The 70,970-nt window shown below is 44.7% G+C and overlaps 2 protein-coding genes and 1 long non-coding RNA gene across 4 annotated transcripts in view; 2 read left to right on the top strand and 1 right to left on the bottom strand.

Moving 5' to 3' along the window:
- Positions 1-3,771, bottom strand: part of LOC309606862 — a 4,885-nt gene extending 1,114 nt beyond the window's left edge. The window contains exons 1-2 of the long non-coding RNA XR_014232086.1: positions 3,649-3,771; positions 1-657 (exon numbers count right to left, since the gene is read on the bottom strand). The exon at positions 1-657 is cut by the window's left edge and continues 1,114 nt beyond it. This is a non-coding gene — a long non-coding RNA (uncharacterized lncRNA). The remainder of the gene's footprint in view (positions 658-3,648) is intronic.
- On the top strand, positions 401-5,216 carry LOC309606858 (uncharacterized protein C1orf53; the record flags this gene model as incomplete). The annotated part of the gene is given in 6 exon segments (XM_082344492.1): positions 401-532; positions 536-728; positions 731-759; positions 3,656-3,733; positions 3,737-3,757; positions 5,075-5,216. Coding segments are annotated over 6 exon segments (525 nt in total). The 3' UTR covers positions 5,147-5,216.
- Positions 5,217-14,503: 9,287 nt separating this feature from the next.
- On the top strand, positions 14,504-40,640 carry LHX9 (LIM homeobox 9). 2 transcript variants are annotated; one of them, XM_082403339.1, is made up of 5 exons: positions 14,504-15,985; positions 17,926-18,128; positions 19,316-19,671; positions 25,575-25,777; positions 29,946-40,640. In XM_082403339.1, the coding sequence occupies exons 1-5, from the start codon at positions 15,812-15,814 to the stop codon at positions 30,000-30,002; spliced, it is 993 nt and encodes a 330-aa protein (XP_082259465.1). In that variant the 5' UTR covers positions 14,504-15,811; the 3' UTR covers positions 30,003-40,640. The 2 variants fall into 2 exon arrangements, with proteins under 2 accessions (XP_082259465.1, XP_082259466.1); XM_082403340.1 differs by lacking the exon at positions 29,946-40,640 and adding an exon at positions 27,003-28,570.
- Positions 40,641-70,970: the final 30,330 nt, after the last annotated feature.

Raw genomic sequence — 70,970 nt, 5'->3', positions numbered from 1 at the left:
AGGGCCAGGTCCAGGACCAGAAGGCGGGATCCGGGGTCAGGGGTCAAGGTCCGGAGCCGGAGAGCCGGGGCTGGGGTCGGGGTCCAGGTCCGAGGGCAGGGATCGAAGGGCGGGGTCCGGGTCGGGGGTCGGAAGATGGGATCCAGGTCCAGAGGGAGGGGTCAGAGGTCGGAGGGCGGGATCCGAGTCCGGAGGCCGGGGCCCTGGGTCGGAGAGGGAGTCAGAGTCCGGAAGGCCGAGGTCAGGAGGTGGGGGTCGGGGTCCAGGACCGGAGGGCGGGTCCGGGGTCGAGGGTCGGAGGGCGGGGTCCGGAGTGGCGGGTCTGGGCCCGGCCAAGCTCGGCGGGAGCAGTACGGACCACCCCGTGGGCCCAGCGCCCCGCCTCCCACAGGCGGCAGCCATGGCGGCCTGGCGGGTCCCGGTGTCCGCGGGCGCTGCGCTCGGGTGGCTGCCGTCCGCCGCCCCGCCGCCAGAACCGCCCCGGGTCGGAGAAGCGTTCCGACAGCGCCTCAGCTTCACCCTCTGCTCCGCTTAGCAGGGAGACCGCAGCGGCTCCGGGCCCGACTCGCAAGGCGGGCCGGAGGGAGCAGCGAGGCGTCCGGCGAGCAAAGAGTTAACAGCGGCGGAGCGGAGGATCTCGGAGCTTCAAGCCGCCGCCTGCGCGGTGAGACCCCGCCCCGTCCCTCCTGGGCACCCGGGTTGCTCTGCCCCTCCCCGCCCCGCCCGGACCGCAGCCCCCAAGGGCCATGCGCTTGCGCAGTGAGGCCCCTCCTCCCCAGACACCCCGCCCCGCCCTCCCCGTCAGCCCCGCCCCCCGTCAGCCCCGCCCTCCCCGGCCGCCCGGTGATAGGTGCGCCTGCGCGTCCCCGGTCCGGAGAGGGCTTGCCGGAGGCCGGTGCAGTCCTGCCTCGGGCGTCTGACGGCGTGCAAGCTTCCCGCTCAGAACTTTTCGCTTGAAAACTGGCCACGGTTTCCTATTCCGGGCAAAGAGTTAACGTGGATCTATCCCGAGTATGAGCGCGACTCCTTTCTGATCAGTGTCCGAGCTAAACTCCGGTCGCAGTCTAGGGCCCGTCATCACTGTCCTCTGTGTGTGTGTGTGTGTGTGTGTGCGCGCGCGTGTGTGTGTTTGGGGCTGGGGGAGGGGTGTAAGGCATTGATAGAGGAGGTAGAGGAGCTGAGAAGTCACAGGGAAATATGTGTGTGTTTATCTGCACTATCAGTTAAACACTGCCATCCAATGATTTCAATAATGAAAACATAAAACATGAACTTATTTTTAATTTATTTTAATTTTTGCTATCATCCTTTCGTCCTTTCCACCTATCGGAGCAGAGTTACAAAGGAAAGTATAAATAGGCGTTTACATTTTTACTAGACAATCTTGAGCTGTGTTTTCTTCTGGTTTGGGGATTTGACAATTGCTTGTTAGCACCAATATCAAAACTTATCACCTCCCTTAACGCTTTCTGACACAGACTACATACGTTTAAGGGTAGCATGTTTAAATTTGTATCATCTTGAAAGAGCAAGTGAGTTCTATGATAAAGATATAGAAAAGATACAAAAGTAGCCTGTTGAATACAGTGCGGGCGACCAGCACTTGACATGACTAGTGTTATTTGGCCTGAACCAGGGGAGCAGAGAAGAGAACCTTGGAGGTTGCCTAAAGTTGACTTTTTTTTCCCACGGGCAGTTAGTAGGCCCTGAGATCCACTTCTGTGTTGAAACTTCTGCACAAAGACTCTTTAGGAAATGACTGGCAGCTTTTGATGGTTCTTGTTTATACTCTTTTTAAAATAATGTGTAATTTGTTCCCATACTTCACTATATAAATGTGGTAAATAGAAGCAAAAAGTGTCATTCTCTATAGAGCAAACACCAGTGGCCTGGAATGACCGGCCCAATCAGCCCGGGAAGGGAAAGAAACTTTTTCTCACTCAAGGAATTCACACTGTTTCATCCGTGTCAGTATCGCAGGTTAAATGGCTGTCCAGGAGACCATAAGCAAACCCAATAATGAGCTGCTTGTTTTTGTTGTTCAACAAATCAGAGCCCCCTCCCAGTGGTCCTTCTTCCACACCTGCAGGCAGGTAGCTCTCTTACGTGCGCTGACCTGCATCACTGGGCATCTTGTTCTCCAGTCGGACTGTCAACACCCTTGCCCTGCCTTTGTCTGTTGCCTGCACTACCTGAGGCTCACTTACTGAGGACAAATTACGTTTGTGTGGGCAGCCATCAGAGTTTCCCCGTTGACTTGGAAAGCAGGAGAGCAGCCCAGGCCCAGGAGCAATCTGTCAGGCTCCCAGGTTCCAGAAGACCCCCAGCGATGAAAAGCGGAAAGAAGTCTGCTAACAGAGTTCCCAGCGTTCTTTTGCTTTTCTTCCAAGTCTTCCAACACGGACTTTGTAAATAAAGAAGCGAGGTCTTGACAATCGGTTGTTCTAAAGTAGTGTTCAGTGCCGCTGGTTTCATGTAATCTGCTTCTGCGACCCCAAAGGATTCGGGAGGCCCCTTAGGCTGGCCTTGGGACTTGATTGCTGGACTTCTGCTGCCCTGGGCTCACTTTGCTGGAATGCCTTAGGGGAAGCCTAGGCTTGAACTCTAGTTTTCCTTTTACTCCATGCTTTATTCATGACGCATCGTTGATGAAAAGCTGAACCAGAACAAAATATTCAGCCGCTAAGGAAGACACTCCGAAGAAGTAGTTTGCGGCATACACAAAAATACATGTAAGAAGATATTTAAGTGTCACGTGTATTTTAATGGAAAGGCTCTATGCAAGAGGGGTGCAGAGTTACTGTGTGGTAAAAGGGTTATAGAAAAAGCCCAGGAGACAGTTCCCCTTCAAAATCTCAAGGCTAAGTAATATCACTCATGTGGCCCAAATCCACAGAAGAGGTTGCATTATTTGTCTTCACACAGTGTGCTTGGGACATCTTTTTAAGACTATGTTTGAATGTAGATAGAGGATGCTTTCTTGATATCTGAAGTGCTGTAGTAAAAGCTGCTTTTGATCAAAGTCGTGAAAGCAGTGAGTGTTAATATGTTAAAATAATACTTTTATTTTGCTTAAAAATGGCACTAACGACACTCCAAAAAAAAAGAAAACAGCGCAAAATGTGCAGTGGAGTAGCACACGATGACGGTAAGGAAAAGTGTTAAATAATAGTAAAGGCAGTACTTTTCTCGAAGGACTGTTGGTTTTGATTAGCACCTTTTCTGTAAGTTTAAATCATTATCCACATATTTTAAGTACTGAAATTGCAACTGCAACTTCTGAGTGAAAGTTCATTTTCAGCCTCTTAAGCTCTTAAAGTCATTAAATCACCTGTTATTAAACTTGTTACCTAGAAACTGAATGAAAAATACCTGAGCAGTGGTTACATCGTTATTGGGTATAGAGGAGTTCTTGTTTTTCCATCAACTTCTCATTTTTCTCAAACTGTATATTTTCTCCTTATGTCACATAAAGTTGGATCCTGTATAATGTTGGAATGCATTCAGTCCTTAATTGCAAGTGCCACGAAAATTGCTGGGAAGAAGTTTAATATTGTTTGAAGAAAATGTTGCAGTATTTTATGAGTAGGAATGATGGTGAGGAGATACGATGAATATTGAGATGAATGAATTGTTTGATTTCACTACTCTTCAAGCTGGCGGGCTGAACTACGTGGACCCAGCTACTGGCTACATGGTGCTCACCCGGCTGGCCCACTTGCAGAGAGGCAGATGATGCGTCTCTACCTGCAGACACGTGAGTACCAATTCAGCAGGATGGCAGCAGTTTTTGGTGCTTCCGTGACTTCGTAAATACCTATTATTTGAAAAACAAGTCAAATAAAAGTGCTAAATAGAGCCTGGTGTGCACTTTTCACAAGCTACTCTGGCCATGGACAATGAAGTCCTTAAGACCAACAGAGGACCTTTAAAGTGAATGGAATTTTGTAATGTTTCACCGTGAGCATCAGTTCCTTGAAACGCTGTGTTTGGAAATTCATGGGAGTTCTTTATTACGAGGAAGCTTTTCACGAGGTTTCAAATAAGTTGTGTTTACTAGTAGGCAAGTAGAAAGAGGGCAGGAAAAGAAATCCGGAATATTGCAAACTAGATCCCAGGAAGCATTTATTTTTCATTTTTAGCTGAATAAATAGATACTTGCCCAACATTGACAGGTGGGTTTTTTATAATGATAATGATTTCCTCCCTCCGTGTCCCTCCCTTCCTTTCCTCCTCCTCTTTCTCCTCCTTCTCTTCCTCCTTCTCCATTATTATTACTATTATTATTATTATTACTACTCCCGCTTCCCTCCTCTTTCTTCTCCTTCTCTCCCCCCCACCCCGCCCATTCTTTCTGTGGTTGTTTTCTACTCTGTCTTTAAAATAACCATGAAACTTGCTACTCCAAACTTAGTGCTGTACGTTTCCTAAAATGTATATTTCAGCAGCCATATATCTCTGTGCTCACTGATTAAGATGAACTAACTATGTAATACTTCCCTATTTTGAACAAAAAATAAATGGGAATGGGTTCTGCACTCTAACTTTTTAAAAGCATACTACTAGTAAGGTAAATTGTTATACAGTTAAGATTATAAACAGATAACCTCTGTTTATAGACCACTTTGACTGTATGTTTGGGGGCAAGAAGAAGTTATTTCCTCTAACCGACCTACTTTCTAATCAAGGAATTGACATTAAATGCCTGTATTAACAGTAGCCAGTATTGAAAAATTAAGCCTTCACTTTTATGGATGTTCCTACCTGTGCCATTAGCTGTTTCTAATCAAACCCATAAGAGCTCTGCCTGAATTGAGGACTGGAGGATTTTTTAAGGGTGAGGTTTTGACAGTAAAATTCTTGAAGTTGGAAGGATGCATTTAGGAAGTGATTCTTGGACCCTAATTAGAACCATTTGCCAGACGTTGCCATCGTTCTCCTCTTAGTCTATAGGAGGTAGATCAAATAATCTATAGAACGTTATTAGCAGTCTCTTTTTTTCACCATGAGAAGTGTACTCCTTCAAGATGATTGTTAAATAATTCAACAGTAACTTGTTTTATTTCTTTTGCAGTGTCCATGTGGTCAAGTCAATGTTAAAGATCCATCTAAAAAGAAGCAGTTCAATTCATATTTTTATGTTTGAGAAGAATTTCATTTCTGTTCTCCATCTAATTGAGCCTTATTAAAAAAATAAATAAAACCTTAATCCAGAATTGCTTTCTGTGCTGTTAGTACTTGAGCACTAGTTTAATCTTAAACGTAAGCATATATTAATCTTAATCTTAAACATGTATTAAAAGAACATCAATAAAATGAAAAAGCTGGCAAATGTTTGTGTGTTTTCTGAATATAAATTTATTTATTTATTTATTTATTTATGTTTGGCTGCGTTGGGTCTTCGTTGCTGCACGCGGGCTTTTTCTTGTTGCGGCGAGCGGGGGCTATTCTTCGTTGTGGTGCCTGGGCTGCTTATTGTGGTGGCTTCTCTTGTTGTGGAGCACAGGCTCTAGGCACGTGGGCTTCGGTAGTTGCAACGCACGTGCTCAGTAGTTGTGGCACACGGGCTCCGTGACATGTGGGATCTTCCCGGACCAGGGCTCGAACGCGTGTCCCCTGCATTAGCAGGCGGATTCTTAACCACTGTACCACCAGGGAAGTCTCTGTTTGTGTGTATCTAAAGTGGCACACTGATAATTATTTTCCCTTCTTTTTGCTTCGTTATCAGATATATGTCGAAGAAAGAAAATAATGACTGTTCCATTAAATAAATAGCAGCAATTGGGTCACATTAGTAGCTCTTGATTTTTTTTTTTTTATAGCCTCAATTCTCCTACTGTTTTCTCCTCAGAGTTAGCAACCCAAGGGAGGTTGCTGGCAAATAGAAGAGTTTGAATACATTCTTCCTTTTATTTATATCTTGAGCTATAAGGAGATTGATATAATGCTATATCATGCAGCGTATGAGTGTCCAAGAAGGGCCATTCTGCGGCGAGAAATGCTCTCATCTTCCATCTGTTCTCCTAATAAAACCTTTAAATCATTTTGACTTGGGGGTCAGGCTGCTTAAGATGCTTCGATTAAACCATTCTTTTTTTCTCTCCCCCCCCCCCCATTTTACTCCTCCATCTCTGATGGCACTTTGCAGGCTAATCTGTTTTAGGATGTTTTATTAGCTTTACACCCATTTCATTCACTGCTGCGAAGACCCTGGGCTTCAGTCTCCAACCCAGGTTCTGGGTCCCCTCCCCACGCCTCCTTTTCTGTTTCCCTCTGAGGATAGCAGCCCCCAGGAAGCCTTTTCCTTGCAGGGGAAAGCTGGTCAGTGAAATGGAAGTCTGGCTTTACCCAGAGCTGACCCTCAGCTTTTTCTCCCGGAAGAATCTGAATGGTTCTCCAACATCTCAGAGGTCTCCCAACGTCTCTGCCCGTGGTCTTCAATGAAGGTTTTTGCCTAAAGCTTTCTAAAAATCTTAAGCAGCAAAAAGACTCTGGTGCCTTCTCCCATATTTGATTCAAAACAAAAGAGCTAAACTGTAAAATGAGTGAAAAGAAGCCCATTAAGTCTCCAATGTGCCATGTGTTCATTTTATGTCAAATAGTAAGTTGTTTCCCAAAACTGTTGGCAGTGTTGGTGCCCCGGTGTTTCTGACGCTCCTAACTGTGGTTCCCTCAACAACACTGCCCCGGGCCCTCCGTGGATGGAAAGAGAAGTGTCTGTGGCCTGGTGTTGCCCTCTCCAGGAACTATTTGGAGGAGAACAGGAGAAGGGATCGGCATTGTGACGGAGGAGGCAGTCAGTCTTTCCAGAAAGGTTCATGGACTCCTGGGAGCCACTTTCCTTTCCATTCTTAGGTCAACGAGCAGCCAGCTAGCTCCATGTTTCCCACTAGATTTGAAGATTACCAAAGACATCTTCTGGGTGGGAGCTGTATGGGGCTTTCTTCAGCAGTCCCAAGAGGAAAACCAGAAGGAAATGGAGTGGAGAAGGCCAACTTTCTGGAGACACAAGAGGAGGAGGAAAGCAAAGAGAAGTGTTCTATTTGCTTTTTGCAAGTTCACTTTGAGGCTCCCCCCGACCCCGTCCCCGCCCCCTCGTAAGGCAGTGTTTTGAGAAAGCCCCTTGGCAGATGGGAATAAGGTAAGGGATGCGTCCCTCCTAGAGGCAGCTCTTTCCTCCTCCCAGCGCACCTCCTGCAGTGCCGAACTGGCCCAAGACGGGAGGACCCTTGGCTTGGGACTTTGTGACTCTTCCTGGCAGAACCTCTAGGCTTCCAGGCAACAACAGCCAAGGAGCCACCGCTGGGGTGTGGGCGGGGAGGGGGACGCTCTTACTCTTTCCTGCCTCTGGAGCCGGGGAGCCGAGGTCTGAAGTTCTCCGCCGCGGTTCTGGGGAGATGCTTGTGAACCGCACGTCGGGGATGGCAGCGGCGGGTGCTCCCGCATTAAACACAATACGGCCACGTAAATGGGCCTCTCGCTGCAAGAACTTCAGGTTCTATTGTATTCGCACCTTGTAAAGTAAAAAGTCAGGTTTCTTACTGGGTGTGTGTGTGTGTACCAATACATGTGGATGAAACAGACTTCCCAGTTTAAATCAACTCCGCTGCTACTCCACTTTTAAGGTTTTTGGAGATTCCTGCCGCCGCAAGGCAGGCACCATAAATCAAGGGAGATTGATTTCTAGATTGTTTCTAATACTGAAAGACCCAAGGGAAGCTGGGGGTCTTGTGCGGGGTTTAGCGGGGTGGAGGGCGGGGATACGTTCCTGCCGCGGTGGTTCTTCCCTTCGCGGGGAAGGCCCTGCCCTGGCCCGTTCTCCCAGCAGGTGGATTACGTGTACACTCCCCCCTCTTCAAAAAGCCACACCGACCCCATCGATTTTGCAGAGCAAGGAAGGGAAGGGATTTTTTTTTTTTTTTTTGCCCGAGTGCAACCTGGGGCTCCCACACCGGTGTGGGTGTCTTTGGACCAGAAGCGGCCTGGAGAAGCGGGGTTGACTCCCCCGGCGCGGCGCGGGTCTTTGTTCCCCGCAGGGCGCCGTGTCCTAAGGCGACCGCAAGTCTGTCCCGCGCGCCCGGATCCACCGCCGGAGGCCAGCGGGGTCTCCAGACAAGGCTGGGGAAGGGAGACCACGACCTGGCGAACGGCCATCGGCATGTCGCCTTCCCCTGAGCACTTTGAGGCCTCACGGTCCCCGCCTTTCCCCGAAGGAGCCCCCCCTCACACACCTGCCCACTGCGTGTCGACACCTGCCTTTTCATTTTCTTTACGTTTGAGCAAAGTCGAGTTGTGGACGGGACGTCTGCCCGTGAAGGAGGATTAAAACTCGGTGCTCTTTTTTTACTACCCTGCAACAATTAAAAGGTACTTCTGGATGCCAAAACTATCCCCTCCCTCAGGGAAAAAAAAGAAAGTCAGAAGTTTAAGTGTGTGTGTGTGTGTGTGTGTGTGTGTGTGTGTGTGTGTGTGTAGAATGCATGTTTTTATCAAATACCTAAAACGGTTCGTGACCCCAAAGAGGATTAAACCCACTGGTTTGGACACGGATGAGTGGGAGCACCTGAAGGTCTTCGGGTCGGTGTCGCCGTCCATCCATTCGACGGCCTAGCCAGCGAGCGGAGGAGCTGAACCTGGGAGGCTTGTCCCCTCCCTGGCTGGGAAAACGAACCGAGATAGGGGGGATTCTCGAGGACAGAAAGAGCTAAAGAGGACGGCTTGGGAAGGGGAACGTCGGGGGTGAGGGGAACTTAGAAGGTAAACTAGTAGGAATAGTTGGCTGGTGGGACTGGCTAGTGCAACCAAGGGTTCGGGTAGAAAGAGGGACTCTACCGGGGTGCTCTGAGCTACATTCCGGGACTCGGGACGGAAAGAGAAAGCCTGAGGGCTTTGATTCGTGGCTCCTGCTGGATCCCTTGCCAGCCCTAAACTGTGGGCAGAGCTTGCGGGGCGGGCGAAGGGGTGGGTCTACCCCTGCACAGTCCCACGGGCCCCCATCCCGGGCAGTGGTCTCCTGCGGCTCGCTGATGTGCGGGATCCGCCAACCCCCTGCGCGCTCGGCCCGCGCCCTGCGGAGGAGCCCCTGCTGCGGCCCAGGGGTGGAGGGGCAGGAAGGGAGCGCGGCACCATCACCCGGACCCGCATCGCGGAGCGGCCAATCTCTCTGCCCACACCCCTTCCGCATCCGCGCTGGAGCCTCCCAGTGATCCCCCGCCCCCATCTCTGAGCGCGAGGGGCGCACCGGGTGGGCGAGGGGCTAAATAATTGGCCAGAGGCCAGGCTTCCCGGTTCTCTCTCCGTTTCCCCGCGGCCTGACTGCGCCCTTGGTTGCTGGGGCGACGCAGCCCCTCGGGAAGCCGAGACCAGGTAACCGGGCCCCCATCCCGTCCAGGTGTGGGAGTCTGTCTGTGTCCCCGCGAACTCTCGTTTCCCAGGGTTTGAGTTAGTTTTCTCCCGGCTGGATCTCCATCCCCGCCTCCTAGCCAGAGCCGGGCTGCAGAGATACCTCGGGCCCTCGCGCCGACCCGGCCGAGAACGCCACCCTCGAGCGCAGAACGCACCCCGAAGTGCTGGGTTGCTGGCGCCAAGCCCGGGAGCGCAGAGAGGAAAGGGAGGACCGGGAGGGAAAGGCGGGGAGGTGGCGGGTGAGCAATCAATGGCTTAGCCCAGCTCCCTGCAGGAGCCACCGCCTGTTCACCGTCTATGCAGGCACCAGCTGGCAGCAGCATCTTTGAGGTACCAGCACCTGGAAGGCCAAGGCCGGATGGAGGCCCGGGAGCCCAGGGCGCGCCGCGGGACTCCAGCCCTCCCGCTGCGCCCAAGGCTCAAGATGCTCTCGGCTTTATGAGGTTCCCAAACGGCCGAGTCCTCCATTAACACCTTCCCTGATTACTGAGAGGCTGGAAGGGCTGAACACGGCCTCGGAGCTTGTCTCCCTGCACTGGTCCTCGTCTGTGTCCTCTGCCCACCCCTTTCTCCTCCTCCTCCCGATCTGGAAGCATAAATAGAAAATAAAAGACAGGTGGAGGGAGCTGCGGGTCAGAGGTGAGGGATTCGGGTCAATTCCGACAGAGAGGGGGGCGGGGAGAGAGAGAGAGAGAGAAGGAAGGAGAGAGAGTGGGAAGGAGAGAGAGAGAGGGAGAGAGAGAGGGAGAGAGAGAGAGAACCATCCACCCACCCAGCCACCGGTTGACTTATTTATTTGGATTAACAGAGGACCCCTTGGCGAGATCCGGGGACTGGCTCGCACCTCTGGCCGCCGCCTCCCGCCCTCCCTCGCCGAGGACCGGGTTCTCGGGCGGGAACGTCTGGACCTCAAGGTAAGATCCCGATGGGGGTTGCCTGGCCGGAGCAGTTTTCCGCCCTCGGTGTGAGCCCGACCGCCCGGCTCCCGGGAGCGCCCCGGGCACCTACCGGAGGCTGCCCGGCTTCCCTCGGGGCCTCCCGCTACCCGAGGCCGCGGCGGGAGGAGCAGCTGGGACGCGCCCCCCGCGGGGTGGGAGGTGCTCGGGGCCCCGGGCCGCGCCTCGGAGCTGATGCGCTCGTTTCTCCGCGGTGCAGCCACCGTCGCTGAGGGACCCACTCCTGCTCTCAGAATGCTGAACGGCACCGCTCTAGAGGCAGGTGAGTTACACGCTAGGCTCTTCCTCTTGCCCTTTCTCTTAGGCCGGAGCATATACTGTGTGGGTGTGTGGGTGTGTGTGTGCACGCGCGTGTGCACGCCTTCACCGGGTGGGAAGAAGAGGGGTTTGTTTGTGTCTGTCTTAGACACTAAACCGCGAACCGTAGGCTCTAAGATACATGGTCTCGTTCAGAGTCTCCTGACAGCATTCCTGAAATCCGCGTTCCCCCTCCTCTTGCCTTCCTCTCGAAGGTCTGAGCTACTCAGGGCGGAGGCGCTGGGGGCGGAGGTCACGGTGCCACTGAGCCGCGAGGTGTCGGGGCGCGAGGGATGCGCTCCGGCTCCTTCGCGGAGCTGCTGGGGGCGTCTCCTCCCTGGAAGGGATGGGGCGGGGGCGGGGGCAGGAAGACGTCGCTTCTCACCCATTAGGGCTTAACTGGAAACTGGTTTCACCCCCACCGTTGGTTCAACCTGACCCCCGCGTAGCCGTTTCTGCGGGCGACCTCCGCGGACGCGGGGGTGGCGGGGGGGGGAGGGGCGGGGGGGGGAGGGGTGGCGGGGGGGAGGGGCGGGGGGAGGGGTGGCGGGGGGGGAGGGGCGGGGGGGAGAGGCGGGGGGGGCTCCCTTTATTCCTGGGGCTGCTGCGGGCCCGCCGCGCGGCAAACCGCAGGTAAAAGAGCTTCAGATTTCAGAAGCGCGGTCTCTGCCACCGGCCGGCCGTCCCTTGGAGAAGAACCCAGGGGCGTTGGAGGCAGAGGTTTGAAGGCAGCGCGCAGCGGGCCGGAGACCTCGCGGGGCTAAGGGGGTGCGTGGGCACAGGGCGCACCCGAGGGCAGGGCCCGGCGCGCCGGCCGCGCGGAACGGGCTCCCGGCCGAAGTGCGCAGCGGCCCGGCCGCGGAGCTCCCTCTCCTCGCGCTAGAGCTCCCGCACCCCGGCGCCGCTCAGCCCCTTCCCATCCCGGCCGGAGGGAGGCCGCCCTTCCTAGTAGGACTGAATGCGAGGGGCGCCCTGGCGGCGGCGCCAGTCTGGATCGGCCACCCTCGGTGTACACACAGTTTCCCTGCGCCCACGGATGGAGAAGGGCCGGCTCGCCTCCGGGCTATGCTCTGGCCTCCTGCCCAGCGCAGACCCCGAGGCATCCAGGGCTGGGTGCGCGGTTCCAAGCCCCAGGACGGCGCCGACTCCCCCGGGCCCTGGGATGCTCAGGACGGCGCCCAACGCCGGACGCCGCTCCAAGAGCTGCACCTTTCAGACCAAGGAGGCTCCTCAACTGGCTTAATTGGGTCAGGCGGAAAGGCGACCTCTGCCCTTTTAAGGGCAAACCCGGGGCACAGGATCTTGGCCTCCAAAATTCAGGTCTGAAGAGACCTTGAGTCACTTATTCTCTCAGTCGAGGCAGGGTTTCCCCTTGGGACCCTAAAGTCTCCGTTGCCGCTTGATAAAGCCGAGCGTTCCCTTTGCTTCCCTCTCCTCCCCTCTGGGGAGGGAGTGGGAACCCGGGACCAGGCTGCCGCCCTAGCGGAGGTTCCGAGGCCCTGACCCTCAATCCCAACTCCTGTGCCCCCGATCCCAGCCGCCCGCTTTCCTCAAAGCGGCCGCTGTAAGCGGCTGGGTGGCTGGTGGAGCAGAAAGGCAAGAGCGGACGAAGTGGGCTCCGTCGTGACGGAGGGCAGCCCCTGGCCAAGGTTCTGCCGCCCTGCTCCAAATAGAGCTCTGAGTTGAGAGGGGAGACTCGGGATTCCCCTCCGGGCCGCGGGGGTAGGGGTCCCTGCACCTGTCCCACTGAGAGATGCGGGGACTTAGCCCCAGGAACTGGCACTCGAGGGTCATTCGGCGGGCCCCGGGCCCCAGCAGCTCTTCTGGAGAGAGGAAAGAAGGCAGAGCCACCAAGACGCTCTCCTTAAAGTGCTTTGAGAGTGGTGGGCTGGGGGACACTCTTAGGCCATCTCCTCCCCGAGGCTGCAAGACAAAAAGGTTAGGACGTCCCAGGTCACGCGCCCAATTCTTGGAGAAAATGTCCCCCGCCCCCACGGGCTTCCTTTTTCAGGAACTGTGAGAGGAGGCAGGGCTCGACCGACGGGGAGCGATTTCCGATCTCCCCAGAACTAAGGAGGACCTCCCGAACTCCAGCAGCCCCCCTGCCCCACCCCTAGCTCTCTGCAATCTTCCTGCATTGGCTGAGAAGGAAGAATCCTAGCAGTTCTCATCTTTATGGGAAGTAGCAAATCCCACCCGGAGCAGGAACTTGCAACCCGAGTTTTATAAGAAAAAGCAGGGATAGCTGGGCTCCAACCTGGAAGCTGATGGCAGGAGGTCCTCTGCCCTGCCTGTACCCGATTCACAATGAACAAATCTGTGTGCAGAGGATGAAGGAAGGACCGAAGGATTGGAGGGCTCACAGGACTTCTGTGCCTGGCTTCCCTGGAGATGTCACAAAAGTTCTGGCTTTTTCTTAGAGTTGTTTGTTAAGCTGTCACTTAATGAAGTCTCCAAAGTTTCAGCCCTTGCAAGGAGGCAGTGGTGTTCTTGGGTTCTTTGTTGTTTTTGCTGAGCAGGACCCAAGTCCAACAATAGCCAAACCCACTTCTGAACATCCACATGGGGGGGGGGCGGTGGGGGGAGTTAGCCTAGAAACTAGACAAAGCGGGTTCCTGGATTGAGGTCCCATATTTACTTTTTCCTTGGAGCCTCCTTGGGTTAATTGACTGATGTTCTTCTCAAAGACCCCTCCTCTTCCTCCTCCTCCCCCTCCTCCTCCTTGGTCCCAGTCACCGCCTTGTGGGAAGGCAGTCTGCCCCTTTGTGAGAGGACCTGCTGTCTCTGAAAGAGCTGCTGCCCCCAGCCCCAGCGTTTGTGCACGTGGGTTTGAAAAGCTCATTGATTTCCATCCAAAGGGGCTAATTACATTACTTACAGTAAATAGCAGCCCTGCTGTCCAGTAGGGCTGCCAAAGTGAGGGGAGGTCTCCAGCTTAGTTCACTTGATTGGCTTCATTTTTGTGTGAAATTGTGTTTTATGAGCTGTATTCTGGCACCCGGAGGACCGTAACAGCGTCCAGTCTGCAAATAACATTATTTTTGACCCAGAGAAAAGAGTAAGGGGGAGGCAGTGTAGTCTTGGGTTTCGTGGTAGAGGTGACTCCAGCAGCTTCAGAAGGCGATGCTTTGGGGCAGGAAGTCAGGATCTGCACCATTCTTCTCTTCCTTCCTTTCCTTTCTACTCCCTCTCTCATTTCCTTCCTCCCTTCCTCCCCCATGCTCTTCCTTCCTCCCTCCCTTCCTCCCTCCCTCCCTTCCTTCCTTCCTTCCTTCCTCCCTCCCTCCCTCCCTCCCTTCCTTCCTTCCCTCCCTCCCTCTCTTCTTCCCTCTCTCCCTCTGTCTTTCTAGATTTGGCCACCTTCCATGTCGGGCTCCTCCCGAGGGAAGCGAGTGCGCCACCAGCGGACTCCTCCAGGTGTCCGGGACGTGCCGGGGAGAAACGGGCGGCCCCGGGAAAGCCGACGGGGCGCGGTGGGAAACAGGCGGCCGGAGGGAGGACGGCGCAGAGCCGAGCGCAGCCGGGGCTTCCTCCTCTCAGCTCAGAGCTGGGTCGGTTCCTGCCGCCACCGCTCCCCGCTTCGGGCCCCTAGGGGGCTTCTGGTGGTTTGAATGAATCGACAATATCAGAGTATTGTGGACACTTTTTAATAGGGCCGAGGAGGGGCCGCCGCTCACGGGAACAGAGGGAGACAGAACAATCCTGCCTCTTGTGAGGCGCGGGGCTGCCATTCTGCTTGTCAGCTCTCACCTTCCCCTCCTCCACGGCGAGGAGCCCCCTTCACATCCTCCTAAATGTGTGGCGCGTCCAGATTTACAAGCCCCCAGTCCAGCCGGGGCAGTGGGACGCGCGCCCGGTCCCGGGGGGCGGCGCCAAGCTCGCGCGAGTCCCCGAGTTGCTGCCCACATTGACAAGTTTCAGACGGGACACGGGACTCGCCATCGGTTTCCCTCCAAACCTGAACTGGGTGAGAGACTACAACCCCCTGTGGTCACGGTTCAGTTGCACATCACGTCTCCAAGCCCACGGCCTTTCCCCTACACTGGTGTGTCAAAGAAAAATCTTTTTGCCAGAAGTAAACTCCAGAAACATAGGCTCTTCTAGCTCCTTTTCACTTTGGGGGTTGCTTCAGTCCCTGCTGGGGTCGGGAGCCCTTGGGGAGGTGAAGCAACTTGCTTTTAAAAAGTGAATTGAGGAAGAGGGGGTGGGGAGGACAGGAATGTCTGTTCAATATTTACTTATTTGGGGATCCCGTAAGCTGGGGACCAGAAAGTCCACAAGGAGGAAACCTAAAGTTGGAAGCTGACATTCTGCATTTCTTGAGCCAGGATCTGCTCTTGAACTTGGACCAAACAGGCCGGCTCTCTGCCTTCTGCGCCAGGGCGGGGACAATAAGGGCTCCTTTTCCCCTTTAAAACGTGATTCCTGGGAACTCTTGGAAGGGTGTGTGTGTGTGTGTGTGTGTGTGTGTGTGTGTGTTGGGGGGAAGTAAATGCCCCCTCCTACTGTCTCCCCCCTACACCCCCCCCCATGTTTGTCCCCACTTGCCCATCACCAGGGGGTTGAGAGGAGTATGACAGGTCTTTGTTGTCTGAATAAAAATCCGTGGCAGCTCCGGGGAGAGAACTCCTCCTACTAAATTATCAAAAATGGGCTGGCTTTAGTCTCTTAACAAATTGGACACAGCTCCGGCGGCAGGAGCAGTCCCCAACCCAACCTACAGGCATTGGGAACTTGCAAGCAGCCAGGGACCGCTGAAAATAGCGCTTCTTTTTCTTTCTTTGTGTTCAAAACTATTTTCTTTCTTCACCAGATTTTGTTTTCCTCCCCCCCGCTGCAGTTGTTTCCCATTAGTAACTCGATCTCTCGGAGCAGTAAGATTCGCCTGCCTTCTTCGCCTCCTTTCCCCTCCACCCGTGTTTGTTTGTTTTCTGCACATCTCCTTCAGGGAGCCGCTGGGGCTTTTTCTCCCCCCTTCTTCTTTTTTCCTTTCCGAGCAGACCAATTTCCACTCCGTCTGCCTCTTTCTTTCTTCTTCCCTCTCGCCCCCTCGCCCGCTGTCCCCGAGCGTCTCCGCAGCCCCCCATCGCGCCGCCTCTGCGGTCCCTGCTTCTCCTTCCCTCGGATGAGCTGAGAGCCCCGGGCGTGTGTATATGGAAATAGTGGGGTGCCGAGCAGAAGACAACTCGTGTCCTTTCCGCCCCCCAGCCATGCTCTTCCACGGGATCTCCGGAGGCCACATCCAAGGCATCATGGAGGAGATGGAGCGCAGATCCAAGACAGAGGCCCGCCTGGCCAAAGGCGCCCAGCTCAACGGCCGCGACGCGGTAAGGAAGGGCCGGCGGCGGCGGGAGCCGGGCGCCCGTGCGCGCGCGGGGCAGCCGAGCCGAGCCTCCCCGGCGGCCGACAGAGGATGGCGGCTCGTGGGGGCGTCCGCTCCAGGTTGGCGGGTGGCTTATCTCTGGTCCGCCTGGGTGCAGGGTTAAGAAAGGGCTCTTTTCCGATTTGAATTGTCTGCACTCCTGACACCCCGAGCTCGCTCCCCTCTGCCGCAGCTGGTCCCGGGAAAGCAGGGAGAACCGGGCGCGAGAGGATGGGGACGTCCTCTCCTCCGGACCTCGGATTCCCGGGCGCCTCCCCGGCGAGGATCGGCGGCCGGAGGGCGAGCTGGTGCGGGCCACGGGCTGCCGGCGCGCGGCCGAGCGTCCGGGCTGAGCTGAAGCCTGGTGACTCTAGTCCCTGGGTCTGGTGACCGGACATTTGGAGCGGACTAGAACGCGACTGGGCTCCCTCCAGCTCCCCGGTTGCTCGGAACGTGGGACCTTCAAACCCCGCGAGTTTCGGGGTCTCTGGCAGCTCGTCTGGGCCCTTTGAGGGAGACAGGACTGCGCTCAGCTCTCGGGCCGGGCGGGTATGGTGTGCAGGGGACCCTAATAGAAAATCCGGAGGAGCGGGGCACCTAGCCCAAGAGCGAGAACTTTCCAACCCTTAAACGCTGTGATCGACCACCTACCTCTGTCGATTACACACGTAGGATAAAAGTTATGCCAGCTTAATAAAGAAAACCAATGAATAATCTATGTGCTCGCCTTTCCCACTTACGAGCCGGAGGGGGGAAACTACAAAAGTCTCCGGAAATGATTTCAGCCGAACATAGCTATGTAGATACTCAGGCATCACACCGGGAATTGTGGCTCAAACTAAGCCGGTAGACTGCCCCGGGCGGGTCAGCGGTATTTTGGGTCCACCAAGTAGCCGCGTTGGTGGATGTTTCTACATCTGCAAAATGAATTCAGTGCAGGCCCTTGTCTGAATAAAGGGCGAAACTTTACTTTTCCAGGCCCGCCAGAGTTTCATGGGGGAAGTCCAACCCATTTCTGCTAGTCCTGAGGGAAACGTACAGCGGTTAACTTCTATTTTCCCCCCTTTTGTGGCTACCCTGTTTAAAAACAAAAAGCAGTAATCCAAACGCGAATTTCACAGCGGGGCTGCGCTTGTTAAGGCGAGGTGTCCCCGTCCTTGCTGTGTCGTGGGGACGCAGGCGGGAAGCTTAATTTGGGCATTAAAAAGATTTTCAGGACAAAGATCTCCTGGGTATGTTGATGCCAGGGAAAGAGGGCCCGTGCAGAGGGGATCGGATAACGGACCCTCCCCGGGAACAGGCACGGTACACCCTTACCAAGGAAAAGGACCAATAACCCTGAAGATTGGAGAACAGCAGGATCTACCAAATACATCCCGGTCAAAACAATGTCGACCAAATTATGAGCACCAGTATACAAACCTCTCCCTTCCTTTTAATTTCAACGTTGCTTATAAGGATTTAGAGAAATAGCAGTGTAACAGTGTTTGTTGAAAAAACAATATGTGCTTGTTCAGATCGCCTTTCCATTCTCCAATAACAATTTCCGTTGTCTTATTTCGTGCGCAATGGAACCCACAATTTTTAACTTTTAATTCTTCGAGTTTGGAAACATCCACCAAACTATAGTCCGTGCGCTCCTAGCCCTTTCGAAAAAGGCTCTAGGTGGCCGGCGCGTGTTTTTAGGTTAAGTCCGGGAAGGACGCGGACGCCGCGTTCAGGCGGACGCGGTAGAAAGGGTGCGAGTCGCAGAGGGAAAAACTGCAAACGTTCCTCCGACGTTTGCCTTTGCGCAGGGGCCCCTGACCTTGCGGCGCTCGCCGAGGCCGAGGGCTGGCGCCGCGAAGGGTCCCCGCGTGGGGCGGCCCCGCGCGCCCTCCTGACGCCGCGCGCGCTTCCTTGCAGGGGATGCCTCCGTTGAGCCCCGAGAAGCCCGCCCTGTGCGCCGGCTGCGGGGGCAAGATCGCCGACAGGTACTACCTGCTGGCCGTGGACAAGCAGTGGCACCTGAGGTGCCTGAAATGCTGTGAATGTAAGCTGGCCCTCGAGTCCGAGCTCACCTGCTTCGCCAAGGACGGTAGCATTTACTGCAAGGAGGACTACTACAGGTATTCCCACCCCTATCCCTTCCACCCTGGCACACCTGGAGGGGCCACCTGCCCGAGCCCCGGAGTCCCCTCCCTGTCCCCAGCCTTTGGTCCCTTGGGGGTACTCTTACCAGTCCCCAGACCAGGGAAGCCCACCGCGTGCGCCTTCAAGCTGCAGCATACCCATCCCCGCCAGACGCGCGGGGGGGATGCGCGCGGACGGGGCCACCCAAGGTCTAGAGCGTGACCAGCGACTATCCCGCTCAGGGGGCCCTGGGCAGCTCGGCCGAGGGAATTGGGCAAATCTCGGAAGGGTAAATGAACGTGTCTCGGTCCACCGAGACGAAAGCGGGTTTTTTTTTTTGTTTTTGTTTTTTTTCCGTTTACTACGAACTGAGTGAGCAAGGCCCGTGCCTTGGAACTCAACTGGTGGCCGGGGCAGCAGCAACTGGTGTCAGGTTTTCGCGAGGCGGGGGGGGGCGGGAACTCACATAAAGGACCATGAAAACGAATGATCGCTGTTGCCGAAACCCAGGCCTCTCAGTTCCGAGATGCCTTTCCCGCTGGTTGGAACCTGCCCGCCAGACTCGAGAGACGCCGGAGAGTCAAGTCGCCGGCAGCTTGTTTATTGATTCTTCCCAGTTCTGGTTTTGGATTGGGGACGCGAGCGAGGTGCAGGGACTCGGCTCCGCTCTTGGCTGAGGAGAGAAAAGTGGTTAAAAAAAGAATTAGCTTCCCTCTGCAAAACTGTCCTTTTTTTTTTTTTTTCCAGGGCCGTGTCTGAATGCTTTCAGGCACGCTCACGCTTCCATAAATAGTAACACCCTTCGTTTGTATGTTTTGTAATCGAGGAAACGTTTTCACTTGACATCGCGATGTAATATTCTTAACATTGTGTTGTGAGTTAGCCAGTGCAGGGTTTGTTTTTGGTTTTGTTTTTGCTTTTTAAAATTTTCACTTTACAGAGAAGAAAACTGAGGATCAGTTACCCGATTCTTCTGAATTTAATGCAAGGGTTCTTTGTCTTGTTCACCAGGGCAGGTCAATGAGCAAATAAAATTAATGTCCAAGTGGGCGCGGGTCCTCCCCTCCCAGACCCCTCCCAGGTCTCAGTCTTGGGCCGCTGCTGGCCAAGCCCCAAGTGTCACAGTGGGAGGTGGCCCTGCCTTTGCCTCTACCAGCGCCCTGACTCGACTGTTTCCTTCCAGAAGGTTCTCTGTGCAGAGATGTGCCCGCTGCCACCTTGGCATCTCCGCCTCCGAGATGGTCATGCGCGCCCGAGACTCCGTCTACCACCTGAGCTGTTTCACCTGCTCCACCTGCAACAAGACCCTGACCACGGGCGATCATTTTGGCATGAAGGACAGCCTGGTGTACTGTCGCGCCCACTTCGAGACCCTCTTGCAAGGGGAGTATACACCTCAGCTGAGCTACACCGAGCTGGCGGCCAAGAGCGGCGGCTTGGCCCTGCCTTACTTCAACGGCGCTGGCACCGTGCAGAAGGGGCGGCCCAGGAAGCGGAAGAGCCCCGCGCTGGGGGTGGACATCGTCAGTTACAACTCAGGTGGGCGCCCAGCCCCTTCCCAGTGCCCCTTTAGCCCCAGCCTCCTCTGCTCAGCGGAGAATTCCATCCAGCTCCTTCCCGTCCAAGACCTGGTTGCAAGACGGTGCTTTCCTTAGCACGACCCTTTTCTCACTACAGCTCCCTTTCACTCAGAAAGAAGGGAAAGGTGGAGAGAGGGAAAGAGGGAGGGAAGAGGGGGAGGGGAGAGGGAGAACAGGTGAGAGAGAGCTTTCTGTAGTTTGGGGCAGAAAACACATTCATAAGGCTGCAATGACTTCCCCCACACAGGCCGAGCCAAATCCTTGTTGCCCATTAGTTAATGAGCCCATTAGTTTCTGGCTCCCAGTTGGAGCAAAACAGCCCCAGGGCAATTCCTGTGTGGAGGCCAAATTATAGATCCTGGAGGAGGTTTCCCTAAACACTAAAAAAGGAAAAAAAAAAAAAAAGAAAGAAAAGAAGTCTACAGAGCCCAACCCCAGTCTGTCTAGAAAGGGCAGAGGCTGTGGTCACCAGCTCAGAGTTAATCAGGGAAACAGTTGGCAAGAGTGTTGAAAAACCAAATCCCTGATCTTGGTGAAAAGCAGCTGTAAGGGCGGGAGTCAGTCTCCACAGCTGAGCTGGCCTGCTCCGTCCCTGGGTCAGGGGACCCATCCAGCCAGCTCATTCCCTGCGGGATAAACCATCCAGACACCCAGACCGCCCTGAAGACTGGAAGAACCTCCAGGTCAGGCCCTCTGAGGAGGCTTAGTGGGTGTCACAGGCTGCTCTTCTCTCCTCCTCCAGCTTTCTCTCTTAATTAAAAACAAAATGCAGGCAACAGGCCAGAGAGCACGCTTTGCTCCTTGCTTTGGGAGGCGCACACGTTATCATTCATCGATCTCTCTCACTCACCAGTTTCCCATTGTTGGTAGCCCGCCCTCACCTGCCATCCCCCAGGTGAGGATGGTGACAGGCCCTGAGGACCACAATCTAACTCCAAGCGGGATGGAAGCTCTTCCGGTGGGTCCCAGCCACTGGAAAAGAGGTTCCAGAAAGCCCTAGGATAACTCTGGGGCAACCTAAGGGTTGGTTTAGCTGCTCTGACTCCCTGTCCCCTGGCCTGGCCCCAGAAGGAAACCTCAGCAGTCAGGAGACTCAGGCCAGGGGAGTCCATTCTATTGGGAAGGACCTTGGGGACCTCATGGTGGCAACCCCTGTTACCATGATCACCCAGATACCAGCCAAAGGGTGGGCGCCCCAGAGCACGGATCTTGCCTGTTTTTCTCTTCCAGTTCCCACATGCCTGGTGTGGTGTGTGAGCCACTGTGGCTTAATGGTGAAGGGACACTGTCCCATCAGATAAGTGACTTGCCCAGGGTCACACAGCCAGTGTGAGCTAGAGGAATCCGGAGTCCTGGTCGGGCCCACAGCTTTCAGGGTCCCCGCAGGCTGAGTGGGCTCTGCCCAGCTCTCTCCTCGGCTCCCTCCTGGTTCTCGGGAGGTTTTCACAGAAAAGGCGCAGCGGGTGGTGTCCCAGGGAGCGGGGACCCAGCGTGACTGTATTGGTCCCACGGGGTTCAAGCCGGGGTCACTGGGCAGAGGCGGAGGGCCGGCTGCCGGCTGCAGACCCTGACCGGGTGGGTTGGTGTCGCACAGCGGGCGCACCCCCGGGTTTTGCCAACCCCCCGCCGGAGGTCGGGCTGCGCACTGCCCTTGCTGTGCCCGAGGCTGGGGCTCTGGTTTGGGCCCACGGTGCCCAGCGCGCTTACTTGGGCTCCTTTGATGCGTGGTCCCCGGGGCAGGCCGGGCAGGGCACTAATTGTTCTCTGTTAATAGAAGGTGACATCGGAATCTCCAGCCACTGACCAAGGCCCTAATGCCCTAATTAGAGTGAGAGAGATTGACAGAGAGAGAGAGAGAGAGAGACAGAGAGAGAGAGAGAGAGAGACAGAGAGAGAGAGAGAGAAACTAGCCAGGCTTTTGGAGAGAGGGAAGTCCTCAGCCCAGAGAAGGTCCAGAAGTGTGGGGAGATTTCTAGCCAAAGGTGGCAAGCCTGGTTTTTCGCTTGTTTGTTTAACCTAATTAGCTACGTTTGATTTCGCCTTGATCTTACTTTACGTGAGAAAGATCCACAGAGCTTTAGGGTCAAGAAAATTGTGCTTCTCCGAGGAGAACTAGAGAGTACACATTTATTTCTTAGAAAGGACGAAAAATCTCTTTCCACTTAGGCCTTTAGTTTGCAAATTAGTGCTGCCACAAGGTTATGGAGAAAGTTGATGCTCTTGTTCTTTAAGGAGGGAAAAGTTGTGGAGGCCTCCCTGACCGCAGGGAGTTTGTAGATCCCACCACTGCAGAGCCGGTACCTCTTAATTAACATCCACCTTCTCCCTTCTGGACTTTTCCCAGAGATACGAGCAAATAGCATAAAGTTAAGATCAGGTGAAAATAATCTAGAGAAATTGGGTTAAAGATGCCTGACCAGAAATCAACCTGCCATTAAAAAAAAGTTTATGAATGCAATGCCAGTTTGTTATTACAAAACTAGCCAAAGAAACGCTTCAGTGCATTGAAAACATGTTAAAGGGCAGACAGTAAAATGGACCCGCAGTTTTAGCTCCTTATTTTAGCTTTTTTTGGAGCCATCTCTGCTTAAGTGTAAATTAATCTCAGAAAAGACTAATGTTGATACTAAACACATCTAATTTATACATTGATATATTTTCAAACACATGTACACAGAATATGTTTATGATTCAGACTTCCAGAGATGGGAAGCTTGGCAAAGATCAGTAAGTGCTCGACATAAGGCAAACGTCTTTTCATGAGACTCTTCCTAATTTAGTTTATAGCTCTTTGTGCAGATATCAGGCAGATATTTTAGAAAGAGACCTGGAAAGTTTATCCGGGATGCTGGATTGAAATGCAGCCCTCCAGGGTGAGAAGAGGATTTAGTCTAGGGCAGGCAGCTCTTGGTTGGGTAATTTAGCATTAATTGAGAGACTAAATTTTTGCCAGTTCGCGAAATCTCCCTCCTTAGGGTCTTTCTTGGCTTCCAAACTTCAAAAGCTCCCGGCAGTCGTTAAATTTGCCTGGCACTGACCCCTAGTGGTCTCCCAGGGATCAGTTCTCAGAAGGTTACACACCTGCAGAATAGAAACTCACTTCAGGATAAGGGACCATTCCATAAGTGACCGGAGAATAAAATATTTAGATCTTCTCATTAACTTTATAGTGCCAGATGTGTACTTACAGGTGTATGTTTAAGACAGTTTTAGGAGATTTATCATCTCATCTCATAATTCGGGGGGAAGAAAACCCCTATAGCTTTAAAAGTAGACCCTGGGGAAACGCAATCACTTGCAAGTTTACATAAGGCATTCATAGTGAAACACAAGTAATTTAGGCCAATGCACTGCGTTACTCTGTAGATAACATAGATTGCTCTATTAATTCACATAATATAACTGATCACACAGTTTATCTGTTTATATTAATACCAGTTTAATAAAGAGCTAACTTAATCTTTTTGCACAGTGAATTGTATTCTATGTGAAAACAAGTCCCATAATTGTTTTTAATACACTATAATTCTCTGCTGAGTTCTTAATCAGCAATAATGGATATAGAATGCACATTCAGAGAAGCAATTTTATCAAACCTGTCTATAATTTTTTTCATAAACTTCATTTTAAAGACTAATGAGTATATAGTTAGGTTAGGAATCAAACCCATTTCTAAGAAATAGTAACTTGTGTGTGGGGGGGTGGATGGCTAAGGACATTACTTAAGTACCAAGTTAAGTCTTCTACCTCAAGTGTAATATTCCATTTAATGTGCTATTCAGGAAGGGTTACACATCACTCACCTATGACAGAGTTGAAATCTTACTTGAAGAAGCCTCCAATGACTAAGGTGTGCCTCTTTGACTGTTTTGGTGTGGCTTCATTTATAATCTGGTTGTGAAATATAGCTCAGTTTACTGGAGATAAGTATAGTTTTATAGTAGGTCATAAGATGCTGTTTCATCCATTTGAGGATACAAAAGTGCAATTCTGTAGAAGATTTGAACTTGACATCTCTCCCCGGGGATGCAATAGGATAAAATGTAAAGCATATTCTCTCTCTTATTTCTGGGTACAGGTTACCCTTTCTGTTGGAGTTTAAGGAGCCTCTGTTCAACATTTGGCTGTATATATCTAACTTGCATTCCATTTCAAGTTGATTTGACTTTGCATTTATAGTCACTCGTGATTTTATGGATGAACAAAGATTCAAAATCTTGATCGAATGCTCGCTGAGCTCCTGGCCCTGTGCATGACTTAGAGGACCCGATGGTGAACATGATAGAATCTTTCTCTCCATGAACTCAATTGCTCTTTTGCCAAGTGTGCCCTCTTTATGGATCTCATGGAAATATGAACAAAGGAGACATTAGTCCATGCCTAGTCTTGTTACATTAGGGAGAATTTCTTAAGTGGATTTTGTGATGCAGCTGACTCTTGTTGATGACTATAAAACTACTGGGTTTCTGTATATATACTGATTTACTAAAAGTGTTTTTTAAAAAGTAATTGTAACCAGAGCATAGCAGGCAAATACTATTTTCTCCAGCAGAATGGAAGAGGTAATAGTAAGAGATGTCTCACTTCCTTCAAGATTCAGGTTTCTCCCCCAGGGAAACGACCAGGTTGATTTTAGATATTCTATTATAATGCACTAACATGCATGATGATCAGTCTGAATATATATGAGATAAACATCTGAAGTAAGGTTTAAAGGAAAAAAAAAAAAACCTGCCATGCCCTTTAAGTTGAGAAGTTGGCTGAATCAGTAAATATTTAGCAAAATGTTTTCGTTTTGTAATCATATTTCTTATGCAGAGCCAGTAGGTTATTGGAAACGACCTCTTAAATGCACATCTTTACATCCCGGGGATAAGGACTTTGAGGCTTGTTTCAAAGGCTGGGTTGTTTTGCCCTCAGTGCTGAGGGAGCTGTGCAAGGGGGGTTGTGATGCTGCCCTCCTTCTGCCCGGCGGGCCAGGGACACAGCTCAACCCCCCTCCGTACCACGTGCCAGAGCAGACGGGGCCACGATCCGAGCGGGACGTCAGAGCCTCTGAGCTGGGAGCTGTGGGGTGCGCTGCAGGCATGAACCAAGGGAAGAAAAGTCTGCGCTCGTTCTCTTTCAGAAATATTTTCTAAAATAACTCCAAGGGAAAACTATTTTCATCCTGGTTAGCCCTACGTTAAGCAGTTATAGCTAAAAGCCCTCAAAAATAATATTCCTACGGTTACATAAGAATCCTGCAAATTTTTATTTTCTAACTTCTCTCCCTTGTCCAGCCACTTTTAACTTTTTCTGGAAACGTTCTAGGATTAGCAGAAAAGGCTAAAAATTGGAACTCAGATTCTTCCTTCGTTGGGGGGCTCTCTGAGACCTTCAGATGTGAGAGAGCTGAAATTACTCGCTTGCATATCTTTCATGCCTTCAGAGAATACACCTCATCTCACAAATGCAGACAAAACGTGAAGTCTCTAAAAACTGTGTGGAGCGGCAGTGTGCTGATACACATAAATATAGTAGAAAAGGGTTTTTTCTTTTCCCTCTTGGAGAAGATTTCTCTCCCTCCCACACTTACAGCTTATTCATCTTTTCAAGGTTTTCTAGCAACCATTAAGCCGAAGAGGGGATTTATCTAATATTTTTCTACTACCTAAACTTCGGGTGTGTCCACATGAACAGACTAGTTTGGAGGTCGTGGGCAATTAACCTCTTTCTTTTGTCTGGCTCCCACTCATAACTGGGTCGACAGATTTTTCCACCGTTGTTGTCCTGTCATGACATTATCATGCCACCTGCCATCTTCTCAGCTAATGCAGGACTTTCCACTGAGCCCCTGTTTGTCCACTGTGACTGCAACAGGTTGTAACGAGAATGAGGCCGACCATCTGGACCGAGATCAGCAGCCTTACCCGCCCTCGCAGAAGACCAAGCGCATGCGCACCTCCTTCAAGCATCACCAGCTCCGGACCATGAAATCCTACTTTGCCATCAACCACAACCCGGACGCCAAGGACCTCAAGCAGCTTGCTCAGAAAACAGGCCTGACCAAAAGAGTTTTGCAGGTAAGAAACCTCCATCGTTGGCTGTGTATACATCTTCCCCTTGCAGTAAAAATAGTTCTCTTCCCTGTTTGGAGTGATACGGCTATTTCCTGTACTGCTTCTCATTAGTTTACCTTAGTTACCTCCCTAGAGAGTGTACTGAGATTTTGCAGGGGCTTTCGGAGACTGCCCAAAGAGAGATGCAGGGTCTTCTAAGATGCAGCCGCATTCTCCCTGCAGATGGAGAGACGGGTCCACCAAAGCCAGTTCAGCTTGCCTAGCTGCTCTGCAAACGCGGGTGACGTTATCTGCGCAAGCTGTGGCTTTGGAGACTTAACGTTCACATTAGGGTCAGTGCACAGACTTGGCGGGGGGACCTGCTGGCGCTGTCTTACTTCAACACACTCTTGGCAGCCTCACTACCTGTTGTGAGCTTCCAAATTCAAGACGACCCTTTCTGTCAACTCCTGGAAAGCCACAAGTATGGTTAGTGTCTCGGCAACCACTTGGAGCAAGTATTTTCCCATTTTAACCAACCATATTTCACAACTAAATACTGGGAGTGATGAGATCTGCTGTCCAACTGCTTTCCTAAACTCATCACGGTAAGAATATGTAACTAGAGACATGATAGTGGGTTGCTGTGGGTCCCCTGTGATGCTCTTACACTTTTCAGTGACAAATAGCAGGCATTTAAAATTCCACCCGCCAGTTTCCGGTTGCTTGGGGTCCGTGGCCCTCGGGGTTTTTCCTATGCAGGGAATACTTGCCATGTGTCAGACTCAAGAATAGGCAGAAATCTGTTTCAATGATGTTCATTTCATGCGAGTGATTCTTACTCTGTGAACCATTCCCTGACCTCGCCTGCCCTCATTCTCAAAAAGACAGTAGTTGAGGAATCAGGGTGTGTTTCCCCCTCTTCATCTCTGTGCCTTCATTTCCCCACGGTATCTCCACTTAAGTATCCGTAGCCCCCAAGCGGCAGTTGTTAATGCTGGGGCGGGGGCCCACGTGCTGCTCAGAGGGTGTCCGTAGTCGTACTGGAATTACTCTGTTTTAAAAGAAAGCAAAAAAAAAAAAAAAAAAAAAAAGGCCCTTCTTTCCCAAGAAAAATAAACAATTATATTTAAAAGAGAAACATATCCAAAAAAAAAAAAAGAAAAAGAAAAAAAGGAAAGAGAGAGAGGAAAAAAAAGAAGTATAAAAATAAACATCGGTAAAGAAATCCATTGGGATTGGTTTGCAGGTTTGGTTCCAAAACGCACGAGCCAAATTCAGAAGGAACCTTTTGCGGCAGGAGAATGGGGGTGTTGATAAAGCTGATGGCACGTCGCTTCCGGCCCCGCCCCCAGCAGACAGCGGCGCGCTCAGTCCACCCGGCACTGCGACCACTTTAACAGACCTGACCAATCCCACTATCACTGTAGTGACAGCCGTGACCTCTAACATGGACAGCCACGAATCCGGAAGCCCCTCGCAAACTACCTTAACGAACCTTTTCTAACATTGGTTTTTTTTTTGTTTTTTTTTTAATTCTTCCTCTTCTTTTTATTATTATTCTAATGATTATTTTATTATTTACAAGACTTTTTTTTTTTTTTTTTTTTTCCCTAACCCACAAGATACTTGGGAAATAAAAACAACAGCTTGGTGTGTAGCCTCTGCAGCCACTTGGCAAATGAGTTTACAGTATTGTCTCCTTTACAAAGTGTATTTTTTTTTTTTTTTTTTGTCTACAAAGTGTATTTGGATTTAAAAAAAATTAATTAGATCTTTCAGTCGGTAAGGGGAGTTTGGGAATCATTCTAATAAGTGCCTCTTAAAATTGTATGTTACTTATTTCCAGAATCCTGAAGAAAAAAAAAAGAGTGGTATTATGATGGGCAAATAATCATATTCCCGGTTATATAATTAGGTTAATAAAGAATCAGATAATTAATTAAAATTATTTTTTTAATCTTGCAATTGTACGTGTACTTAACGGAATTTTGAAAACTTCATATTGTCTTTTTTTAAATTTTAAAATGGAAAAAAATGTTTTGATCATTCCTTTTTCTTACAAATGAGGAATATGATTAAACAAGAACATTAAGGATAGCAAATCTAAATATTAAAGATTAATTAGGTGGGAAATCTAACCAGGAATGTGACTCTTTTTTCCTCTTAGGGTGTACATCCCAACAAAACTTTCTTATTAGTTAGTTATTGCTTTTCAACATTTGAAAAATACTTAAACCTCCTGTGTATCCATGAAAATTCCAAACAGAATTTGAAATTCTATACTTTTAACCTCCACAAGCTAAAAATGATAGTTATAAAACCATTCTTTCTAAATTATTTTTTTCCCAGGGAAAATGGAAATAAGCAAAATATAATTTTTTAAGAAGTTAAAAAAATCAGTATAATTTAATCAATAGCTCTTAATTGGCTTCAGCTGTACCATGATATTGTATCTGGCATTCTATACAAATAATGTTTAAAAAAAAAAACTTAGTAACATGCTAACAATGAGAATTCTTTGGTTTTGTTTTGCTTCATTTTACTTTGGCACAGGTTGATCTATTTGTCAGAAAAAAAAAAAACTTTTCTGACATTAGAGATTTGAGGTTCTTAGTTTTAAAGTAGATAAACTCAGAAGCCTTGTGGATGCTGATCTGAATATATTTCCTAGTTTACAGTAGCATTTTTTTTCTTTTAATTTAAGCTAAAATCTTAATGGTCTGGGCAGTGGTGAATGTTCATCTATATGCTTCTGTTGTAGTTAAATACCAATTAGATTGTGGATTTCCTAAAAAAAATAAAAATAAAAAAGAAGTCAAGATATATGTCTTGCTTTAGTGGATTGTTAAGAATAACTTTGCACATGTTCTCCACTTTTTGGACCCCTTAAATCTCCTCTGGCGGTCGAAGTGGCTATTTAATAGATTTTAAAGGTGTCCTTCTGGCTGTATAAATGTGTGGTTACATATTGACAGTTCACTGCCCACATTAAAGTGCATTATTGTAACTTTTGCTCAGGGTCTTTAGAAAATTAGCACAGAAAGTAGCTTATTTTTTAAAAAAAGATGATGGAAGATAACACTGTAACAGAAGAAGGTGTGATTGCCATTATATATTTAGCAAGTGTGGTCATCATCTTATATGGAGCTTAAATCTTGACTTTTCATATTTCTATTACATTTTGGGCATTTACCACTAACCAGACCAAACAACCTTGGTAAGGCTGAGATCTTATTAATACACTTTTACAGGTAAAATATTGATACTTATAAATTTTGTTCTTTGACAGAACAATATATGGTACTATAGATCTACTTTATTAAGTAGACTAATTATAACTCAGTTCTCCTATGTGCCTTATGAGATAACTTGGAAGTAAGTTTGTGAAAAATCAGGATATATGTGTTGTTTGTTAAATTAACTGTTTTAAGCCCTTTTGACACCTCACTAGTTTTGTACTGTTTTACCTCTTATTTCTGAAACTCTTTTTATGGTGTATCCTGTTAGAGGGGACAAACATGTCATAGAAAGCAGTTGTGCACTCTTTCCAATATAGTTGATAAATTCAATAATCTTATATATTGAGCTTCGTGTTTATAGTACAGTAAGTGGTCTAGCAAAATTGTCCATGTTTCTTTGTTTATTGATAAATGCATTGTATAGAAACTATTTCCCCTAAATATTTATGGACCAAACAATTGTGATATATCCTATTAAATTTGTGTGAATAAACGATTTTGAATCTAAGGAGTTTTATTTCCCATTAGTTTTACTTAAGGCTTAACTATACTAGTGTGTTTTCGATTGTCTATTTGTAAAAGCTATTAAAACGGTGATATGAAAAATTTTAGATATGCAAACATACAAATAGTTTTTAGATTTCCAAACTTCTGATTCATTTTAAATTACCATTGCATATGCAGTGTAATTCAACTTAGAATTACCTTTAAATATATTTTCCTACAATAAAAGTAATGCCCCACTGATTTGACTCAGCCTGATTTTTAGAATTAAAAAAAAGATAATTAGCAGATAAAGTAATTGCATGAAAAGAAACCTTAAATATGATTAAGTTTAATGTTAGGTCTATTGAGCACAAATGGATATTTGTAAATCTAAATAGAAATTGCAGACCCCTAAAAGCCAAGTTGCTCTGTAGTTAATAAATTGTCACTATGATTTTTTTCAGGGAGAACAAATCTTGGGGCATTACAGCCAAACATCCCGACGTTTGAAAATTCCCTAAAGTATTAAAAGAAGGGGAAAAGTTTGATCGGAAATCCACTGCAGTGAAGACAAAGACAATATTAGGTTATGATAATCATACATTTAAAAATCTATTGAGCCAAAAAAAGAGAGACAGAGAGAGAGAGAGAGAGAGAAAGAGAGAGAGAGAGAGACCGGGAGACTTAAATGTCATTTACTGAATGTTAACAAAACTTCTGTTTTTATGATGTCTAACACAAATGGAGGCTTAAAATTATATGGTTTTAAACAAAATTAGATAAATCGTGTATAAATCAGAGCAACCAGGCAGTAATATGCCCACCCCAGATTTGAAGAAAATTATTGAAAAAAAAAATCCCACACATTTGTCAAGCACAGTAGTTGTAAAATAAAATCCAAGAACATTCATTTCACCTGCTTGCTAATGTGTATTAGTCCTATCTGTTAATGGCATTTTCCAATTGTAAATTCAAAGAAAAGCTATCACTCATTTAAGAGTATAGGGATCAAAATCCAGTGATTTTAGTATTATTGTTTATTACTTCCTTTTTAAACAGAAATCTCTGCATGCACTTTTACATCTGTCACTTCTAGTGTACATCTCTGTATGATGACTTATCTTTGCTGTTTCTTGTATGATAAATAGCTTTCATTAATAAACATTTTATTTGATGGAAACATAGTTAACTTTATGTTAAACACACACTTTTGAAATTAATTTGGAACACTGTCTTAAAAGGCAGCACAATACATTTCCAACTTGTTATACTTAGGAAAAAGCCCAAATGATATAATGAGGTTAAATTCTGGTAATCTAGGATAAAATTATTTACTTGGTTTTTGGCATCTCATGACTTTTTATTAGTTGTATTCACTTGACACATGGACTAAAAATATTTTTTAAAACAAAGAAAACCCAAATTACAACAAAAATAAACCTCAATATACTGTCATGTAAAATTTCAGCAACTTTTTTAGATGATTAGGGTAAAATTTATAGATCCTCTGTAAGTTTACATGTTTGCTATGCAATGAGCAAATTTACTGAAAGTATACAAATATATTCTGAGCTATGACAAGATCCAATCTTTGCATAGTTCAAACTACATATGATATCACAAACAAAAGAGCAAGTGGAAAGAAAAACAAATGTTTAGGAATGAGGTTTTTTAATTGTTAAAGGGATATTTGAAGACAGAATTTTTTTAACTATTCATATTTAGCTGTATATCCAAAGCATATGTTAAACAAATTAACATATAACTTTCCAGAAAAGTTTTCATTATGATGAAATTTTTATTATATACAAATGAACCCTATGTAAATGATGTAACTTTTATGAATAATAGTGTAAATATTTCACTTACATGTATTCTCAGATTTTTGAATGTTTTCTTAAATGCTTTCGCTTCCTGAATACTAAAAAAGAAAAAAAAATTTTAAAAAGAGAGAGCAACTTACTAATAAAAGAAAAAAAGACAATGCACCATGACAAGTAGACTATTTTGAGTGATCATGAAACATGTTGGTTTTGTCAGTAACTTGAATGTTTATGCCTCATTGAAAACCTCAACCACGGCTATTGTAACTTAAATAGATTTTCCAATACATTTCCAGCCAGTTTATTCCAATCCTTGTCCTGTAGCTTTGCCTTCTTTCCCTGTGCTGTCACCTGTGGCAGTTCCGTTTAGAAATATTTTGGAACTTCACCTGGTTTTACAGACCTTTAAATATTTCTCTGGAATGTGAAATGCGGGAAGAGACCACAGAGGGAAAGAACATAACTGAAATTAGACATCTGACAAAAATAATACAAGTTTGAAACAGGCACATTGTGAAAGAGGAAAGGAAAGGAGCGTTAATTATGTGAGTGGGAAGAGAAAAAAGCGTATGATGCTGAATCCGAAGGTCCGTGGTGCTTTCCTGTGATGGACAGCGGTCTCTGAGTCTGCAAAGCTGCACCCTTATTGTTTGGCGAGGAAGAGAAGGACGCGGACTTCTTGGTTGGGGGCAGGGCACTATATTTTTGTAGCTTCTACCTCCCAAAGGCTTGGGTTAGTCTACTTCTTGCGAATTGATCTCGGGCACAAAACGCTTCACTGGGAGTCAGCATCTGTCGGCTTTGGTGAGTTGCCACATTAAGGCTGACTTGCAGAGTGGGTGGGTTTTTTTATACCTCAGATAAGGACATTACTCCATAGCAAAGGACCCAAAGCAAACACTTTTAGAACCTTGGTGATGTTTCATCACCTATAGAGTAGATAGCTTTATTTTAACAAAACCTCGTAGAATCCACCGCACGTTAATTTACAATAACATTTCTTCGGCCGCGCAGCATCTTACAAGCCACGTAAAAATAGCATCTCATTTTCTGTTGCAGTGTGCCTGCCAGGGAGAAGTGTTAGAAGTGGGAAATTCTGATGAAAAAGGATATACCTATGTATGTATAACTGAATCACTTTGCTGTACAGCAGGAATGAACACAACACTGTAAATCAACTACACTTCAATAAAATTAAAAAAAAAAAAGAAGTGAGAAATTCTGGAATGGAAATTTGGAGTCATGTTATTCTAGGCTCTTACGGAGAATCCTAGGGATAATATCGTTATAAAAATAATGTAAAGAACTAATTTTGTATGGAGTGTTGCTGTTTAATTTTCAACTATGTTATAAACAAAGCTAGCTTTACTTGTAGGGAGTTTGTGTACGTGTACTCTCCAGGGGATCCAAAACCTTTTACATTTTATGGTCTCTAGAAACCAGGGTTAAATGAGGACACTAGGACTTAGTCCAAATTGCAGAAATGGCATTGTGTTTTCTCTGAAACCATATAGCTGTATAACTATGTAGATACACTCTGGATTGGCCTTTTGGATCTATTTTACACATTTAGTAATCGGGAACCAACTCTGAATATTCAAATAAATAAAACCCTTCTGATGTAAAGCCACAGTCCTTTGCTTTACAGTTCATGCCCAAAATAGGAAGTTACTTTCTTTATAGTACACCATTGATTAAAAAATATTTTTGTAATACCTATTCTGCCCATATAACATTTTTTTTCAGAATAATATTACCATCTACCATGTTTTCAAAATACATTATAACTGTAAGTTAATATATTCTTTTGAATGCCCTCTGGAAAGATTTCCATTTCATTTTATCTGTTTCCATAGCAAAAAAAAAAAAAAAAAAAAAGTTTGGAACTGGGCATGGTACTCAAGGGAAAGCCTATGAATACGATGTAGGTAGCAATATAATCACAACTAAATTTCTTTTTAACTCTGTTGCAAAATAGATATTTTTACCTAACATCACTCCTCACTTCCAACATTCCTTTGTGAATATTAATATAGTAAACTCTCTCGTATCATGCATCACATCAAAGAGTTTTTCTTCCCTTGGATTATTAACTTTTGCTTCTTTGCACTACATTTATCTGTGCTGAAATGATGAAAGGCAGGCAAGAATAAAGATCCAGGTATTAGCCATATGTAGAAAGTTCCTGGTGTGTAGCTCTGTGTACTTTTTCCTCATCTATTAGAATTGTCAGGAATGATTTTTTTTTTCCTTTGAAACGTCATGTTTACATCTTGCATGATCTCATAAATTAATCTGAAGAGTAACTGGATACCTTTTTGGTCATTTGAAAATAAAATTTGCTACAAATAAGATGCTCCAGTCTCTGTCGCCTCCTATTATGCATGAATATATTAATTTTTTCTGTACTTTCCCTTTGAACCAGAAAATATTAACCTCAAAGGGTATTTAAATTGTTATTTATGATGAAAATACAAAGATGAAGAAGTCCAAAGGTGAGGTTGCCTTTCCTTAATCATCCTCTTTCTGCTTCCTTTCTTATTCCAAAGCAGCAAAAATCATGAAGGGCTATCTGCTTTAACTTTGACATTCAAGGGTTTTGACAGCTTGCATCACTTAAAGTTATATTTATTATTCAGTAAACTTTAATTCTATAGAATAAATGCCCTTTATGAAATGTGATTTTTGAAAAGCACAAAGGTGTTTCACCATCTCAAGCAGTTGAAGCTGTTTGAATTCTACAAACAGAGTGGTGTTTTCAGAAGAAAAATATAGTGGAAATTATTTTAAATATAGTATTTGTAGCATTTTACCAGCTTGACCTGGATGCTCTACAGCATTTTTAAAGAGCTATAAAAACCTCCAAAATGTTATGTAAATAATTAAATGATGGTATTTTTCTGTAATATAAATTGAGACAGTTTATTTTATAAATACAATTACACAGTCATTTTATTATTTCAGTGCAGGTCTGAGTTCTCCTCTTGGATATTTTAATGACAAGGAGATCTTTATATTTCCGAGCGTTCTAATAGAATTCTTTATCCAATTTTCCTCTTAAGCATCATGAGCCTGTGTGTGTGTGTGTGTGTGTGTGTGTGTTGTGTATTTTCTTCCTAACACCCATGAAAAGACATATATTTTTAAGAAAGAAGGCTCAACGTCTAATTAAAAGCTAAGCAAAAAGGCAAAATAATGGCAATTTTCCTTAAGTTGGAGATATTGTAATAGGCCTACTTTTTGCTGACCTAACATGAAGCTACATTCCCCAGAGCGTCCCTGCTGATATTAATCCTCTTTCTGGGTTCCGTGCATGTTACTGTCTTCACTGAGCTTGGCCATAACTTTGCTTTTTATTGGAATTACTTTCCTGGGTTGGACTTTTCTGTTCAACAAAGTTTGACTAATGTTTACATTTCAACACAAACAACCACCACCAAAACAGAAAAGGCAATTTTTGTTGGAGTGAACAGTTTAACTTACTTCATCTATTAAACGAGGCATGTTAGAAAGAAAAGGTTCTTTTATAATTCAAGGAAGATATTTTGGTTTAAATTGAGCAGTGTTAGTCTGTTAAGGTGGCTAGAGCTCAATGCATTTGTAAGTGATCATGAGTATAAATATATACTTGTGGACCCATAAGTATGCAGGATGGTATGCTAAATATGCATATTATATGATAGATGCAGCTAGATTCTGAGGCTTACCAAGAGACGTTTCACCACATAGGCAACTCCCATAGCCTGAATACCTAACTGTTAAGTATTGGATTATGAAACATTTCGTATCAACTCTGGTGTTATCTGTTTCTCTGCAGTACCTTGCATAGGAACGTATCACCAATAAAAATGATCACCACGGCCTTTGTTTTTGTTTTCGTTTTGACTCAGGTATGGATAAACTCATGGAATCACTCTGTAGGTTGGAAAGAACCTTAGTAAATAGTCTCGTTCAAATCCTACCCAACCCCCTCTTTTCTTCCTTTTGCTGTTGAAACAGAAAGCACTGAGACAGATGTGTATTGTTTTTAGTTCAGAGACAATTGTGGGCTTCCCTCAGAAAAACAAGGATATCAAGAGTTCCAGTTTAACCTCTGCAGATTTACTTCTTTTTTTTTTTTAATTTTTAAAAAATTTATTTATATTTAGCTGTGTTGGGTCTTCGTTTCTGTGCGAGGGCTTTCTCTAGTTGCGGCAAGTGGGGGCCACTCTTCATCGCGGTGCGCGGGCCTCTCACTATCGCGGCCTCTCTTGTTGCGGAGCACAGGCTCCAGATGCACAGGCTCAGTAGTTGTGGCTCACGGGCCCAGTTGCTCCGCGGCATGTGGGATCTTCCCAGACCAGGGCTCGAACCCATGTCCCCTGCACTGGCAGGCAGACTCTCAACCACTGCGCCACCAGGGAAGCCCCTACTTTTTTTTTTTTTTAAAACCAATGCTGGAACCATGTCAGTGCAGTGGTATGGCCCTGCTAATACCAATTATTTATTGCTGCTGCTTTGTGAGTACTACGTACGTTCCATTTAGAAAGATGACAATGATATCAGAACACAGACGGTTATTACTTCGTGGAATTTTCTAGAACTGTTCACAGCTTCTATTCATCTCTTCAGCTACTCACCCCCATCCTCTAAAATTCCCTTTCATCTCATGTCTATTCCCATCACACCACTGAAACCATTTTCCTTCAAGTTAGCAGTGATTTTTTTTTTTCTTTACCAAAATCATGGTATTTCCCCTATCTTTAATCACATGTGCTTTGGTGCCAGATTTTTTTTTTTTTAAACATCTTTATTGGAGTATAATTGCTTTACAATGGTGTGTTAGTTTCTGCTTTATAACGAAGTGAATCAGTTATACATATACATGGTGCCAGATTTTATAGCCCGTGTGACTTGCTTCTCTTTAAAACGATCCCTGAGCACTGGGATTTTCCACAATCAGGGCACCTTCTCTGCTGACTCACGGCCACTGTGTCACCATCCAGCTTGGGGACCTCTCTGCCTGCCTCTGCACGCTCCCTGGAAACAGCATTCTTTCTTAAAGTTTCATCTTTTTAGTGATGACTCCAAATATATTTCTTGAGATACCTTCCCCCGACTGTTCTGTCAGTGAAAGTGCAGCAGGAACGATGTTGAACTCGTTGTTTTCTCTGCAGCAAACTTCACCTCTGGGCTTTGTTATTTCTGCTCATGATTTGACTCTTCTCCCATCACCCAGACTGGGAGTCACCGAGCCATCAATTTCTCCATTGCCTTCTCCTTTGCAAAAAAACCATCATTTTGTACCGTTCTGTTGCCAAGTCCTATTGATCCTTTCTTTAGCCTATGTGTTTGATCAGCCCTCTTGATCCACTTTTTTTTGTTTTTTTGCCATGTCCCCACCCCTATATCACTGGAACTTGTAGGGGCCAGACCAGAACCGACCTGTGGGAAGATATTCTCTGTGAAAGCTATGAGTTGTTCCAGATATTGTTTTGCTTTCCCCATCTCCGCACCCTGATCCCCCATAAGAATAGACCCAAATGGTCAGCAATTTAAAAAAGATTATATTTAAACTAATTAGATGACATAACTTTCTCATTAATGTAGAAGCCTACAATCTACAAGATAATGACTCTTCTCGGTGGGGATTTAAAAAGATCCTGGTTGTCGCTCATTTGGACAGCTGGAGGAGGGCTTTCTCGGTCCATGTATAATTGGAATAGAATATACCTATCATTACTTTTATGTGGCAAAAATTTTATTTTATTTTATTTTTTTAGAATAATACAATTTCTTTATTACTTTTAATATAGATGAACTATGTGGCAAACATTTTAAATATTAATTTCATATCAAAACAAATGCGATACACAATAGAAGAAAGTAAGTGTTGCTTGAAATGTAAAATCTTCTATTTCAAGGAAAATTTTGGTTTGCAGCTTGCTGTGCCCTAGGTCCTTTGGGACACTGGTGGAGGAATTTGAAGTTGTGGAGTTGATGGTCTCCAGGGTCCTTTCTGGTTCCAGTCACACATGACAGGTGTGTGAAGGGCAGAATCGTGGGCTTTGGGCAGATAGATCTGAGTTCATATTCTGTCTCTTCCATGAGGTTCTCATCCAAGCCCTGATTTGCTCGCATACCTCAGACTGCAATCACAGCTTTGCGGTTTTTTGCTTTTGTTTGTTTGTTTTTCTCTCAATCTCTCTCCACTCAAAATCTTTCCTGTACGTTACCAGAGCAATCTTTCTAAACATTATCTTTCAGCTATACCTTCTTTCTCAGGAACTTTAATGAGTTCCCAATGTAGATATGATTAAATATAAACTCGTCTATGAGACAGCCAAGGTTCTTGGTACTATGACTCTTGTCTTACTTTTTCGGTTTATTTTCCCAGAACGAACACTTCACTGTCTGTAGCACAGGCCATATTCTGTCATATTTTTGCCCGCAGTCCCTTCTCTAATTATAAAACATTTCCCATTACTTCTTATCTGCCTACATCTTAGAAATCCTTTTTTATTCCTTCCTTACAGCACATATAATACTAATAAACAAAAAAAATTCAGAACAAATAAAATCACCAGCAATCCCCAAACCATCATTTAACATCTCTCTATATTTTCTCTGAGTTCTTTTCCAGTTTTGGTATTTTGTTAAAGCTTATCCTGTGGTTCCTGGGATATGATAAGCACTCAATAAGTGGCAATTTATTTGAACCTCAAAATAATCATTTCTTTAAATTATTCTATCTCCATGAAAATTGTCTTCATTAACGTTTGTGATAAGCCAAGTTTTCCTTCCTGACCCCCATAACTCTCACTGTGTGTATGTCTCACACCCTCGACATGAGTATTTTTGTCCTGACACGAGTATTATTTCCTATCTCTTTCTCAAACATTATATTTTTCTTGAGAAAAGGGATGGTGTCTTATACCTCTATTGCCTTCCTATAGGTGCTAGGAAAATAGTAATTGTTCAGTAAGCATTTTTAACAACTGAGTTGAGAAGCAGTACTTCTCTCATGGATTCGTGGATAGAATTGGCTGAAGAAGACATTGTGACCTGAACTCTGGGGGAAAGATAAGCTTTCCTTGTGGAGAATTACTGCTGGCCCTTAGAATTCTCCATGATGTCAGGCAGGGGAAAGGCGACAGATACGGATCCTGCAGGACTCACTCGAGTCTTACTTTCCTTCTCTGACCAATAAATGCTCCGTGGCTTTAACCTCTCCAGAATGGAGGGCATATGACACCCATCATCATTGCAAATTTCTCATAGAGAGAAAATTCCAGAGGCCCATCCTGGTGTCCTGTTGGGAACACAGGAGCTCTTTGCCCTAAATCTTTCTGTTATGTCACTGCAGTAGTTCTTTCCATTTTGTTACAAGCACTGCTTTCCAGTGTGTTTTTGGAGGCACGCTGGAAAGGAATTGAAAAACTCAAAGGAGCGCCACACTAGTCACCAATGATGACAGCACGAATGACAAAGTTGCCCGCTTACCAGCCAATCGTTCCAGTCTTGGTAAGGTTGTGTACTACCCTGACCGGACTTTCTTATACATTTACAAGGCAAACTTCATATTTAGATAAGCATTGATATTTTTTTTGGTGCCAGATTCGTGTTAAGCTACATTTCTTCCTCTTGTGGACACCAAGTATTACTCTATCTGGCTCCACAGACCTCTAGCCAATGGCAGTACCTTATCAGTATATAAACTCAGGACAAAAATAAATATTGCACACTGATCAGAGTCTGGCATGAAACCCTTTGTGGTGCGCACAGCTGAGTTGCAGAGCTGAGCTCTGGCTTCCCAGAGCTTCCACAGAGAGCAATGTCCTGGTCGAGAGTCACTGTGTGACAGAAGGGGTCATGATCTTTTCTCCCCGAGAGACCACAGCTCACGGGTGTCTATATATCCTATTATTTTCCAAGGATGGTTGTCGATTTTGGTATCCTTCACGTTAGAAAATAGGTATCAATTTTCTCCACCAAATCCATGCTAATAGTCCTTAAGAAGCATCAACTTTTTGAGATAAATGGTGTCTAGTGATTGGCCTTCTCTACTTAATAAAATAGATACAGCCTTTAGAAAATACATATAGATGTTCCTAGCAGCGAGGATTAATGACTAGCCAATGAACATTGAAATAAGAGGCTCTGAAGCATTTCTTTCTTTTCTTTTTTGAGACAGGTGAACTTTTCAAGCATGATCAGATGTGCAGATATTTCAGGCCAGTTGCTCTCAAATTCTTCTTTTAAGTCACAAAACCTTGCTTGCGGAACTTTTTCGCGGAACTTTTTCACAGAACTGAATGTATGAAATAGGTGAGAATAAGGCTTTTCTGGTGGAGAAAAGAAGGCGTGTGGTAAGCCGTGGTCCCATGGAGCCTTCCTGTGGGGTCCGGGGGCTTCAGGTACTCATTCTGGAAAGCATGAGTTTGGAACCAGTTCTGAGGTCCTGTTAAAGATTTTGATAAACGTGTAGAGAGGCCCCAAAATGAACCTCTTGTGGCCATCAGTTAGATGAGCGAGAATGTAAAAGTGGTGAACAAAGCTGGGACCTGGGTGAATTCCTTCAGCAGTGTCTGTCTTGGTTTCATCATCTGTAAAAAATGAGGCTGCCCTAAATCATTGTTTCTAAAACTTACCTGACCCTAAGCTTCACCTGGAGGGTTTGCTGGAAGAAGGGGTTCTTGCCCCGCCCCTACTCAATGGAAGAGTTCTGAAATCTGTTGTTTCATAATCGTGCCCCTGGTAATGGGGTGAGTTTGGGAAAACACTGGCTTCCATCTTTTCTGCCATAACTTTCAGCACCAACCTTTTTTAGGGTTCCACTCGGTTCCTCCATTTCTTCCACAGGTCGCTCTATGACAGGGATGTTTCTTCAGATTGGAAAGAGCGTAGCAACCGAAAAGCAGGTACTTAAACCTGCTGGAGTAACAATTATATAAAGAGGTTTCACTTCCAGGAAACTTGCCCAAACAGCAGTCAGGAATCTTTGAGAAAGTAGCAAAAACTAGGATGTTCGGAGTTCAGTAAGCTATTAAAGTGCTTCTCAATATCATTTGGGGTGAAAAGTGTTCTGATTACAAAATACGTATTTCTGCACCTCCCCAGAGCTCGTCTGTCTGGGGGCGGGCGCACAGGCATCACATGGTTTCAGTCGCCCCAATCTCAGTGTTTATCTGCTTCGTGCTCCGGAAGGACTTCTACACCACTCTCTTCCCAAGTCCCCAGGGGGTGTTTCAGACACGTTCGTTCACTCATCTGGCAGGTATGTAAAGGAGGTGCCCTTGTGTTTCCCCCTCCGCTCTGGTTTCCCTGGGTGTCTTCTGAACAAGGGTGTCTTCCTGAGCATTCGACATTTGTGCCCAAGATGCTGTTTCTTAAGATTCCCAAGGAAGGGGGGGGGGCCTCTCCTGACTCACAGCTGCTCTGTCCCCTGGGGGGGGGAGGAGCAATGCTGTGGTCAGTCCTTCCTCAGCTTCTGCTTGGGGTCCCCCTGCCCCCAGACCTTGCAGCCAGCCCACAGGACTGGTGGGGGGTGAGATACCATTTCAGCATCCCCCCACGTCACCCCCAGACATCTGCACACAACGCTCCTTCCTCCTTCAGCCCCCACACAAAAGTCGTCAGACAATGAATTCCTGCAGATGGACTCATCCGAGGTCTGTCCATTTTGCCAGACCTGATTCGACAAATTTGAATCTCAATTCGGGCTCAGGGTGGGGGAACCGCTATATGGAGCTGTGTGGATTGGGAACTGATTTGAAAACTCGATCCCAGAGAGCGCCAATTAAGGAATTAATACCCCCTGAGGGAGGCGCCTGGGGCTTGTTCAAGGACTCTGTTCTTTTCAACGTTTTTATTACTGAATTAGGACAGACCTGTCACGCTTGCAGATGGCGTGAAGCTGGGAGGGATAGAAAATACCACGGATGGCAAAATCTGAATAGAAAAGATACCAAGAGGCTGGGAGGCTGATCTGAACCTAAGAGATAAAATTTAGGAGGAAGAACATGTAAAGCTACATGTAGACCCTCAATTCCACCTGCACTGATTCAAGGTGTGATAGAGGTCGCTACATGTATTTTACCAGGGAGTGCTTTCGAAACACAAAATCTTACCAGAGTCCTCATATAGGACCTAAAATCTGTTCTGGCTGAGGTGGGAGTGGGGGAGCTGGGGACCCCATACTCCTCCTCACCTCTCTCCATGGCCCCCGAGGAGGTTTTGTAAAACCTGGTTTGAAAGCTCTTGGGCTCTAAGGTAGTGGGGAGAGTGAGAGAGGGGAGAAAAATGGGAAGGACGGGACAGCTATGAAAACAATGTGATTAGTTTGAGTTCAGGGTATACTCACTAGGAACCCACAGTGTGATGTGGTCATTCCCGAAAACACGTGATTTTATCTGAGGCTGGGTTAATGGACTAAGGGTACTAAGACTGGAAACATGTCTCTTCTGGGCACACCGTACAGGGACATGATGTTTTCACATGGCTGGGATCATCTGGAAGCAATACTTTTGCATCTTGCTATTTTAGGAACCTTTCGTCACTGTTGGAAACTTGGCCAAGGAAGTCACATATGATTGCATAGCCTGTGCACTGTGCAAGTCCAAGGACACTATTTTCAGAGACGATAATGATTATAAAAGGCTGTTGCTCTTAATTTTTTCTCATTTTTCCTTTAGTTTTCCTGCCATTCAGAACTTTACGCTGGTTTCTTTTTTGCATCTTTATTGGAGTATAAATGTTTACAATGTTGTGTTAGTTTCTGCTTTATAACAAAGTGAATCAGTTATACATATACATATATCCCCATATCCCCTCCCTCTTGAGCCTCCCTCCCACCCTCCCAATCCCACCCCTCTAGGTGGTCACAAAGCATTGAGCTGATCTCCCTGTGCTATGCGGCTGCTTCCCACTAGCTATTTTACATTTGGTAGTGTATATATGTCCATGCCACTCTCTCACTTCGTCCCAGCTTACCCTTCCCCCACTGTGTCCTCAAGCTCGTTCTCTACATCTGCGTCTTTATTCCTGCCCTGCCACTAGGTTCATCAGTACCGCTTTTTAAAATTCCATATATACGTGTTAGCATATGGTATTTGTCTTTCTCTTTCTGACTTACTTCACTCTGTATGACAGATTCTGGGTCCATCCACCTCACTACAAATAACTCAATTTTGTTCCTTTTTATGGCTGAGTAATATTCCATTGTATAGATGTGCCACATCTTCTTTATCCATTCATCTTTTGATGGATACTTAGGTTGCTTCCATGTCCTGGCTATTGTAAATAGTGCTGCAATGAACATTGTGGTACATGACTCTTTTTGAATTATGGTTTTTTCTCAGGGTATACACCCTAAGCTGGCTTCTTTTAAGGTCAGCCATACACCAAAGTGTATGGCTAGAAAATGATATGAATTAAAAGAAAAAGATATTTGTTCTGCTAGGATTTAAAGAATTATAGTAACACCAGGGTGTGTTGTTTTCTTGTTGGGGTGCGGGATGAAAATAACTGAGGCAATAAAAATACTCCATACATTAAGGTTTCCAGTATTCTTTCCACAATCCACAGCAGATTGTGACTCTGACTTTCCCAAATTAGAGGGTGGCTTCAGGGTTATCAGCTAAATCAGCTCTGACCTCCGTCCACACTCAGTTTCCTCTTAAAAACAGTGATCTGGATGGGGTGATCTCAATGTTTTTTTCAACTTTAATGCTTCGCAATTCTATGGTAGTTCCTAGTCAGTGAAAACTTGTCGTTTAGAGATGGAGGTGATGACACCTAACACATTATATTATAATTGAATCCATCTGTTCCACTCAGAGTCATGCAACCTCTGTGGGGAGATACTAAAGCAATCGTTCTCCAAGTATGGTGCCGGGAACACTGGGGGTTCCTTAGATGCTTTCAGGGCTTCCACAAGGTCAAAACCATTTGTATAATAATACTAAGATATTATTTGCCATTTTCACTCTCATTCTTTCAAGTGTACAGAGTGTGAGAAGTTTGTGGTAAAGTTTTCTGATCCTGTATTGCAACTAACCTTTAAGAAACTACCATTGTCTAGACTTGAGGACACGGGGAGGGGGAAGGGTAAGCTGGGACGAACTGAGAGAGTGGCATGGACATATATACACTACCAAATGTAAAATAGATAGCTAGTGGGAAGCAGCTGCATAGCACAGGGAGATCAGCTCAGTGCTTTGTAACCACCTAGAGGGGTGGGATAGGGAGGGTGGGAGGGAGACGCAAGAAGGAGGAGATATGGAGATATATGTATACATATAGCTGATTCACTTTGTTATACAGCAGAAACTAACACAACATTGTAAAGTAATTATACTCCAATAAAGATGTTAAAAAAAAATAAATAAAGGCCACTCTGGGAAACTGTTAAAGAAAAGAAAAAAAATGTCCATCGACAGATGAATGGATAAAGAAGATGTGGCCCATATATACAATGAAATATTACTCAGCCATAAAAAGGAACGAAATTGAGTCATTTGTAGAGAGGTGGATGGACCTAGAGACTGTCATACAGAATGAAGTAAGTCAGAAAGAGAAAAACAACAGGAAAATGTATGCTAACATACATATATGGAATCTAAAAACAATGGTACTGATGAACCTAGTGGCAGGGCAGGAATAAACACGCAGACGTAGAGAACAGACTTGAGGACATGGGGACGGGGAAGGGTAAACTAGGATGAAGTGAGAGAGTGGCATGGACATATATACACTACCAAATGTAAAATAGATAGCTAGTGGGAAGCAGCTGCATAGCACAGGGAGATCAGCTCAGTGCTTTGTGACCACCTAGAGGGGTGGGATAGGGAGGGTGGGAGGGAGGCTCAAGAGGGAGGGGATATGGAGATATATGTATACATATAGCTGATTCACTTTGTTGTACAGCAGAAACTAACACAACATTGTAAAGCAATTATTCTTCAATAAAGATATTAAAAAAAAAAGAAACTACCATTGTCAAGTTTGGGGGTAGGATCAAAGAAAACTATTTACAATGATCTGAAAGGCTATTAAAATATTCCTCTCTTTTCCAATTACATTTCCTCACGAGGCCAAATTTTCTTCATATACTGCAACCAAAACAACACATCGTAACAGATTGAAAACAAGAAATTGTGAGACTCAGTTTTAATTTCTAATACGATAAATATTGATATAAACCTGCAAAAAACAAGGATCTTTGAGGTCCTTCATAAATATTGAGTGTAAGAGTGAGAGCAAAACGTTTGAGAGAGATGAGGGTGGTAGCAGTACCCGAGGTCCAAGATTCCAGAAAAGAGGTTACACCCACCGCCCTTGTATATTCCTCAAAAGAGGATGTAGGAAGGGCAGATGCCATAGCCACTGTGGCTGGAGGGCTCCCATGGGAAAGAAGAATGACGTTTTCCTCTGGATGACTCTGCTTTGTGCTGTTTTTGACTTGAGAAGGAGTCAGGATGTGTCCAGATCACTGCATGATCTGTCACTCAAATGAGGGCCCAGTGCGTGGTGCCTGTTGCAGAGGCCAGAAGCTGTACGGTGAAAGCCAAATGCCCCCAAACCTCTGCATTTACTTGGAAGTGCCTCATTAGTTGGATGATTTTTCTTTGCTTTTCTTTTTTTTTATTGGAGTATGATTGCTTTACAGTGTTGTGTTAGTTTCTGCTGTACAATGAAGTGAATCAGGTATATGTATACATATAGCCCCTCCCTCGTGGACCTCCCTCCCAGCCCCTGCATCCCACCTTTCTAGGTCACCACAGAGCACCGAGCTGAGCTCCCTGTGCTACACAGCAGGTTCCCACTAGCTATCTATTTCACACATGGTATTGTATCTATGTCAAACCTAATCTCCCAATTCATCCCACGCTCCCCTTCCCCTCTTTGGGTCCACACGTTCGTTCTCTACATCTGCATCTCTATATTCTTGTGTTTCTATTCCTGGACTATTTCTCTCTCTCTCTCTCTCTCTCTCTCTCTCAAAAATAAGCCTTCCACTTGAGTATTCACAATGCAGGAATCAGCAAAAGGGAAAGAGTAGAAGAACTGAGTATACAAAGAACTTGTATTTGTGTACTTTCATGTACCTTCCTAATGAATTTTCAGATGATCCCTGGCCTGTTGAGTTTCCCATCCCTACCCCTCCCACTTAAAAAAAATACAAAAAACTTTTCCAGGGCCATATTCCTGTTTTTCTCCCACTCAGGGTGAAGATGCACATCACCTAGGTGAGGCAGACTGACCGAGGCTGGCTTTAACCCTTGCTGGGATGCAGGCAGCATTGGAAGGGACACAGTGGCTTCTATCAATGCCACCAGTATAACTCAGGCCCTTTCATTCCCAATCAGGTCACCAGTCATGAGATACTGGAACCTTTCCCCAGGGTCAGCCCCGGCTGTGAAAGTCAAGCTCACTGCAATTTTAGCTCATCAGATGGAACACAGGAAGAGGGGAGGTGACAGCCCAAATCCTAATAGTTAGATGAGGGCTGCCTACAAGCAAGGTTAGCAGATGGAATGTAAGGTTACGATGATATACAATCATTTGGAACATGGTCTCGCTGTGGTTATTTTCATACATGAATTTTCAAGGAACTAAGTGTAAAATATTTATGGAGTAGAATTCTTCCACCATTCATTCACTCATCTATACACTTTTGCTAATAATCTAAGTTCTCTCACTCCATCTTTTCATCACGTTTGAGTGACAAGAAGTCAAACCTGAATGAGCTTAATGATGTATTTTTTCCACGACCCCATTCAAACAGCTGAGCTCTGCTGGAGAAATTTGCACAATAGGTCAGATGGATGCTGTGATAAATTCACAGCGTGAGCCTCAATATTTCCTGGCCATCCAGGAATTCCTCTGATCGAACTCACCCCTCATCCTCTGCCACAGCTCTTCAGATCTGCTCCACTCCTGTCAAACCTCTTACATCATCTTCTCCATGACACCACCTACTGTGAAGCCCACTCTTTACACAGATGACCTGGCTTATTTCCCAGGAGACGGAATCCATTAGAATGGGAACTATACCAACTCCTGCTAAAAAGGACCAACCAAACCATGAAGATTCAACCTCTCTTCTCTCCTGTCCCAGTGAAGGGGGTTTCCTTTCCCATGTAAAGTCCTTCCATCTGTGGATCCATATTCTCTAGTGTTTCAGGAGCTGCTCACAACAATTCATTCATCTTCCCTCTTATTTGTCAACTTATCTGAATTTTTTTTTTTATTTTAGGGAATGGCATCATCATGTATCTGTTATACAAGCCAGAAACCTTGGACTAAAACTTAACACAATTTTCTTTTTTAAAAAAACTTTTCAAATTTTTAAAAATAATTTTTAAAGATTACATGCCATTTACAGTTGTACAAAATACTGGCTATACTCCCTGTTTTGTAAAGTACAGCCCTGAGCCCATTTTACACCCAACAGTGTGTGCCTCCCACTCCCCCACCCCTATGTTCTGTCCCCCCAACTGGTAACCACTAGTTTGTTCTCTATATCTGTGAGTCTGCTTATTTTTTGTTATATTCACTAGTTTGTTGTATTTTTTTAGATTCCACATATAAGTGATCTCATACAGTATTTGTCTTTCTCTGTCTGACTTATTTCACTTAGCATAACACCCTCCAAGTCCATCCATGTTGTTGCAAATGGCAAAATTTCATTCATTTTTCATGGCTGAGTAGTATTCCATTTTGTGTGTGTGTGTGTGTGTGTGTGTGTGTGTGTGTGTGTGTGTAAAGATATAGATATATATCTCATCTTCTTTATTTATTCATCTGTTGATGGACACTTAGGTTGCTTCCATACATTGGCAATTGTAAATAATGCTGCTATGAACAATGGGGTGCATGTACCTTTTCGAATTAGTGTTCTTTTTTTTTTTTTTGGATATACGCCCAGGAGTGGAATTGCTGGATCATATGGTGGTTCTATTTTTAGTTTTTTGAGAAGCCTCCATACCATTGTCCATAGTGGCTGCACTAATTTACTTTCCCACCAACAGTGCATGAGGGTTCCCTTTTCTCCACATCCTCACCAACATTTTTTTAAATGCTTAGTTTTAGCTCTAATAGCCAATCATCCTCACATTCTGTCAAGTTTTACTCCAAAATATTTCTCAAATCCATGTCTCCCTTTGCTAGCTCTGTGGTCTGAGCCTGCACCCTCCTGGTCTTTGGCTGCAGCAGTGCTTTGAATGGGCTCTGTGTGCTCCCATCATATATTTTCCATCCACTCAACACAACTCCAGTCATGTCCCCACCGTCACCCCGCCCTAGTCCTCCTGCTCTAAACCTTTCTTGTACTGCTACCCACCATTTCAGAAAAAAGACCCGTTTTTAATTTGGGATGGAAGGCCTGCCTTTCACTGTTGCCCCCTGATCCCTGTGCTTCAGCCCCGGGGATCGCATTCTCCCGGGGCACGGGGCCTTTGCACCTGCTGTGCCCTCAGCCTGGAATGCGCCTTAGTCCCTCCGACACACGCTCATCCTTCCTTTTTAGCTTGAGTGACACTTTCTTAGAAGCACACCTCAGACAAGATCAATTCTCCATGATAAGCCTTCATAACATCCTGTGCCTTTCCTTTCTACAAGGGGTGAGAGCTGCCATTGTATATTTATTTGTGAGATTACTTAATTAACTCCAATCTCCCTAACTTGCCTACAAATTCAGGAGGCTGGGGACATTTCTACTCTGGCACTGTGTCCCTAGCATCATGCCTGGCATGTGGTAGACACTCTAAAGTATTTATTGAACGAATGTGGGTCGAATAAATAACAGTATGTTCAGGGCACGGTGTTAGATGCTCCAGGCCTCCGGTTCTTAAACTTCAGCATCAGAATAACCTGAAGGCTCATTAAAGCCCAGTTTGCTGGGCCCCAATTCTAGAATTTCTGACTCAGTAGGTCTTGGGTGTCACGGAAGAATTTACATTTCTGACAAATTCCAAGGTAATACTGATGTTGCCGGCCCAGGGTCCACAATTTGAGGAGCATTGCTTTAGGGAATTAAGTACATGATTGTGACATGGTCAACTGTCTTCCAGAAATTTACAGTTTTGTTCAGGTGCAAATAGTAGGTAAGAGACATTTGATTTAAAAAAATACAGAATTTAAAAATGGTGGATGCCAGAGCTAGAAAAGACACGTCATGATCTACTGTCTACCGTTGATACAAGTAATTGGTTGCTATGCCAATTTTAGGGCCAGTAATTGCTATTTTGGTAACTGCTGTTAGTATCTGTCTGGGATGATCTTAGAAAGAGTTCACAGGATTTAAAGTGAGCCTTAAAGTAAACTACAGAAGTGTTGAGGGGTTGAATTTTCAGGGTGGAGTAGGATGAAAAAAATATATGAAAGAGCAATATAGAGAGAGAATAAGCTAATTTAGCTGGAATGCAGATTTATATAAAAGAAGAGTATAAAATTAAACAGGAAGTGAAGGGAAGGGAAGAAGGCTTTGAAGGTAGCTGAATATAAAAGTGAAGGTGAGCCAGGAACACTTTTCTGTGCGGGACCAAACTATATCTATTGGTTTTTCATTCCCTATTTACTACCTGCCTCATCTATAGGGTACAATGGTCCAGGGAAAAACCAATGGCTCCTCCTATAAGGCACCAGATACGGGAAATAATATCTGTTCCATTTCTGCCACTACAATCTCTAGTATGAAGCTGATAGAAATGGCAGGACCAAGAGGGTCAAAACTTTTGTAAGACTCGGTTTTTAGGTGACAAAAGCAGGTCCTGGTACAAGTTCTCATAGCCCATTAAGATTCTACTTTTTTATTAAAGGTGCTAAAAACATCACTATTGTCTGCATAGGTTCTACAGCTATTGCTGAATCAAGATATTTTCAGAGATGAGTTGCAAAGTACTCACGGCCACTGCAGATGGTACCCTGCTCAGGACACAAGAACTGAAGTCCTAAGGAAGGACCGTGCCTTGAAAAGTGACAAACTTCCACTCATACGACCAGGTGACAGAGTGTCAGCAGCCCCGCTGTCATCGAGATCTTTAGAAACACAGCTGTTGGACTTCTATGCAGGGAAAACTCTTGGTTCTAGAATATATCACTTCATAAACATGATACTTTTCAATTCATGAAATATAAAATTTTGCATCACTTCTTTTGTGTCATGAACACTCAATAGATATAGAATTGAATTAAAGAAGTCTTGGATTCTTTTATGTGACTAGATAATCTTAGGCATGTTTTATTTCACATGTTCATACAGGTTACACAGTAAACATTATGCTATAAAATTTGTCAAAGGTTTTGTATTCATTCCAGTAAGTTAGGTAGGGGAAAAAAATTTTTTTTCCCCCGAAAGACCTTAAAAACTCCATTGCCCATTCTCAAGTGTGAAAGCAGTATTTAAGGAAAAATTCTGCCCTCCTGTACATCTATTCGGCAGGATAACAGTTTGCCTAATGTACATTCCCCCTGGTGACCGATAGTTGTGTCCTGATTTAAAAAGGAGTGAGTATACAATCAAAGACCTTCATTCTTACCAGAATCCAGCCCTGTTCTCCTTTCCCTTAAATAAGATGTCTCAGAAGGGGGGTTACCTTTTCCTCACTGGTTAGCAGGAAGTGGTGTGGTAGGATGTTTCTCTTCTGGTCAGGATAGTTTTTCATTTGTTTTTGAAATTTGCATGGCATATTTGATCACAATTCACTGATATTAAAAAAACCAACACTATTTTTATACATAGAAGTGCCACCAACAGGCTTCATTTAGTCCAAGTTGCCCAGAGAACTTCTGATGTCCCACAGCACGTACTGTGGGTGACACCTTCTTTGTCACTTCACTCTATCATGTCTTGTATCAGTTTCACAGCTGTGTTCTGTGTAAATTTTTTCTCCTCTCTAAGATCACAAGCTCCTTGCACCCGGGGACAGTGTTACATGTTTCTTTTGTGGTTTTGGGGCTGCATCTGTGGCCAAGCATAGCAAATGCTAGTTGATGGATTCATGGAGTGAGAAAAGCCATTTGTACATCTTGGACTGTTTGTTTAGTTATTACTAAGGGAGCAGATCATGAATAGAACCTTGAAACTCAATTACCAGGTTGTGTTTTTATTTTGTTTTTGTGAATGAGATGTTCTGACAGATTGGAGTATTAAATAGACCCGTGATAGTCATGTCAGGAAGGAAAAGCATAATTACGTCCATTAAAAAGATATTGTATGTGAGGACAAACAAAAGGATATCCTAGGAAATTTGGGATTAACAGATACACACTACTATATATAAAATAGTTAAACAACAAGGACAGGGAACAACAAAAAAAATTGAATCCCACATATACCATGACTCATGAAGAAAAACAGAACTTGGTTTACTCTGTTCTAGGCTGAGGCAAGACAATTCAATTCATAGATTGAAATGTTTATCCCCCCAGGTTCACATGTTGGAGCCCTAACCTCAGTCTGCAGTAATTGGAGACTAAGGAAGTAGTTAAGGTCAAGTGAGGTCACAAGGGTGGGCCCTGATGCAACGGGATTGGGGTCCTTATAAGCTCGCTCTCTCTCTCTCTCTCCCACGTGCCACACCGGGGACAGGCCTTGTGAGGATACAGGGGAGAAGGCAGCCACCTGCAAGAGGAGAGAGCCCTCACCTGAAATCGAGTCAGTCAGAACCTCGATCATGAACGGAGAAAATAAATTTCTGTTGTTTAAGCCACCCAGTTTATGGAATTTTCTCATGGCAGTCTGAGCAGAGTAATACAGGCCATGTGTGATCAACATTACTTTCCTCTCTTTGCTCCTAATTTCTATCAGTCAGCAGTCCCACCAGCCCAAAGGTGAGCTTAGAAGACTTTTATCTATTCCTGCTTTAAAGGCAACAAAAAGGGCACCACGGAAGACCTGGACGCGCTGCAAACTAGGGAAGTGGCCTTACGTAACTCAATGCACAGCAAACAGTTCTGGAAGGCCCTTGTGGAGTCAGGCACCAACCTAGGTGCAGGGGATGGAGTAGCAGACATCCCTGCCTTCAGGCAGCTTGCATATTCCAATTGTCTATTATGGAAACAGAGGGCACCGACACAGACACAAGTCCATATAAAATCAGTGTTGGATGGTGACAGTGCCACCGAGAAGAGAACAGCAAAGGACTGGGGTGGGGGAGGGCTGGAAGGAGTCAGAATTGCAAACGCAGAGCTTTCAAGGCTGAATGAAGCCATGTAAGAGGGGAGGGAGGGAGGGAGCCATGTGGCCGCCAGGGGAAAGTGTTCCTGGCCTGAGATGGCCTGATTGTGATTGAATGACAGAAAAGAGCAGAAAGGAAGCCAGGGGAGGGTTGGCAGCAGAGGCCTGACACCGTATGTCTGATGTCTAATGTTCTAACGTCTAATGTCTAATGTTTTACTGCAATCGCTTGGGCTGTTACGTTGAAAAGAGCCAAAAGACGTGTCAGGAGACTATAGCGATCGGCCAGGTGAGAAACGATGGTGGATGTAAGTGGCTCAGAGCCATGGAACTGGCGAGAAGTGATGGGATTCGGATATACTGACATTTCCATAGGCTGAATGGGTTGGTCAACAGATTGGATAAGGGCTGTGAGAGAAAGGGATTAAGAATTATTCAAAACATGTTCATCTCAGCAGGTAGGAGGATGGGGATCCATCAGCTGAGGCGGGAAAAGCTGCGGGAGGAGGGCTTGGGGTGGAGGATGGGACATTGGGGGCTTGGATTTATACACATTAAGTTTGAGATAGTTATTAGATCTCAAGCGGAGACACTGAGTAGGCAGTGACTAAGGACTAACTGACATTATTCAGTTAAGATGGAATGAATGACATTTGGTGTGTTTGCCGGTGGGAAAGATCTCGCAGAGATGGGAGTTCTGGGAAGGCTGAGAGAGGGGGAAGGGTGATCTTCTCCTGCAGGTGGGGGAGAGGTTGGGCTTTAGTGCCCCCCCCCAAAACGTTGTCGGCACCATGTTCACAATCGATCGTAAACCCTAACCCTAACCCTAAGGGTCGTAAGAAAAAAGGCGGCCTCCGCAGCTCAGGTGTCGGGGGAGGGTCAGTGTGATGAGAGGAACCGGTGGAAATTCTTTACTGACCAATGTTCTCAGTGGAAAGGGAAGCGAGGTGACCAGCGAGAGAGAAAATAGGGAAGGAGCGGTCGGAGGTTTGACGAAAAAGAAGACATGATACAACGGGCTGGGAATGGAGAGCCCGCGATCTGGGCAAGGATGGCAGGATTGCCTGCCAGGCGGAAGGGTCCCCTCGAAGGTCATGGTGGTGAATTTATTATTTATTTATTTATTTTTAAAAAAGTTTTTATTTATTTATTTATTTATTTATGGCTGTGTTGAGTGTTCGTTTCTGTGCGAGGGCTTTCTCTAGTTGTGGCGAGCGGGGGCCACTCTTCATCGCGGTGCGTGGGCCTCTCACTATCGCGGCCTCTTTTGTTGCAGAGCACAGGCTCCAGACGCGCATGCTCAGTAGTTGCGGAGCACAGGCTCCAGACGCGCATGCTCAGTAGTTGCGGAGCACAGGCTCCAGACGCGCAGGCTCAGTAGTTGTGGCTCACGGGTCTAGTCGCTCCGCGGCATGTGGGATCTTCCCAGACCAGGGCTACGAACCCGTGTCCCCTGCATTGGCAGGCGGATTCTCAACCACTGCGCCACCAAGGAAGCCCCCACAGTGGTGAATTTAAACAGAGCCCTGCCTGCCTCAGCCGCCGTCAGCGGAGCAGGTGCAGGCGTGGAGTCCGCAGGAGCTGGAGCTTCGCCGAGGTATGAGGGCAGGCAGGGTGTGAGAGGGCCCTGGGAGGGAAGGCCAGGCCGGGGGGCAGCGGCCACGGAGCACGACGGAAGCTGAGCCCTTACAGGAGGAGGGTGAGGACGGGAGGGGCCCAGGGACCTTGAGAGGGCGGCAGCATCCGCGGACTGAGGTTCCCTGCACCGGCAAAGAATTGCTGGAGTCCCGGCAGCAGAGGAAGTGAGCTGGTGTGAGAGGAGGTGGAGGCCGGAGAGTGAGGTCCTGAAAACGGAGATGGTGTCCGCTACGACGCGGGTCCTCCAAATCCAATTTACAGAAAGGCTTCTGACCAACAGGGAACATTCATTAATTAACAGGAGTTTGAAATAACGTCTAAAAGGGCCCCTTGGCTGTGACTTCTATTTGGGACTATTTCCACAAACAGAGGGCAGGCAAAAAAAAAAAAAACAAAACAAAAGTGAATGTATTCTCGGAAGGTATTCATAGTAAAACCCTATGCCTGGAAGTACCTCCAACAGGTCCTAGTTTGGATTAGCGCACACTCTCCCGCCAGCTCTAAACACCTTGGCGAAGAGACGCCACCCCACAGCTCAGTCCATCATGTGCTCCAGGACTCTCTCCGGTTATAGCTTTTGTAAAACACTTTTATTGAATTTGAAGCCTATGTCCTTATTTTTTCTTTCAGGGGAGTAAGAGAAGAACAGGTCAGGGTCATCTGCCTAACAGCCCTTAAACACCAGAAGGCAATTTCCAATTAGAGTTTGGTGCGTACCGAGGATCACCTGGCAGAAGGTTTTCACCTGTCTGAGAGGTAGAGCGAGATCTCTCCGGGCAAAAGGCTCGCGAGAAAGTTCATCACAGCGCGCTGACCTGGGGATGCCTCACTCCTCTTTATTCAAAAAAAAAACAAAAGACTTTTCACGTGCATTTACAACAATAGCATGAACTCTCACTCAGAAGAATCATGAGCCCACACGTCTAAAGAAAAGGTAAGATTCGAAATTTTAAAACTCTATTGTTGATATATTTAAAAAAGTAATCCACGCTGTGTCAAAGGTTGGAGCTGTGTCTGTGCTTGAATTATCCTTGGAATTCTCTGCTCACTGGCTTGGGAGCACAAGCCTCCCTTCTGGGTTTGAGGCATTTGCAGTAGGACAGCTTGTTAGGGAAGGTGTGACTGAGGCAGCTGACTCAGGTGCTCTTGAGGGGAAGTTTGTTCTGGGGAGAAACTATTACTCTAAGGCCTTGTTAGGGTTTTGGAGCCTTGGGCTTTTTGGCAGGTCAGTGTGCTAAGTCATTAAAAAATATGGAAAGTCAGATAGAAAGCCCTTCCTTTTTCTTTTTAAAGGCTGGAAACAAACACAGCAGACACAGATGAACCAGAAATCGGAGTGCTGCTGGGATTGTGGTTGTCGTCTGTTGGTTGTATGTTTCTGGTTCTGATTAAACTTAAGTCGATTTTAAAGGGAAATGCTTTTTAAGTCAAGGGACCTTAAAAGCCCCCAGTGCAAGAGAGAAGTGAAAACAAAGATTGATTATTTCAAACTTGCCTCATTTACTGCATCAATAGACACCCATGGAAACATATTCAAAGATTGCTAACCGAGAGCTAAGAGAAGGAAGCGGTTGGGAAGAAATCGGTTATTTCAAGGTGGTGTGCGTCACATAGTGGGAGAAGGTGGGAAAGGATTAGGTATCTCAAAGAGGAAGAAAAGCTGAGATAGACTAAGTTACAGAACTCCCTCCAACTAGCATAAGGGAAAATGGAACAGGAAGAAATACAGCAGAGCCTGAGGGGCTGGAAGTGGGAAGTGGAGTGATATTGGGTCCTGAGCTCTCTTTCCCTCCCCCTCACCCCAGCCCCATATCCCCACATCCCTGCATGGCCGTTTGCCTCTGCTTCTGTCTCTGCAGTTGGGTTTTGGCTGCTTGGCATGTGATGGACAGACATGGCTGCGCCACAGCTCCTGGGGGTGCATGTATGGGCTGGGACTAAGGACCAGAGTGGCTGACTGACTCAGCTCTCTCCTAATTCAGGACTCCTGGAGAGAGATGCTGATGGGACCCACTGTGGTCAGGGCCACGCCAGTGAGGCAGGGTTATATGATGCAAACGAGAAGGCCGGTTTCTCCCTGTGGGTAGGTGGGCACCAGAAGTTCTCTGAGAAGGCCGTGGGCTGGGCAACACCCCAGGAGTGACGCATAGAGAAGCCTTTGTATCACTAGGTTGATTTGAACGGGACCTGGGCAAATGTATGGTTTGCATAGTGGTTCAGTTTTTGCACGACTCTGTTCCGGTTGATAATGTTGAGCAATCTCTCTCCTGAGACTGGAGAGGATGGGGGAGGATTGTGTATCATAGTTAATTGCTAGTTCAGCCTGGCTCATCTTGCCAGTGTGTCACTGTTCACGTTCAGAAGCCTTTTGGGTGACGAGGGGTGAATGCGTAGGGCTCCCTGCTGGTAAACAAAGGTCTAGTTGCCTTCTGGACCCCCCTCTCTCTCTTTAGTGCAGTGACTTGGAATCGTGGATGGTACTAAGGGGTAGTTTATTTTTACTCTGAACATACTAACACTAATTTAGTAAACATGTATTTTTTAAAACTAATTTTTATTGGAGTCTAGTTGATTCATAATGTTGTGTTAGTTTCTGCTGTACAGCAAAATGAAGCAGTTATACATATACATCTATCCAGTCTTTTTTTAGCTTCTTTTCCCATATAAGTCATTACAGAGTATTGAGTAGAGTTCCCTGTGCTCTACAGTAGGTCCTTATTATCTGTTTTATATACAGTAGTGTGTATTGGTCAATCCCAAGCTTCCAATTTATCCCTCTTCCCCCCCCACCTTGGTAACCATGAGTTGAAACATGTATTTAAATATGTCAGTTTCATTACATTTTTAAATATTTGAGGGAATCGCAGCATCAAAGAGTTTCAATAAATTCGACCACAGGCCCATTTAGGGGCATGTTTCTAGGCTATGAACACGAGAAACAAAAAGAAAATTTGCATCTATAGGGAGGATTTCTGGATTTCATAAGTAGCCTGGAAACTTCACGGAACGAGTGGCCGTGTGTTTCTGTGTCTATTTGGGCTCATCTAGTGACAAACGTGGGAAACCGTGTCTGCCGCGAGTCAAATATTGCTCTCTGGGGGCTGGGGCCCTCCACAGATCCTCCTTGCTGAGAGTGAGATGGGGAGGGGAGTGTCTCTCTCTTTCCTTAATAGAATCTGTGTTTTCATTTAGTGGATTTTGGAAACAAAATTTAGGGCTCTTTTTTCTTCTCCAAGTTTTGCGTGCCTTTTGGCTCAGATATTTGTCTTGCCAAGAAGCTTTTAAAAACCAAGTGGTCTGTACCTCAACCAAGAAGTAAACTGTGAAATTCTCTGTAATTTAATGCTTTGATTTAAAACACTTGGAAGGCATTTAGTTTGTGTTTGGCGGTGTTGATATGACTATATTTAAAAAAAATAGAATGCTAGATTCCATTTTCACTTAAACAGCTTTAAAACGTCTCTTGTGGGTGGGTGAGTTGTCAGAAAGCATCTCAAAGAGGATCAGAGTGGGAAGATAAAGGGTAGCTCTTCCTTTATTTTATTAACCAAGTCTGATGAAGTATGCGGATTAGTAAACCAAGATTCATATACCTGTATAAGCATTATTAATATAATCTTTCTTACTATTGTCCTGTTAGCAGTAGTGGGTCATATTTTATAGGGGAGAATGAACATAAATACGAAAGTGGATCTGAGATCATGTCGGAGTCCAGGGTCGTACTAAGGGTTTTCATCCCTGCTTTGTTAACACTTGATGTGTGCGCCTCAGCAAGATACCTCATAATATTAATTTTTTAATTTTTTGACCATACCGCGCGGCATGTGGGATCTTGGTTCCCCGACCAGGGATCGAACCTGTGCCCCCTGCAGTGGAAGTGCAGTCTTAACCACTGGACCACCAGGGAAGTTCCCCTCATATTATTTTGAGATTCTTCTCATTCTAGGTATGAGAAAGAGAATGGTATCTCATGGTTGATCTTTCCAAATACGGAAATCATTAAACTGAGTCATTCATGCTGTTGTTGAAGATACATCCTCAGAGTTGAGAAGTCCTGGGGGCAGGTGGGCTGGCCAGCTAGACAGGTTTTCCCATGGCAACAGTCAGTTCCTTACTCTGGAACCTTTTCCTCTTGTTTGAAAGCAAAGCATCTTGATTTTTTGGGCCACTTTTGTCTGACTTGATCACGCTCTTCAAGTCTGGCTCATGTGAACTAAATTAACAACAGTAATAACACTACACATCTGATTTTATTAAAAGCAACAATTTATTGATCTCCATAGAATATGCCCTTCCGATATCCAGATATTTGTTTCCGTCATTTAGGGATTCCAGTTTCTGGAATTAAGTTACTGGGAAGGACACAGTAATAAACAGAATATTGCTTGGTTGGTGATTATGAATCAGAGCAAAGGGAATGGATTTTTTCGGATGATATATATATATTTTTAAACATCTTTATTGAAGTATAATTGCTTTACAATGGTGTGTTAGTTTCTGCTCTATAACCAAGTGAATCAGCTACACATATACACACGTTCCCATATCTCCTCCCTCCCGCATCTCCCTCCCTCCCACCCTCCCCATCCCACCCCTCTAAGTGGTCACAAAGCACAGATCTGATCTCCCTGTGCTATGCGGCTGCTTCCCACTAGCTATCCATTCCACACTTGGTAGTGTACATATGTCCATGACACTCTCTCACCCTGTCACATCTCACCCCTTCCCCTCCCCATATCCTCAAGTCCATTCTCTAGTAGGTCTGTGTCTCCATTCCCGTCTTGCCACTAGGTTCTCCATGGCCTTTTTTTTTTTTCCTTAGATTCCATATATATGTGTTAGCATACTGTATTTGTTTTTCTCTTTCTGACTTACTTCACTCTGTATGACAGACTCTAACTCCATCCACCTCATTACAAATACCTCCATTTCATTTCTTTTTATGGCTGAGTAATATTCCATTGTATATATGTGCCACATCTTCTTTATCCATTCATCCGATGATGGACACTTAGGTTGCTTCCATGTCCTGGCTATTGTAAATAGAGCTGCAATGAACATTTTGGTACATGACTCTTTTTGAACTATGGTTTTCTCAGGGTATATGCCCAGTAGTGGGATTGCTGGGTCGTATGGTAGTTCTATTTTTAGTTTTTTAAGGAACTTCCATACTGTTCTCCGTAGTGGCTGTATCAATTTACATTCCCACCAACAGTGCAAGAGGGTTCCCTTTTCTCCACACCCTCTCCAGCATTTATTGTTTGTAGATTTTTTCATGATGGCCATTCTGACCGGTGTGAGATGATATCTCATTGTAGTTTTGATTTGCATTTCTCTAATGATTAATGATGTTGAGCATTCTTTCATGTGTCTGTTGGCAATCTGTATATCTTCTTTGGAGAAATGTCTATTTAGGTCTTCTGCCCATTTTTGGATTGGGTTGTTTGTTTTTTTGATATTGAGCTGCATGAGCTGCTTGTAAATCTTGGAGATTAATCCTTTGTCAGTTGCTTCTTTGCAAATATTTTCTCCCATTCTGATGGTTGTCTTTTAGTCTTGCTTATGGTTTCCTTTGCTGTGAAAAAGCTTTTAAGTTTCATTAGGTCCCATTTGTTTATTTGTGTTCTTATTTCCATTTCTCTAGGAGCTGGGTCAAAAAGAATCTTGCTGTGATGTATGTCATAGAGTGTTCTGCCTATGTTTTCCTCTAAGAGTTTGATAGTGTCTGGCCTTACGCTTAGGTCTCTAATCCATTTTGAGTTTATTTTTGTGCATGGTGTCAGGGTGTGTTCTAATTTCATACTTTTACATGTATCTGTCCAATTTTCCCAGCACCACTTTTTGAAGAGGCTGTCTTTTTTCCACTGTATATTTTTGCCTCCTTTATCAAAGATAAGGTGACCATATGTGCGTGGGTTTATCTCTGGGCTTTCTATCCTGTTCCATTGATCTATACTTCTGTTTTTGTGCCAGTACCAAACTGTCTTGATTACTGTAGCTTTGTAATGTAGTCTGAAGTCAGGGAGCCTGATTCCCCCAGCTCCATTTTCCGTTCTCAAGATTGCTTTGGCTATTCTTTTGTGTTTGTGGGGTTTTTTGTGTTTCCATACAAATTGTGAAATTTTTTGTTCTAGTTCTGTGAAAAATGCCAGTGGTAGTTTGATAGGGATTGCATTGAATCTGTATATTGCTTTGGGTAGTAGAGTCATTTTCACAATGTTGATTCTTCCAATCCAAGAACATGGTATATCTCTCCATCTATTTGTATTATCTTTAATTTCTTTCATCAGTGTCTTATAATTTTCTGCATACAGGTCTTTTGTCTCCTTAGGTAGGTTTATTCCTAGATATTTTATTCTTTTTGTTGCAATGGTAAATGGGAGTGTTTTCTTAATTTCACTTTCAGATTTTTTGTCATTAGTGTATAGAAATGCAAGAGATTTCTGTGCATTAATTTTGTATCCTGCTACTTTACCAAATTCATTGATTAGCTCTAGGAGTTTTCTGGTAGCATCTTTAGGATTCTCTATGTATAGTATCATGTCATCTGCAAACAGTGACAGCTTTACTTCTTCTTTTCCGATTTGGATTCCTTTTATTTCTTTTTCTTCTCTGATTGCTGTGGCTAAAACTTCCAAAACTATGTTGAATAATAGTGGTGAGAGTGGGCAACCTTGTCTTGTTCCTGATCTTAGTGGAAATGGTTTCAGTTTTTCACCATTGAGGACAATGTTGGCTGTGGGTTTGTCATATATGGCCTTTATTATGTTGAGGAAAGTTCCCTCTATGCCTACTTTCTGCAGGGCTTTTATCATAAATGCGTGTTGAATTTTGTCAAAAGCTTTCTCTGCATCTATTGAGATGATCATATGGTTTTTCTCCTTCAATTTGTTAATATGGTGTATCACGCTGATTGATTTGCGTATATTGAAGAATCCTTGCATTCCTGGGATAAATCCCACTTGATCATGGTGTATGATCCTTTTAATGTGCTGTTGGATTCTGTTTGCTAGTATTTTGTTGAGGATTTTTGCATCTATGTTCATCAGTGATATTGGCCTGTAGTTTTCTTTCTTTGTGACATCTTTGTCTGGTTTTGGTATCAGGGTGATGGTGGCCTCGTAGAATGAGTTTGGGAGTGTACCTCCCTCTGCAATATTTTGGAAGAGTTTGAGAAGGATAGGTGTTAGCTGTTCTCTAAATGTTTGATAGAATTCGCCTGTGAAGCCATCTGGTCCTGGGCTTTGGTTTGTTGGAAGATTTTTAATCACAGTTTCAATTTCAGTGCTTGTGAGTGGTCTGTTCATATTTTCTATTTCTTCCTGGTTCAGTCTCGGCAGGTTGTGCATTTCTAAGAATCTGTCCATTTCTTCCAGGTTGTCCATTTTATTGGCATAGAGTTGCTTGTAGTAATCTCTCATGATCTTTTGTATTTCTGCAGTGTCAGTGGTTACTTCTCCTTTTTCATTTCTAATTCTATTGATTTGAGTCTTCTCCCTTTTTCTCTTGATGAGTCTGGCTAATGGTTTGTCAATTTTGTTTATCTTCTCAAAGAACCAGCTTTTAGTTTCATTGATTTTTGCTATTGTTTCCTTCATTTCTTTTTCATTTATTTCTGATCTGATCTTTATGATTTCTTTCCTTCTGCTAGCTTTGGAGTTTTTTTGCTCTTCTTTCTCTAATTGCTTTAGGTGCAAGGTTAGGTTGTTTATTCGAGATGTTTCCTGTCTCTTGATGTAGGCTTGTATTGCTATAAACTTCCCTCTTAGCACTGCTTTTGCTGCATCCCATAGGTTTTGGGTCGTCGTGTCTCCATTGTCATTTGTTTCTAGGTATTTTTTGATTTCCCCTTTGATTTCTTCAGTGATCACTTCGTTATTAAGTAGTGTATTGTGTAGCTTCCATGTGTTTGTATTTTTTACAGATCTTTTCCTGTAATTGATATCTAGTCTCATAGCGTTGTGCTCGGAAAAGTTACTTGATACGATTTCAATTTTCTTAAATTTACCAAGGCTTGATTTGTGACCCAAGATATGATCTATCCTGGAGAATGTTCCATGAGCACTTGAGAAAAATGTGTATTCTGTTGTTTTTGGATGGAATGTCCTATAAATATCAATTAAGTCCATCTTGTTTAATGTATCATTTAAAGCTTGTGTTTCCTTATTTATTTTCATTTTGGATGATCTGTCCACTGGTGAAGGTGGGGTGTTAAAGTCCCCTACTATGATTGTGTTGCTGTCGATTTCCCCTTTTATGGCTGTTAGTATTTGCCTTATGTATTGAGGTGCTCCTATGTTGGGTGCATAAATATTTACAATTGTAATACCTTCCTCTTGGATCGATCCCTTGATCATTATATAGTGTCCTTCTTTGTCTCTTGTAATAGTCTTTATTTTAAAGTCTATTTTGTCTGATATGAGAATTGCTACTCCAGCTTTCTTTTTATTTCCATTTGCATGGAATATCTTTTTCCATCCCCTCACTTTCAGTCTGTATGTGTCTCTAGGTCTGAAGTGGGTCTCTTGTAGACAGCATATATATGGGTCTTGCTTTTGTATCCATTCAGCCAGTCTGTGTCTTTTGGTGGGAGCATTTAATCCATTTACATTTAAGGTAATTTATACCTTAAATGTAAGGAATAAGGTATGTTCCTATTCCCATTTTCTTAGATATTTTGTGTTTGTTATTGTAGGTGTTTTCCTTCTCTTGTGTTTCTTGCCTAGAGAAGTTCCTTTAGCATTTGTTGTAAAGCTGGTTTGGTGGTGCTGAACTCTCTCAGCTTTTGCTTGTCTGTAAAGGTTTTAATTTCTCCATCAAATCTGAATGAGATCCTTGCTGGGTAGAGTAACCTTGGTTGTAGGTTTTTCTCCTTCATGACTTTAAGTATATCCTGCCACTCCCTTCTGGCTTGCAGAGTTTCTGCTGAAAGATCAGCTGTTAACCTTATGGGGATTCCCTTGTGTGTTATTTGTTGTTTTTCCCTTGCTGCTTTTAATATGTTTTCTTTACTTTTAATTTTTGATAGTTTGATTAATATGTGTCTTGGCGTGTTTCTCCTTGGATTTATCCTGTATGGGACTCTCTGTGCTTCCAGGAGTTGATTAACTATTTCCTTTCCCATATTAGGGAAGTTTTCAACTATAATCTCTTCAAATATTTTCTCAGTCCCTTTCTTTTTCTCTTCTTCTTCTGGGAGCCCTATAATTCGAATGTTGGTGCGTTTAATGTTGTCCCAGAGATCTCTGACACTGTTCTCAGTTCTTTTCATTCTTTTTTCTTTATTCTGCTCTGCAGTAGTTATTTCCACTATTTTATCTTCCAGGTCACTTATCCTTTCTTCTGCCTCAGTTATTCTGCTATTGATCCCGTCTAGAGTATTTTTAATTTCATTTATTGTGTTTTTCATTGTTGCTTGGTTCCTCTTTAGTTCTTCTACATCCTTGTTAAGTGTTTCTTGCATTTTGTCTATTCTATTTCCAAGATTTTGGATCATCTTTACTATCATTATTCTGAATTCTTTTTCAGGTAGACTGCCTATTTCCTCTTCATTTGTTAGGTCTGGTGTGTTTTGACCCTGCTCCTTCACCTGCTGTGTGGTTTTTTGTCTTCTCATTTTGCTTTTCTTACTGTGTTTGGGGTCTCCTTTTCACAGGCTGCAGGTTTGTAGTTCCCGTTGTTTTTGGTATCTGTCCCCAGTGGCTAACGTTGATTCAGTGGGTTGTGTAGGCTTCCTGGTGGAGGGGACTAGTGCCTGTGTTCTGGTGGATGAGGTTGGATCTTGTCTTTCTGGTGGGCACGTCCACGTCTGGTGGTGTGTTTTGGGGTGTCTGTGGCCTTATTATGATTTTAGGCAGCCTCTCTGCTAATGGATGGAGCTGTGTTCCTGTCTTGCTAGTTGTTTGGCATAGGGTGTCCAGCACTGTAGCTTGCTGGTCGTTGAGTGAAGCTGGGTCTTGATGTTGAGATGGAGATCTCTGAGAGATTTTCGCTGTTTGGTATTACGTGGAGCTGGGAGGTCTCTTGTGGACCAGTGTCCTGAAGTTGGCTCTCTCACCTCAGAGGCACAGCCCTGATGCCTGGCTGGAGCACCAAGAGCCTTTCATCCACACGGCTCAGGATAAAAGGAAGAAAAAAATAGAAAGAAAGAAAGAAAGAGGATAAAATAAAATAAAATAAAGCCAAGTACGTGGAGATTTTCTTGCCTTTTGGGAGGTCTGACATCTTCTGCCAGCGTTCAGTGGGTGTTCTGTAGGAGCAGTTCCACGTGTAGATGTATTTCTACTGTATCTGTGGGAAGGAAGGTGATCTCTGCGTCTTACTCTTCCGCCATCTTGCCCCGGGACTTTGGGATGATATTTTAATGATGCCATGGTGGTAAATCGTGGTGGTGGATTTTCTCTGCTCCTCAACAGAGAGCACTTCTGTTGTGACTCATCTAGATTCGGTATCTCTTTTCCTTTTTTTTCTGATTCAGAGTTGGATAAGTACTGTTAAAATCTTGAATCTTGTGTTTCCATGTATCCTCTATTCCATGCAGATTGCAGCCCTTCTGTTAACACCTTCTTTTATGAAGCCATTGCTGTTGTTTCCGGCTAAGCCTATTTTCCTGTAGCTAAGTGCCCAGAAGATTGGTTGGACTTGGGGGGTTCTAGATGCCTCTCAACCACCCACTTTTAGACCATATTTCAAGGTGGGCTGTGTTCACAGATGACTGATCTCAGGGTAATAATCACTGCATTTTTTGAGCCTATGATATACCACCAGGCTTGTTAACTCTTTTAGTTTGTGGACTGGGTATTTGATACTCATTTTAGAGGTAAGGAAACTGAAGCTCAAAGAGGTTCAAGAATTTACCCAGTGTCTCACAGCTTGATTCTGGCTGAGTTGGGATTCAGAACCAGTTCTCTCTGATCAAATCTTGTTCTTTCTAACACTGAATCTTCCTACTTTTACTTTCAGGGGATACTAATGTCTAAGTTTTGTAAGAACCCTACTTTGTCTTTCAATCCTGATTAGAGTGGAATACTCTATTATATTACTATATTACTATAATATAACAGTATATTATAGTAGAATACTTATATTTTAGAACAAAAATGTGTAAGGCAGAGTCTTTACAGCACATCAACATGACAGAAGTGTTACACAGCTCGCATTTATTTAGAATTTAGTACGTGCTCATATTATTGAAATGCTTGACACACATAATTTCGTTTATTTTTAAGGACAATTCTTTGAGGTTGGTGGTACTATTACCAACGCTGTGTAGTTGGGGAGATTAAGTCAGAAGTTAAATAACCCACAGAGTGACACAAGCCCTGACTCGAATCCATGCTGTCTGACCAGGTTTGACCTCTTACCGGTTCTACTGCACTGCCTCTTTGGTGAATAGAAACTTGAGGACTCCAGGTCCGAAGATCATACTGCCTGAACTAGCTTTACCTATAGGTCTCCTTCAAGAAAGTCTGCACCTCCTCTATGCCAGGTGTGGTGTCAGGAGACGATGATAAATAAGTCCTTTCCTTTAAACATTTTATTGATATGTAAGTGACATAGCTATAACCCAAAGTGATAAGTAAGGAAGTTGCTGGGGCCGTGAGAATGCAGATGAGGAGGAAATTCATTCTGCCTGAGGGAGGGGGAGGGGAGGGTATGCCACGTAGGAACTGAGAAGTGATGAGTAAGGAGAGTCTTTAAGTCCAAGGAGGCGGCAGGCGGGGGAGAGGAATATCACCGTAGGCAGTGGCAAGACGCCTGGGGGCGAGAAAACACAAGGCTTGCTCCAGAAGAGTGAGTGCTGGAGCAAAGCAGAAGAGGGCGCTGGTGAATGACTGGAAAAGAAGACAAGAAAGTCAGACTGGGACCAGAGTTTGAAGAGCCTTTTACACATGGAGGTTGGAGGTTGGAGGTAACGGAGAGCCACGGAGGTTTTTCAGCATTGGAGTCGCATGATTAGCTAAGACTCGTGTGGAGAATGGGAGATCAAGTGAAGGAAATACGGTGGTTTAGAAGAGCAGCTTACAGTAATACAGGGGAGAGTAAAGGATGAGTGTCTGGTGTAGAAGAGCCACACTGGGAGTGGAGGTTGCTCAAGTAGAACCTGCAGGAACTGGGGGCTGATTAGTTGGAACCAGGGAGCCAAGGGCGACTTTGGGGTTTCCAACTTGGGCAATGGAACGAATGGTGGTTTTCTTTTTTCTCTTTTGAATGTAGTTGCTTTAATGAAAAATGACACAGAAACATACAAAGATATTTACTTAAAGAAGGAGATAACACAGTATATCCTAGACTAGGGCATAACTTCCCATTCCCCAAGCTCCCCCCAGGAACACATTGCTATGAATGATACCACTGCTTGGAATGAGGGTTACCCCTTTTTTTCATTCTTTTGGGGTTTTATGCCCTCCAAATGCCTTCCACCATGGGGGCTTGGCTAAGCAATAACCTTCCCTCTGGGTACAAGAAACTGGAATTGGTAACAACGCAGACACTATAAATAGGGACCTGAGCTTCACATGGGTTAGAGGATTTAATTTATACAACTAGCACTGTCCATTAAGCTTCACGCTGAGAAAGTAATATTAAAATATTTTGCCAAGGGAAAGAATACAGTCGAATGGTGCTTTCCTTAACCAATGTTAACAATTTAAGATGAGGAGCATGGGCTTCCCTGGTGGTGCAGTGGTTAAGAATCTACCTGCCAATGCAGGGGACACGGGTTTGAGCCCTGGTCCGGGAAGATCCCATATGCCGTGGAGCAACTAAGCCCGTGCACCACAACTACTGAGCCTGCGCTCTAGAGCCCGCAAGCCACAACTACTGAAGCCCCCGAGCCACAACTACTGAAGCCCCCATGCCACAAGTACTGAAGCCCCCATGCCACAAGTACTGAAGCCCGCGTGCCTAGAGCCCGTGCTCCGCAGCAAGAGAAGCCACCACAATGAAAAGTCCACGCACCACAACAAAGACCCAACGCAGCCAAAAATAAACAAGAAAAAAAAAAAAAAGCAGTACCATTTAAAAAAAAAAAAGATGAGAATTTTTGTAATTGTGTTTTTATTGCTGTTGTTTGTTTTTTGACATAACTTTCAAATGTCTCAAAAATTCCTAAGCTGTGAATATAAGTTTTAGCTTGTATGGTCTTAATTTTTTTTGTCTCTGACATAATATTTTTTTTTTCACATCTTTATTGGAGTATAATTGCTTTACAATGGTATGTTAGTTTCTGCTTTATAACAAAGTGAATCAGTTATACATATACATATATCCCCATATCTCTTCCCTCTTGCGTCTCCTTGCCTCCCACCCTCCCTATCCCACCCCTCTAGGTGGTCACAAAGCACCGAGCTGATCTCCCTGTGCTATGCGGCTGCTTCCCACTAGCTATCTATTTTACATTTGGTAGTGTATATATGTCCATGCCACTCTCTCACTTTGTCTCAGCTTACCCTTCCCCCTCCCCGTGTCCTCAAGTCCATTCTCTAGTAGGTCTGTGTCTTTATTCCCGTCTTGCCCCTGGTTCTTCATGACCATTTTTTTTTTCTTAGATTCCATATATATGTGTTAGCATATGGTATTTGTTTTTCTCTTTCTGACTTACTTCACTCTGTATGACAGACTCTAGGTCCATCCACCTCATGACAAATAACTCAATTTCGTTTCTTTTTATGGCTGAGTAATATTCCATTGTATATATGTGCCACATCTTCTTTATCCATTCATCTGTTGATGGACACTTAGGTTGCTTCCATGTCCTGGCTATTGTAAATAGAGCTGCAGTGAACATTGTGGTACATGACTCTTTTTGAATTATGGTTTTCTCAGGGTATATGCCCAGTAGTGGGATTGCTGGGTTGTGTGGTAGTTCTATTTTTAGTTTTGTAAGGAACCTCCATACTGTTCTCCATAGTGGCTGTATCAATTTACATTCCCACCAACAGTGTAGGAGGGTTCCCTTTTCTCCACACCCTCTCCAGCATTTATTGTTTGTAGATTTTTTGATGATGGCCATTCTGACCGGTGTGAGATGATATCGCATTGTAGTTTTGATTTGCATTTCTCTAGTGACTAATGATGTAGAGCATTCTTTCATGTGTTTGTTGGCAATCTGTATATCTTCTTTGGAGAAATGTCTATTTAGGTCGTCTGCCTATTTTTGGATTGGGTTGTTTGTTTTTTTGATATTGAGCTGCATGAGCTGCTTGTAAATTTTGGAGATTAATCCTTTGTCAGTTGCTTCCTTTGCAAATATTTTCTCCCATTCTGAGGGTTGTCTTTTCATCTTGTTTATGGTTTTCTTTGCTGTGAAAAAGCTTTTAAGTTTCATTAGGTCCCATTTGTTTACTTTTGTTTTTATTTCCATTTCTCTAGGAGTTGGGTCAAAAAGGATCTTGCTGTGATTTATGTCATAGAGTGTTCTGCCTATGTTTTCCTCAAAGAGTTTGATAGTGTCTGGCCTTACATTTAGTTCTTTAATCCATTTTGAATTTATTTTTGTGTGTGGTGTTAGGGAGTGTTCTAATTTCATTCTTTTACATGTAGCTATCCAGTTTTCCCAGCACCACTTATCAAAGAGGCTGTCTTTTCTCCATTGTATATTCTTGCCTCCTTTATCAAAAGTAAGGTGACCATATGTGCGTGGGTTTATCTCTGGACTTTCTATCCTGTTCCATTGATCTATATTTCTGTTTTTGTGCCAGTACCATACTGTCTTGATTACTGTAGCTTTGTAGTATAGTCTGAAGTCAGGGAGCCTGATTCCTCCAGCTCTGTTTTTCTTTCTCAAGATTGCTTTGGCTATTTGGGGTCTTTTGTGTTTCCATACAAATTGTGAGATTTTTTTGTTCTAGTTCTGTGAAAAATGCCAGTGGTAGTTTGATAGGGATTGCACTGAATCTGTAGATTGCTTTGGGTAGTAGAGTCATTTTCACAATGTTGATTCTTCCAATCCCAGAACATGTTATATCTCTCCATCTATTTGTATCATCTTTAATTTCTTTCATCAGTGTCTTGTAATTTTCTGCATGCAGGTCTTTTGTCTCCTTAGGTAGGTTTATTCCTAGGTATTTTATTCTTTTTGTTGCAATGGTAAATGGGAGCGTTTTCTTAATTTCACTTTCAGATTTTTCATCATTAGTGTATAGGAATGCAAGAGATTTCTGTGCATTAATTTTGTATCCTGCAACTTTACCAAATTCATTGATTAGCTCTAGTAGTTTTCTGGTAGCATCTTTAGGATTCTCTATGTATAGTATCATGTCATCTGCAAACAGTGACAGCTTTATTTCTTCTTTTCCGATTTGGATTCCTTTTATTTCTTTTTCTTCTCTGATTGCTGTGACTAAAACTTCCAAAACTATGTTGAATAATAGTGGTGAGAGTGGGCAACCTTGTCTTGTTCCTGATCTTAGTGGAAATGGTTTCAGTTTTTCACCATTGACGACGATGTTGGCTGTGGGTTTGTCATATGTGGCCTTTATTATGTTGAGGTAAGTTCCTCTATGCCTACTTTCTGCAGGGTTTTTATAATAAATGGGTGTTGAATTTTGTCGAAAGCTTTCTCTGCATCTACTGAGATGATCATATGGTTTTTCTCCTTCAGTTTGTTAATATGGTGTATCACATTGATTGATTTGTGTATACTGAAGAATCCTTGCATTCCTGGGATAAACCCAACTTGATCTTGGTGTATGATCCTTTTAATGTGCTGTTGGATTCTGTTTGCCAGTATTTTGTTGAGGATTTTTGCATCTATGTTCACCAGTGATACTGGCCTGTAGTTTTCCTTCTTTGTGACATCTTTGTCTGGTTTTGGTATCAGGGTGATGGTGGCCTCATAGAATGAGTTTGGGCGTGTTCCTCCCTCTGCTATATTTTGGAAGAGTTTGAGAAGGATAGGTGTTAGCTCTTCTCTAAATGTTTGATAAAATTCGCCTGTGAAGCCATCTGGTCCTGGGTTTTTGTTTGTTGGAAGATTTTTAATCACAGTTTCAATTTCAGTGCTTGTGAATGGTCTGTTCATATTTTCTATTTCTTCCTGGTTCAGTCTCGGCAGGTTGTGCATTTCTAAGAATTTGTCCATTTCTTCCAGGTTGTCCATTTTATTGGCATAGAGTTGCTTGTAGTAATCTCTCATGATCCTTTGTATTTCTGCAGTGTCAGTTGTTACTTCTTTTTCATTTCTAATTCTATTGATTTGAGTCTTCTCCCTTTTTCTCTTGATGAGTCTGGCTAATGGTTTATCAATTTTGTTTATATTCTCAAAGAACCAGCTTTTAGTTTTATTGATCTTTGCTATCGTTTCCTTCATTTCTTTTTCATTTATTTCTGATCTAATCTTTATGATTTCTTTCCTTCTGCTAACTTTGGGGGTTTTTTGTTCTTCCTTCTCTAATTTCTTTAGGTGTAAGTTTAGGTTGTTTATTTGAGGTGTTTCTTGTTTCGTAAGGTAGGATTGTATTGCTATAAACTTCCCTCTTAGAACTGCTTTTGCTGCATCCCATAGGTTTTGGGTCGTCATGTTTTCATTGTCATTTGTTTCTAGGTATTTTTTGATTTCTTCTTTGACTTCTTCAGTGATCTCTTGGTTATTAAGTAGTGTATTGTTTAGCCTCCATGTGTTTGTATTTTTAAAAGATTTTCCCCTGTAATTGATATCTAGTCTCATAGCATTGTGGGCGGAAAAGATACTTGATATGATTTCAATTTTCTTAAATTTACCAAGGCTTGATTTGTGACCCAAGATATGATCGATCCTGGAGAATGTTCCATGAGCACTTGAGAAGAAAGTGTATTCTGTTGTTTTTGGATGGAATGTCCTATAAATATCAATTAAGTCCATCTTGTTTAATGTATCATTTAAAGCTTGTGTTTCCTTATTTATTTTCATTTTGGATGATCTGTCCATTGGTGAAAGTGGGGTGTTAAAGGCCCCTACTATGATTGTGTTACTGTCGATTTCCCCTTTTATGGCTGTTAGTATTTGCCTTATGTATTGAGGTGCTCCTATGTTGGGTGCATAAATATTTGCAATTGTTATATCTTCTTCTTGGATTGATCCCTTGATAATTATGTTGTGTCCTTCTTTGTCTCTTGCAATAGTCTTTGTTTTAGATTTTCTATTTTGTCTGATATGAGAATTGCTACTCCAGCTTTCTTTTGATTTCCATTTGCATGGAATATCTATTTCCATCCCCTCACTTTCAGTCTATGTGTGTCCCTAGGTCTGAAGTGGGTCTCTTGTAGACAGCATATATACGGGTCTTGTTTTTATATCCATTCAGCCAGTCTAAGTATTTGGTGGGAGCATTTAATCCATTTACATTGAAGGTAATTATCGATGTGCATGTTCCTATTACCATTTTCTTAATTGTTTTGGGTTTGTTATTGTAGGTCTTTTCCTTCTCTTGTGTTTCCTGCCTAGAGAAGTTCCTTTAGTATTTGTTATAAAGCTGGTTTGATGGTGCTGAATTCTCTTAGCTTTTGCTTGTCTGTAAAGTTTTTAATTTCTCGGTCAAATCTGAATGAGATCCTTGCTGGGTAGAGTAATCTTGGTTGTAGGTTTTTCCCCTTCATTACTTTAAATATGACATAATATTTTTAATCAAAATGTTTCTGGAAGCTAATAATTCAATTAATCAAACTTTTTTTATCTATTATGTGGCAGACACATGTAAATATTTGATGAACAATAGCCATTCAATCTCAAGGTGAAACAAAGGCAGCTGTCACAGTTGAGGTGTTCAGTGGTTCTCTGTTCAGCTCATGTTGATGAAGGAATTGCCCTACCTCCTTGTGGTCCCTCAAGTACAGAGAGTGCCCCCTTGTGTTTTTGGACCTCACAACTGACATCCCTGGTAACCACC

This window comes from Balaenoptera borealis, assembly GCF_965194805.1.
Source record: "Balaenoptera borealis genome assembly, chromosome: 1".
NCBI lineage: Eukaryota > Metazoa > Chordata > Mammalia > Artiodactyla > Balaenopteridae > Balaenoptera > Balaenoptera borealis.
This window is presented reverse-complemented; position numbering and strand designations above follow the sequence as displayed.

Bases quoted from the DNA above. Each gene is read 5' to 3' on its own strand.
- LHX9 (XM_082403340.1), top strand. From the start codon at position 15,812: ATGGAAATAGTGGGGTGCCGAGCAGAAGACAACTCGTGTCCTTTCCGC. The intron at 18,129-19,315 runs GTATTCCCACCC...GTTTCCTTCCAG, and splicing joins TGCAAGGAGGACTACTACAG to AAGGTTCTCTGTGCAGAGAT. The intron at 19,672-25,574 runs GTGGGCGCCCAG...TGACTGCAACAG, and splicing joins CATCGTCAGTTACAACTCAG to GTTGTAACGAGAATGAGGCC.